Here is a 72089-nt window from a genome sequence, read left to right as displayed (position 1 = left end):
AGCTCAGAAGCATATTCTACAGAGCAGAAGGAATAATAGGAAAATTAAATCCACGCATTGAACTAAAGCATTTCCCTGCTTGAAGTTGCATTAAATCCACATCAAAGGAGCAAGCAATTGATCACGTGTCACAGGACAGGATGGGGCTGCTACGTTAGCACTGAGTTAGGTTGCTCCCTCTCCTGCAAGGAAGAAAACTGCATTTCAAACCAGTCATTTCTAATAAGAGACAAAATCTGTATTCATCTATAGGTCAGGTCTTCAGTGTGATTCACTTTCTCGGTCTCTAAGTCACAATGATGTGACTGGAGCTCTCCAGCAGTTCTGCAATTACTCCCCAGCCACCGTCCTTCCAAACATCAGATGAAAAGTACACAGCAAAGCTCCCTCTTCCTCATCCTCATCATCACTGGGGAGAAGACCAGTGTCATGAGCCACATAACCATGAGAAAGGCACACAACCTGTGACCAGAGAGGGCTACTGAAGAGATGTGATGCTCCTTTTCAAGAGGAATGTGCTCCTTTTGCCTGAAATATTTATCAAGAAATGAAAGGTGCCCAAGGGAAAGCCTTTCCCAACACTAAGGCCTTTGTAAACAAGTGCTTAATGTAAAATCAAATAAAATAAATTTTAAAAAATTAAAAAATTAAAAAAAAAACAAAACAACACACAAGCAAAATCATAACATGAAACAAAAAATCCCCTGAACTAAATGATGTGACTGTGGTTCCATGACATACTACAGGACCATCTGTTAGAAAACTGCCAGTTCCTTCTAGTGCTCCAGACTGATTATTTGAGATAAAACTACAAAATAATTCAATAGGAAACTGTTAACCGAGGTTTTTTTGTCCTTGAGGTATAGGCACTTATTCCTTCAGTTTCATTCTTACATGATGTATTTTACTGCCCCCGCAACTCACAGTCTGACTGAAAACAAACTAAACATGTCCAAAATAAAAGGAAGAAAAAAAAAAAAAAAGGAAAAAAAAAAAAGAGAACAAGCCTAGGATAAAAAGACACTGATAGTGATAAAGATGCATCTTTAAGAGGACACTCTAAAAATGAAAAAAATGCACATCTCATAAGAACTGCAACTGAGACTTTTCACATCAGAGATATCAGACACTTAATATCACAGCATTAACTATTCATGATGAGGATATATGGAACAGTTCAATAAATGATGACATAAATTTTCAAGATACGCAAGAATACTATGGGGAGGAGAGAGAGGGGAAAACAAGAAACAAACAAACAAAACTAAATGCCCTTTCTCTTACACAGATCAACCATTGGCTTTGAGTTTTCTGTTAAAGACCAAAATAGCATAGCATTGAAGATTACACATACATCCCGGTTCTCAAAACCATATTTTCCTAATTCTCTTTTCTGCTTCGTTTCTCCTGGATCTACATTGATCTCTCATCTCCTTTGTCAGCCTCAGAAGAAGGTGAAATCTGTAATAAAAATGGCACTGAGAGCTGGCATTGAGATGATTCAGGTCATTCATTTGTAATTATGTGTGGCATAGTACGTGCATGTTGAGAAGCTGCATTGTATCACACGGGGAGACTGCAGTCGTCACAGGCATGTGCAGCACAGAAGATGACTATTCTAGGAAGAAATATTTATGGTAATGGTGCTGTTAGGTGTTTAAATAACTATTTTACATGTCTGGAAGTCTGTTACTATGTCTGTTATATTTTCTTGACCTCTGTTCATTCCCGCTGCTCTCCTTATGCATGTATCAAGGCACATTCAGAGTTCTTAATGAAATTTAGGATTTTTTGACCTGTCAGAATTACCTGGAATAGCAGTAGGTGTAAGATTTGAGCTTGCTATAATTTTTCTTTCTTTCTTTCTTTTTTAAATTTGTTTGCACTATATCAGAGAAGAAAAGAGATGTCAGTCTTTGGATAGGGCATCTGGATTTGACCATAAAGCATTAGCTGGATTCAGTAGCACCAAACCTGTGGATGTGAACTCTTCTATTTCTGTCTTTGATCAGGAGGGTGCCTGCACCCTCTGTAAGGCTTCCCACATGCAGAATGATGCACAAGAACCTTGCATTACCAATTATAGTTTTCAGCTACTGGACTCTGATGTAGTGGTGAACTGATTACATGTCATTCAAAGTGCATGCTTAACTTCTAAATGGCAGTTTAGAATATCCACAGCATAACGATAAGTAATTGCTATCTAGGACAGCCCAATGCCTCATCCCATGCTGTTTGAACTGTCAGACTGCTGAGAAGCCCAGGATTTTCCACTGGAAAAATGGACTTCAAAATACTGCAGAGATGCAAGTTCATTCCTTTTCTGGATCTGCATTATCAGTGATCTGTCCAAATTTAGTTTAGGTGATGAAGATGTGTTGAAGCTGCCTTAACAGTAGGAGGTAATTTGTTTTGTGTTACAAGAGGTGAGGGGCAGGGAGTTAATTTATTCATTTAGAAAAAGAATCGATTAATGCCCGAAGCATATGTTTACCCTTGTAGGGAGCAGCTTAAAAAGTAAGATCCTTTCTTTAGATTAAAATAGGACTTTGAGGAAATATAGAACTTCTGCTGGATTTTAATTGATTCTCTATCTGCATCTTAGGGATACCTGCATACCTACTTCCTTTGAAGTTATTGTTGAGGGACCTAAAGGCTAAAGCTGCAAGGTAATTATTGATTGTTACGGAACCATATTAAATAAAATTCTCCCTTTATTTCTTCTTTATTGACCCTCTGCACACAACACCCAATTGATTTTAAATAGAGCAACCTACAGATAGAAAATGTTTAAACTTTCCAAAGACTTTTTAAAACCTCCTTCACAAGAAGTTATTGAAGAAACTTGTCAACCATCACGAGGCAAAGTAATGATGTGTTATATAGCCTATGTGGCAGAGAAATAGAGATAAGTAGCTATTTCTCACTGTTGACAGAGGTTAATACTGGGGTGACCTAGGCACCAGTGTTAGGTCCGGACTGAGGATATTCTACCTACACATTAAAGAACCGTAAGGGGTGAAAAGCAGGGTGACTATTTCTCCTTTATTATTCTAGTTTATTGAGGCTAGTGATTTGGAAAGGCCTGGCAAGCCTGGGGAAAGTGCCAGATGCAATGAATCTGCAGATAGAAATGACTTTTGTCGTTGCTGTAAATTAAGGATTTTGCCTCTGCTCCTTAACAAGAGCTGAAATATTGTTTTAGGATTATTATATTTCTGTTACTGCTGTTAGGCAATATTTTCTGCTGCTTCAGCTCTCTTCAGGACCAGGAGAGCATTAATGCTAATGCAAGAAAAGAGGCTGGGGTTTGGTTTGGGGCAGGAGGAGGAACCTGTCTGTTCAGCAGCATTCTCTACTTCAACCCTTCCATCCAGCTGCACTGCAAATTATTTGTCTGACGATCAAACAAAATCTGTCATTTGAGGAAATTGGCTCTCGTGAAGCTCAGGAGAGCCACTAGGCCAATTGCTTCTTGGTGGAAGTAGCAGCTATCCCCCTTGTTCTTCCATTCTCTGGGTATCTGTAATTCTCCCACCACAGCTGCAACGATGGCAACAGACCTGTAAAAGGTTTGACAGCTCATACCACTCTATCTCTTATCACTTGCATAAGGATCTTTCACAGCAGTTCCCGGTACATTAGCCTTTGAATAGCAATTTTCTTCCTCTTCTGTTGTGGTTCACAAAAACCCACCATCCAAGGCCTGCAAGATTATATACTAACAAGGAATTTAACACCACTTACAGAAAACCTGGAGGTGATGGCTGTGAAAAATGAAGTCATTTGCAGCCAGCCTACACAGACACTGCTGCCACTGCTGGCTGTGAGAGGGAGCTGTAGCAAGGACAGGACACTAGCAGGAGAACAAAAGCTCTGTCACTCCACATTGGTTAACCTTCAGCCAAATAGATTCGGACTTTCTAACCTCTACTGGGACTGACTGTTACAAAAGAAAAGAGTTTAGTGCAGGCTTATTGTGTTGAAATATATATCTGCCTTCATTATTTCTCTATCAAGCACCATTGGACTTGGTGACTGGTTCTTAAACTTCTCTATATAAAGAGCCTGTGTCAAAACAAGTTTCTCAACTTCTGACCAGCTACAAATAAGTAAATGGAGGTTGGTCATTCCCAGTGAGAAGAGAGACTGCAAATGTAGAAAGTCAATGGGAAGCATGGCTTGGAAAGAGTTATTCACTTACTGCAAATTTTAAACATACTTTTGTGTTTTAAAGAGTTTGCTGGTTTTGCCTGTTTCAGCAATAAGCATTACAAATGTTTTCCTGTGCTTCTTGCAACAGTGTGTTTCACAATATCAGCCCTGCAGAATACAGTGGTTTTACAGTTCAAGATTAAATAATAACACCATTTAGAAAGTAAACACTGAGCCTAAGGACTTCAAAGCTGCAACTTTCATGTATTCAGCTTTCACATACTTAAAATCACAACTAAGAGGAAAAAAAAGTAGACTAAACAAAATGGCATAATTCATCCATGTGAAAATAAGATTCTAGTTGCTCTCCTCAAGTTTAGACTTCTTTCTTTCTCTCTTCCCCAAATTATAGCATTAAAAATGTTTTCAGCTCTTTTCTCCCCATACCAAGCTAACATCCTCTGGAGGAGAATCCATTGGATTGTGTAAACCTGAAGTCTATTAGTGAATGCATCCTAATAGACAGGATTGCTACTCATTTCTTTCCTCCCTAGGGAGTAAGAGTAAAAACTCTTTCCACTGCCCTGGTCATAAAGACAGTTTCCTATTAGAACCTAGGTATGTAATCACAGGCAGAAATGCTGGCTATATTTTGCCATTTTGTATTTTTTTTTCAACTGCTCTTGTGATACACACTTTGCATTTTTTTTGCTCTTTTTTATGTTATTCGATAATGGTCTGTTTTCACTAAAAACACTAAAAAATTGTGCTTTGCTCTGCTTATATGTTACTATTGGAGATCTGTCATTTTCCATCATAATTTTTCCCCAAAATCATCAATTCAAAGTCAAGACTTGAGATTCATCATTTCAAAACTTTCCACACCACTAGCTCCACTGTTCAACCACACTTTTTTCTTTCCCCCAGCCAAATACCTTTTCTTGGCATGTAAGCAGGAAAAATTCAGACTTCATCGCCTTGGTAGAGATATCTTGTGCAGCTATACTACTGTGCTTTAACTACTTTCAATCATCTCTTTCCAGAGGTTGGCAAGACCAAAACAGTGTTTTAAAGGAGTGTCTTGCTACATAACTATGATCAAGAAGATTTTCTAAGGTCTAAGTTTACTTATATGTTGGAAAACAAATAAACAAACAAACAAACGAAAGTCAACGTCTGCTTTGTGCTTCTTTGCTATTTTACATAGAATGCCTGAAAGAGTGCTTCTATGTCCATGGAAACTACAACAAAGAGCACAATAACACTGATAGATAGAGAAAATTCTCAACTATAAAATGCTGTTTTTCAACACAGTCACCACCATTAGCCATGTGTTGTTGCGCTCATAAAACTCTGCACCAGCAGAGGTGACAAACTTGATGTTCAAGTTCACTTTCAGACTCACCACCCACCACCTCACTGTGCTCACATCCACTGTTGGGGTTCAGCAAGCATTGATGAATGTCACTGGGTGCCATTTTCTTCTGTACGGAGGAATTCAATAACACACCTTTTCTTCATACACACTTCCATGTTGAACACCATTTTGTCAGACTGCCCCTCTGCTGCCACCTGTTACACGATAACATAAGACATAAAGAAATACTGGTGGAATGTTCAACCTCTACAGCCATACCACCAACATTCACCTCTGATGCTGTGGGCAAACATAATAAAATAGGAGGCATTACTTTCGGAGCAGTCTTTTATATCAGCCTATGTTCCTTTATTGAAAAAAAATCAGTTATTATAAGAACAACATTTGAAGCTCAACTTCAGTTTTGCCAAGGCTAAACACCACAGATCAAATTAGATAAAATAATCAGCCCTACCTGTAATGTTTTTTCCCTAATATTTCTGAAGAAAGAGAAGCTCCACATCTCATAGAAGCAGATTAAGAGACCTGGCATCCCTGTAGACACTTGGCCTGACTAATGACTGAAACAGTGCCATGTGAAAATGTTTATCTGAAGACACTGTAGAAATGAAGAGCAGTTTGCTAAAACACAACCACTAAGGCCTGATATATCCTGTACCTCTTCTCAAGTCACATAACATTGAGGAAACCAATTTTAGGATGCTACCGCTGTTGACATTGATACGATGACAAAACCTATAATGTTGGTAGACAGAATATTAAGCTCTCAGCTCTCGCAGACAGGAACACAGAGCTATGTATTCTTTTTGTTCATTTATGCTGCTTTTTAAGTTTCCACCAGCACATCTAGTCAGATATTTGCAAAGGAAGTTGAAGATTCCCGTGGGTTTTTCCATCTCTGCTTATTAGTTGCCATTCAAAACCAAGTGCATTAATTTATTTCTTCATTATAGAGAAAATGGTTGGAACAAATTGCCCCAAATTCTTCAACTCTCAAAAAGAAATTCTTATATACTGGGTACCAGTTGTGACAAGAAACTGATCCATGACACGATCCATTTATATAGAACTCAACCTAAAAAAATTCATCATCTCTTGTTGTTATGCTAATTTTGCCGAAGATATCCTGATAAGGAAGGTATCAGTTTTTGATGAGAAAACTGTACCAAAGCCCAGGAATTGGGGAAATTCCTACTCCTTATTTTCTTGTGATGGATGGTCCATGTGTAAGATAAATTACTCTGTCTCCCTTTCTGAAACAAAAGCAAAGTAACTTAAATAAATCAACTATGCTGGCCATCACTCTACCTGTTTACATATTTAAAAGTTTCCCCTGGCTATAAAGTTTTTTTCTGTTTTTTTTTTTTTAAGTCCCAATAATATACAAAGTATACATCCCAGTTTTAAAACAGAGAACTGAATGACAGAGTAACCAACAACCTACCATTATACACAGGTGAAATGTGAACATAAGGAGAAGTTTGACTTCACATTATGACAAATTAGAGTCTAGAAAAAAGCAAGTTCTGATAACATATTAAAAAGGGATACCAATATTCCCTACCATTAACTTGTTCTGAAAATAATTGTAGTGAAATTTCACATCTTCTGTGGGAAAAGTTTTATATTTTTATTTAATTAAATACCTTAATAGGTCGACTCTCATACTAGCTGTTAGCCTTTATCACTGTTGCTCTAGATTCTGAACAAACATGCTGCTCCAGCATCCTCACACACATCCACTGAGTACTCCCCTTCCCTCCCCTCTCCCAACACGACTACTGATTGATTTGCACAGCCACCAATGGGGAAAAACACGTTTTGAATTCCACAGTCCATTGTAGCTGCTCTCTGCAGCAAAAATGCTTATATATGCAGCAGACAGCTCTGCACTGACATGGGCCTCTGCCTTGCAGCAAAACTGCAGAGTAGCATTTCTCAGTCCGAATGGCTGAGAAACAAAGGACACCTAAGATTTTCTGAAAGAATAAATTCATAGAACATGTTTCATCCATCATCAGAGCAGGAAAACAACAAAAAACGCCTTCAGCATGAACACACAAAAGTGCTATAGAACACTGGAACACTGGAATTCAAAATAGTAATGATAAGAAAAGCCAAGATGTTTCAGCCATTGGGATTATGGACTATATCTCACAAATGCACACACAAATTTTGCTCATTAAAATACTGGATGTTCTGGAAAATAAGATATCTTGTTAAACACAAAAACTGTATGTAATTCTTAACTCTGCCTTATCCCTTCAACATCTAGGTTTTTTCCCCATACAGTCTGAAGCTCAGATGTCTATGAACTTGGCTTCCAATTGTTATTGAAAAGTGCTTTTTTTCTAATGCTAATAGTGAAGAATTGAACTCTAAATAGAAAATGGTCTGAGAAAAGCTACTCAATCTTTGTTCCATTTTTATATCCTTCATTTGCATGTCTAGTCTCCTGGTGCAAAGTGCTAAGATACAGCAAAGTTTGCTCCATCTTTGATCTGGCTTCTAGGTTTATCATTTTAACCTGTTTCATGGATGCTCTTCTAAATATTTTTTCCTATTCTTCTTTACAGTGCTGTTATGCCCAGTTAATTAAAAATGCCTGTTGCTAAGTCATCTTGCTCATTAAAATGCCTGGTCTTTAAGGGGTGCATTTGTCCAGGTATATTTTCAGTTATGCTGTATTAAAACTAACAACACTGGAATTGCAAGGACAAACATACTGTAAAAAGCAACAGCATTCAAGAAGTCTTCTATTTCTACTATTCCTACAATAAATTAACTGCCAACAGCTTAAAATGTAGATTAAGGACTGTACTGATTTAAGAAAATTAAAGGTTAAAAAAATAATAATTACAGTTTTCATTGTCTTCATTCAATGTCAAAAGTTCTGACAACTGTGATTCCCAGTCATGGATAACTTGCACTGGGAAGGTTAGGATAGATGCTAAGAAGATTTCTGCCCACAGCTCTTGATTCAGCTCTCACCCTACGAGTAGCTAAGTTAAGTTCCTAGAAAAGCAGTTTCTGTACAAACATGAGGTAAATTCCAGGATTTTAAAGGTAGAATATGTTTTCTTGGAGAAATGCAAGACTAAACACTGGTGGCCAAAGAACTGCTTCAAAATCAACACAACAAATGAAATGTGGATGTGATTACCATGTAAATTGTAGAAAATGGGGTTTATGAATGTAATTCTCACATTAAAGGGGACAATAGGTAGAAAATTTCTTAATGATCTCAAGTTGCACTAGGAGAGGTTTGGATTGGATATCAGGAAGAATTTATTCACCAAGAGGGTGGTTAGGAATTGGACATGTGGCTCATGGAAGTGGTCAGTTTCCATCCCTGCAGGTATTTAAGAGATGAGCGGATGCGATGCTTAGGGACATGGGACTTCATGATGAGATTTGGTAGCTCAGGCTGATGGATGGACCTGATGATTTTGAAGGTCTTTTCCAAGGTAGATAATTCTATAAAATATGCATCTGTTGTACTTGGTTAACAACTTTTACTCAAAGTTCACTGAGCTAAAATACTCAGAACAATCACAGAATCATAGAATGGTTTGGGTTGGAACGGACCTTTAAGATCATCTAGTTCCAACCACCCTGCTATTGCTCAAAGCTCCATCCCATCTGGCCTTGGATGCTTCCAGGGAGGGGGCATTCATAACCTTGCTGGGCAACCTGCTCCAGTGTCTCACCACTCTCACAGTAAAGAACTTATTCCTAATACCTAGTCTAAGTCTACACTCTGAGCTCTTTCGCACAGATGTTGTGGATGAATAGGACATTGACAGAGTGTTCAAACTATAGTAAATCTCAGGATAAAAAAACCTAGTACTATGGGAAATGTCTTCTAGTTTTATTATAAATGTTAGATTTTAAATAATAATCTACAATAGCAGGAGTCATGTCACTATTAATAGTTCTTATTAAACTTCAGGAGGGCAAGCTGAGAAGAAATGACTTTAATTTGCACCAAGTAATGTTGAAGCCACAAAGACTACCCTTAAGGATACAAATGAAGCAAGATTTGTAAAGAAGGGGCAGTATCTTTTATAAAACCAGCTGATAGCATCAGAAGAGAGTCCCAGGGAATCAAGCTGGTTTGAATGTGTCATAAGCAATCTTGTATGCTTTTGAAAGTTATCCGTTAATGAAGAGCAGATAAAGTTGAGTTGAGTACAAGTGTCAGTTCAGGTCAGCTCTGGCATGTGGGGAATGAACACTGACTGAATGTGGTATTTAGAAATTACTCAGGATGACTGACATTAGTTTTCAGAATATTACACTCTCTATATATCTCACTTCTGGCACTAATAAAAAAATCCAAAACCCTAAAAAACATCCTCAAACTTAACCTCTGAGTTTTGCAAATTGGAATCAAGGGAATTGCTTCCCCTCCAAAGCAACCACTTGCTAAGTAAGTGTCAATTTTATTTCACTTGAAACAGACAAGAGAGAATGGTCAATTTATATCCAGCTGTTAATAATGAGAACACAGCCTTAGAAGCACCTCCTTATTAAGCATACAGGTTGTACAGCCTTATTGCTGTAGGGTGTTTTTCACTTCTTTTCTTTTTTTCCTTTTCCCTCAAGTCATTTAATATTGCTTTGTAAATATTTAATTTAAATTTATCTTCAGAAATTTCATTAATTTATAAGGTTGCGTTTTGTTCTTCCATTTTATACCTCTGACATTAGAGGTTGGTATGCTTCCCATCTGTTTCATTTCTCTTTTTAAGCCAAGCTCTTTTGTGCAGTTGAGAAGGTTATTGACACCGACTGCAAAACACACAAAAAGCCTTTAAGGTGCATCAGGTTCTAGGAGATAATCCTTCAGCCAGCTTGCAGGCTAAGTGCACAAATAAGGAAAGAAGAAAAGAAGAGATGCTCTCAAATTGAGAAGTGAAATACAGAAAGGTTTGGGCACGGTCACAAATCTGTTGTTGTTGTTTTAATCCCAGTTGTAATGATATCTCACCCTGTGCCTCATACGTCTCCTCATGCATTCTATTTACTCCTGCTGTTCAGGAATTGTCTACATGTAGGTAGAAATAGCTTTTGATAATAATTTGCCTTAACTGTAGTTGAGAAGTATTTTTTGCTATATCTGTCATTGTGCTATAAATAAGAAAACTCAAGCATACACCTATGAGACATCTTTCAAAAATAGAGGATATATTTCTTCTGTAAAACAAAGTTACTACTTTGCTTTATGAAAAGGAGCAATGAAAGCTGAAAATAATTATTTTTTTAGGAATATGCAAGACAAAAAGGAAAAAAAAAGGAAATATGCACATACAAGCAACAAGAATTAACTCTGGGAAAGACTTCTATCACCTTATATTAGAAATAATTTGCTCCTTCTAAAAGGCAACCACATAACGATGGTCATAGCTCTTCTGGTTTAATGAGAAATTGCTGCTTAACTTTGGTAGCTTCCTGCATTCACTGCCCTGAGTGAATGTAGATGAATGTAGGTGTAGACTTGGAAGTCTTCTGCATTGCAGAAATTGAATTAGGTAATAGCATAATTCAGATTCTTGTATTTTTTTCCTGAATAAACTTCTACCTTAAAATAGATAAGCACTAGGTACAAACTAGAAAAAGGTTTGTTCTGAAACAAAAGCTTTGGTGAACGAACTGAAGTTTGTTCGGAATGTACTGAGAAATTATTTTCAGTTAGAGTAAGTTTATGAGAAGAATATATGAAGAAATCATTCAAAAGTAATTATATACATGCACCAAACTTGAATTTATCATAGGCCAAGAAATTATTTTGTAGACTAAGTAATGGTTCTGGATCCTTCACATTTATGTTCAGCTTGAGAAAAACAAAATGAGCTCTCTTTTAATGAATAGTAAGTTTGGTAGAAAAATTGATTTATGCTAGTGATTTTGGCTGACTCCCAGCTTCATACTATCAAGAAATACTTTGAAAAAAAAAAACCCAACCCTCTAATACATACACTTCCCATTCTGATTGGTCCAAAGCAGGCCACATTATCAATGTATTTCTTACAAAGGGAATTTGAGCAATTCTAGAGAAGGCTAGAGAAGCACTATGCATCACTGGAAACAATGCAGCTAGTCAAAATCTGCTTGGTATTAAAGAGCTGTCTCATACAAACTGTCTCATCAATTAACCACGTGAAGTCTTTAGGCTCCTTAAATTAGGACTAGATTAGTATCACCACTCATTTCACAATCACAGTTGCAATGACTTAATGTGTTATTGCTAAATCAAGTCAATTCAAACTTCCTATGCTGTTTCCATAATCAACTCTGATTCTCCTTTCCTTCTCCAAAATTTACCTCCAAAATGGAATAATGAACCTCCTTCTTGCAGAGCACCAAAAAGGCTTTGCAAATTCCTTTTTTTTGTGTGTGTGTGTTACTTATAAACAGCAAATCAAGGTGGCAAAATGCTGATGAGTATGCGAAGGTAGAAGCAGAGCTTCTTCATCTTTCACTTTCATCAGAAGAACAGATAACAAATCACAAAGACAGAAGTGGCTTTACTTCATTTTAAATGAACTTCTTATGTCCTCATCTTCAGTGTTTTGGAAGAATTATGGTCATAAAAATTATATGCAGATATGCATCCACTGTCATTACTACTCCGTATCACTCATCAATCAGAACAGCACGCAATACTACAAGTCCTAAGACTGCAGTTTTTAACTTAGGCTAATATGGAATCCCCTGCAACTTGAAATGACAGACTTATCAACTAAGAACAATCATACTCCCTAACTGAATAGCTTTAATGAGAGCTACATATTTAATTATAGTATAAATAACTGAAGATATTTTCTTACCACCTTGGGGCATTTTTAAGTTTACTTCTCAACTGACAGCTAGCATTTTGCTAATAGTAAGGTGTTTTACTTTATACTCTTGTTTATTTGTAAATACTGCATTACTTTATCAAGCTAGGCCTTAGAATTAACTTTATTCTGAGAGAAAACCTCTAAGCGAAAATAACTGCCTCCACCTTCCCCTCAGCCCCATTTTCTTCTTTTTTAATTATTAGCTGATATAAAAACAGATTAAAAAAGACAACTTAAAAAAGGTGCCTCTAAAAGGTTTTGTTGCTGTTGGTTGTGACTCCCAGCCCCCTGAAATTTTTTCACTATACTGAAGGAAGCAAGACTTGCCTTGCAAGCGAATCCAAGATGTTCCTTTATAAACTTGGGAATATCTTGTGTGCAAGAGCAAACAGATGCAAAAAGCTGCCTTGAAAGCTGTATGAAATAATGCAATCACTCAGCAGTCTGGTCATCAGAGACTCTGTGGAAGCTGAAGTCAGCATCATGTCCACTGTCCGAACTGATCTGAAATGTTCCTGCAACTTTCTTTCATCAACGTCATAGAAACCTAATAATTCCCTCTATTCTCCACGGTGCCTAAAAAGATGCTATCGTCTGGTGAAGACAATCAATTTACAGTGAAAATCCTAGTACATTTCTTTACTAAATGGGGATAATTATGAAGGCACATCCCACTTCTGTATCTACATTGACAGAAGTTTGGCCTCTGCCTCTTCACACTCTTGGGAAAATGCAAACCCTTCAGTAACCATCAATTCCTCCCCAGCCACTTCCTGAATTTTCACTAATGTAGTTTAAAATTAGCATTCTATTTCCATATTTTTAATTTGATTTTGCAGTACTAGCAAAACATTAAAAGTAGCTGATAGAGCAGTTTTATTTATTTATTTATTTAATGAAACTGCCTGTTGGGACAGCATTTGGCTTAACATTACTCTACAAAGGATTAAAATTCATGGCACTCTTACAAATGAATTCTAGAAAACTTCTGCAAGAGTTATTTACATCCGTGTTAAAAGCGTTCCTATAAACTGCTGTTAACAGGAATGAAGTAATGCATTTTCATACAATTAGCTCTAGCAAAACATCTCCTCTTACATTGAAGATTTGACATACATCTGTTTTTCAGAAGTGTTGTCCCCTTCTGTGAAGTTTTGTCATGAAGATGCATTTTATTAAGTTAATTCGAAGAATCCATTACATATGTACATTTGTATAGCCACCAGCATTCATGAGCATGGCTGCACCTCTCTTAGACTTCATTGAAGGGCTGACTGCCCTGAGGAGATCCCTCCTTGGTGAAGCTTTCTCCTGTGAACCTAGAATCTTCTGATGTGAAGAGCAATCCTCTAATGGGTGAGCAATCCTTTTCCCTTCCTTTATAGCACCGTTCTATCATGCTAGTCCTTCTGTCACCGCACCCCTGTTGTAACTCCTTTCCCATCATATTGATCTGTCCAATTGCTACATTTGACAATCCAGGCTAACAGTATTTGGTTTTGAAGTCTTTTAAGTGCTTTCCAAATAATGAAGGTCCTTTACGCCTCCCAGTTTATGGTATTACTTAGTGGAAAGCTGTTCCAAGATGCTCAATTGTAACAAAACTATTTTGAGGAGAATATACTTTTCTCAAAACAGAGAAGCAATGAAATGATTCAGTTAGGAAAAAAAAAAAATTGCTTTTTCAGGTCAACTTCAGAAGGAAGGGAGCTGAAAAATCATAGAATTGAAGAAACATAGAATGGGTTGGATAGGAAGGGACTTTAAGGATTAGCTAGTTCCAGCCCTCTTAGATAAACATGAGGTTATGTTAACAAGAACAGACAAAGTTAGTCAGCAAGAACATTAGCTGGTGTTTCATTCCACAGAAAAGCTCTCCATTAAAAACAAACAAAAAAAGATGGACACGGGAACTGATCTCTCTTAGTTTTCCAATACTGACTGAAAAGTTGTGCATATGGCACTAAGATCCTGTTTCCAAAATTTAGCAGATTTCCTTGGAAATACTCTTTTCCAAATTTATACCATTTCCCCACTTTAATACAGTATCTTCCTATATTTTTCTTCAGAAATCTATATTTTAAAATAAATAGTATCAAACTATTCAAACAATGGGTTTTAAATCACTAGTGACAAAGTTCTAACTGGAAGCTCAAAGTGCACAAGAATAATGAATACGCATTTTAAGACAATTTTATTTAGATTTGAGCTGTGCTTTCTGTAAACAACTCATTTAATTTATTTGATAAAAACTGAAGTAGTTTATAGTCTTCCTAACAAGCAATGGGAGTGACATCCTTCCATCCACAGAATGGCTCTTAGATCTGTTAATCATGATAAATTCTTCTATATTATGCATCATCATTTAAAAATGAAAACTGGAAACTATCAGGCTACAGATTTAAAAGCTTTACATATTTAGATCTCGTTTGAATTCTAAGTATCTGAATATTTCAATCACTGTGAATGCAAGTGAAAGGTTAGATGCCCTCCAGGCAACTAGAGTTGTAGCCAAAGAGATTAATAAAACATAGGAGCAAAAAGGGAAATAAAACTCCGGATACTCATACCGCACAATTCAAGTTTATTCCATTCATTCTTGCAACACAAACTTAAAAATACAGTATTATTTTGCATTCTGATGTCTATGAACCATGATAATGAACCCAATTGTGTCAAAACAGGTAACAATGGTGAAAAGAGGAAGTCAAATATCAAAATGCACAAAGCACTACTTTTCTTCCATCACTGCGTAGAAAGATGTTTATCCATTTACAAAATATAATTAAGACAAGTTCATCTTGAAATTTTGCATGCAACACTGCAATTGCTTGACCTAGGACACTCCACTCTTATCAGCCTCTTCTGCTAATATTTCAATATTATATTTGAAGATAAAGTTTTATTCAGCTACCACATCATTTTTCCCCATTTGCTCCCCTTAATAACAAGGAGCAGAGGGCACAAAATCCAAAATACATTTTAGGTTGTAACTTAGCACAAATTTCAAAGGTAAGGGTTTAAGAACAGCAATCTTCCAAACATATGTGAATCCAGTCTGACAATGTATTTAAATGCTGTTTAAAGAAAGTGAAATAATTTAGTTTGGTATTTCCATCTAGTTAGGACCTATACAAAGATACAGACAGCCACCTATCAATTTTTTCCCCCAGAATGTAGCTAACAAAAAGTGAATGAATGAACAAGCTCAGCTTCTAGAGAATTATAAAAGATTTTTTTTATTATTTCTTATTTTTTAAAGTCCTGGGCAAAACTATCAATCACTTTTCATGTAATGCAAAAAGAAAAGAGTATTTCTTCTTTACAGTCAAACAGCAAATGCCATCTTTTAACTATCTGGAAAGGCAGCTTGGGTGTATACTACAGCCAGATTAACATTTGTCTCACTGAAGTTTGTTTGCATTTTTTCTCTCAAACAAATTAAGAAAAAATAAGGTATTCACATAGCTATAGAAAAAGAGAGGCAAAATTACCTCAGTGAATCACCACAGGAGTTATACAAAGATGGTACTTCTTTACTACGATAATACTCACTTAGGTGAGTTGAAGGGAAGGACAGTAAAGAATACAGGGAAAAAAATACCAAAAACACTATAGCCAGAGAATTTGACACTAATTAACACAAAAGAACTTTAATAATCAAGTTTTTCCATGAAAAACAGATTGCAGTTTTCTAGACTAGTACTTTAATAGCTAAGTATTGAATAGCATAACATGGAGGCAAATTTAATTCAAAGGTGGTTTCTTTCATAGCTGAATAAAAAGTTAAACCTATATTTTGTGTTCACACTATCACAATGACATGACAATTAAGCACTGATCAGAGATAAGATTGAAGAGTTCTTTAAATAGTCACTGAAAGCACTGTTCACCAAACATGCTTCATCTTTTATCAGCAGCTCACCAATTTATTTTATCACTGACTTCCAGTCTTTCTGCTCTTCCTGCCATCCTTATCCAAGAAGCAAAGAGTAATTGCACTGTACAGTTTATGGTTAGAGTTGATTGTTTTCTCCATTGCTTTTCTTATGGGATGTGTACATGCAAATCAGTTTCTGCTCTCATTTTACAATCTAAATGCAAGGCTTTTTATATCTGAGACATTCAATAATAATATGCAACATGATTCAAGTAAAACTAAGTCTCCATTAAATATTTACGAGTGGTAGTCACCAGCCTATTTATTTCTACATACCCTCTCAATTTCAACAGTGATATCAAAGTAATATCTGCTACTTTTAAGAATTCAGCATGAGATATTATATACATTGTCTTCTGTATCCTGCATGTTATCATAAAGTTTGAAATCTGTATTCCAAATAAAGGAAGCTGTTTAAGTGTGGCATATGCTTTTGTTTAATAAAATCTGTTATTCAGACTTGGGTGAATAAGCAGAGAAAATTCTCAAAATAAAAGCCACAATCTGACATTCCTGAGAACTGTAGGATGTGACAGGAATCTCTACCACAATTTTTAAGTATCTTCCATCACAGCTGTCCCAGTACTGTCATATTTAGTGGTAAAACAAGTAAAAGACAATAGTTGATGTGATGTGGTTTCAGGGGAAATTTCAGAAAAAGTCCCATACTTTAATAATGAGATTTAACATTTCTTCAGCAAACTATGAAATACTAATTCAAAGATATCCACAATTAATAGTTTTGCCTTCTCCAGTAATAAGAGCAAGTTAAGTCTTTGATTTGTAAGTCTTTCTCTTTCCAACATCTCAACTTAGAGAGTTTACAAGTAACTCAAATGGTTACCAGAGAAGTTCAGCAACAGCATGTACCTGACATGAATGTCTAAGTAATTACTGTTCATTTTGCACAACTTGATTATCTTTGTGTACCAAACAGCTTGATACTTTTATAAACATCTGTAGATTTTATGTAAGGAAATTCCATCATACAGTCCTTTTAAAAGTAAGTACAATGATATTTTTAACTCTCTCAAACAGCTGTTTTAAGTCTCTATCCTGGAGTAGAACACACAAAGAGAAGAAAAACCTCAAATTCATGCTTCCAGAAGTACATTAGCAGATATTCTGGAGTGTAATAACACCATATCTCAAGTCATCTTTCCTGGATTACTCAAGAGTCAGAAAAGCATTAGTGTGACATCCAATTAGTCAATAAAAAAACCTGCTCCAATAACTAGTATCAAAAGTCCTCAAAACCGCAATACAAGCTTTAGTCAGAAGAAGAAAGCTACCCACAGAGAGAAAAGAGAAAAGCAACCCAGTCACCTACATTACTACACTTCAGATTATGGCAGACACTAATAGCATAGGACTATTGTCCTCTTCACAATTAGTTTCAAGTACATAGAACAGTACTTCCATCTAAGGGAATCTTTCAACGGAAACCTCAGTACTAACATAGGCAGTTTACAAGCCAAAAATTCAAGATCATGGTCTTCTTTTGTTTTCACTAGAGACGGGAAGAGATTGTGCACTGAAAAGAAGTCCTAGAGCAACACTGTTCATAATAGTTTTCAACTCTCTCCAAAACAACCACCTTTGATACAGGCCCCTAACTAGTCTGATTCATCAAGAATTTCCCTCCCCCCGAAGTATTTAGCTGAAGAAGCTGGAAGATGCAAAGAGTGACAGACAGGCAGCAGTGTGAGGCCACAGGAGAGACATAGAAGATAACAGTCCATCCGTCACTGAAGAAGAGTTTTGATTGCCTGGTTGTCAGTGGCTTCAAAGGCAGTTAGTCCATCTGGTCCTTTCACAGTCTTATCAGCACCCTGTAAAGACATTGAGAAGTACGGTGAATTCAAAAAAGGTAGGCTGTATTAGTATCAAGTGCATCACACCATTTACCTTGAATTTTACACCACAGTTTTTTAGTCCACTTTTCACATAGAAATTAAATGGGCCACATTTAACTATATAGCACACAGCTAACACTCAAACCTGATAACTAGAAAAAAAAGTCAAGTAATTTTCATCGAAGAGCAAGCTACAAAAATCAAGAAGTTAGCAATTAATCTAGGATAAAACCAGAAGACTTTTGTTTGTTCCCAGCAGCTACATACACAAATGCGGAAGTTTAGTCTTGAACTTCCATGAAATCTATAGCACAACAAGCTTTTTCACATGCCAACTTAAACAGTAAGCTCTAGAAGAGCTTACTTGAATAGTAAAGTTTTCTTTCTACATCATAAAAGATTACATCCCTCTAGCATCACACTTCTGTGGAAGGAAAATAAAAAGTCTTATTGCTACTTGGAGAAAATATCACAAAAGCCAAAAGTGAAGCAGCTTTTTAAATATTGTATGCCTACCTTCAAAACAACAACAAAAAAAGAAGGATGCAACAGTTTACTTACAGATCTCTCAATACTTCATAGAGGATAACAAATATGCAAGTGGGCAGTAGAACAGCAAGCACAGAAGCAGACAGTACCAAAAATATAGAAGGCGAACAAAAAAAAAAAACAAAAGGAAAGAGTCATGTTTGTTTTGAGCACTGTTTAGTCATATACATAAAATGGAAACCCAAACTAAACTGTAAAAGAATAGTTAAATTAATGATTAAAATGACTAGAGAATAAAGAACTACAAGAGACCAAGAAAGAGAGATTTCCTCAAAATAAGTGAAGATTCCAAAATATTTCCACATGAAAGATATGCATTCTTGCATTAGTTCAGTCAATTGACAGGAAGAACACTGCATACAGGTATATTTTGGCAAGAACACGAGTTACAGAGTTCTATCCTCAGTTTCATGTATTACCTATTCATGGAATAAGTACAGATCTAACCTCCTGTACATTACATGGAAGAAAATGGACAAAGTGATCATAAAAGATATCCCACAGTTTTCTGAGAACACACCAGACTTAAAAATTCAGGAGCTTCCTTACTTAAAGAATCACAGAATGGCTTAGGTTGGAAGAGACTTTAAAGATCATCTGGTGCTAACTCTCATTCTGTGGGCAAGGCTGCTATCCACCATATCAGGCCGCCATAGGTCCTATCCAATCTGGCCTTGAACACCTCTACAGATGGGGCATTCACAGCTTCTCTGAGCAGTCTGTGCCAGTGCCTCATCATCCTCTGAGCAAAAAATTTCCACTTAACATCTATGTTTAATCTTCTCTCTTTTAGTTTAAGGCTATTCCCCCTTCTCTTACCACCACTGTACTGGGTTAACAGTTTCCCTCTTGATTTAAAGCTCCCTTCAAGTACTAGAAGTCTGCAATGATATCTTCCCAGAGCCTTATCTTGTTCAAGCTAAACAAGCCCAACTCCCTCAAGCTTCTTTCATAAGAGAGGTACTCCAGTGCTCTGATAATCTTTGTGGCCCTTCTCTGGACCTGCTCAACAGCTCCACGCTCTTCTTGTACTGGAGGCCCCCAGGCCTGGATGCAGTATTCCTCACAAGGGCAGAGTACAGGGAGATAATCACCTCTCACACCCTACTACCCTTTCTTCTTTTGACACAGCCTAAGATAAAGTTGGTCTTTCAGTCTGCAAGCACACACAGCAGGTTCATGTCCAGCTTTTCATCCAACAGCACTGCAAAATACTTCTGCACAGGGCTGCTTTCAGCAAGTTTTTCCCCAGTCCATAGACATATCTGATATTACCCTGACCTACGTTGAACACTTGGTCTTGTTGGACCTCATTAGGTTCACTCTCAAGGCATTCTAGATCCCTCTAGATGGCATCTCTATGCCATCTATGCAGAGAGTGACCCATCCTTCACCTTGCATTATAGGTTAAAATACTTTCACAAATTGCAGAACTCTCCATCAGCATGCAATATTTAGGATTAAAAGACAACTTGAAAGAGCTTTTAGTGAAAAGATAAGACTGTTTTACTGTAATGTAATAATGTAGTTTGCTCCGAAAATAATGCCTCCTGTTTATTTCCATGGAAACTACAATAGCTACAAAGAGCACAATATCACTATTTGATAAACCAAATTCTAAGCTACAAAATACTCTTTTTTAATATAGTCACCACCACTAACTATGCATTAGCCAGTGATGAAGAACCAGTGACAAAGAGCCTGCAAGCTGTGCTTGTACAAATTTGCACTAGTGCAGGTTATCTGCTGTTGCCACTGTTGAAACACACCACTCACTGCTTCACTGTCATCACATCTACTATTTGGTTCAGCAAGCACTAATGAATGCAAATATGACACACCTTTGTTTTGTATACACTTCCATGTCAGACATCACTCTGACAGGCTGCCCTTCTGCTGCCATCTGTCACATTGCAACAAAGTTTAATGGAATATTGGTGGGAAGGTGCAACCTCTACTGCCATACCACCAACATCCACTCTTGACAACATGGGCCAACATAATTAAATAGGAGACATTAGTTTCAGAGTGGTCACCGTGTATTTGTTCAGAGGAGTTAAAGAAACACAAAACTTGAAGTTTTTAAAACATTTTTACTGAATGTAGGATAGGAGGACAGCAACTACTTAAGGAGGACATCGTTTAATAAAGTCAGTGTTCTTAAGTTAGGAGAATGGCCCCCAAAGCTAAGCAGAAAGATTCCTGCCTGCATTCAATAGGAGAAAGAAATAATAAAGTTCAGGTCACGAGAACTTTTATTTTCAAAAGCACAGCACTACCTGAAAGGAAATTTAATTAAAAGTTCATAAAAACAATAGATTCCACAGTATTCTCTACTTCCCTGAAGTAAAAAGGTAATAATCTCTTACATTATGTTCTTTTCCTGTGTGTGTATTTCTTTATATATACACACACACTAAAAACTGTTTGGCAGGATAGTAACAAACAAGAATCTTTGCACTCTTATAATACCAAGTATTAAAACATGTTGCAGGGAGCACAGTAGTTACTAAGGTATATCTGCAGTTCAGAAAAAAAAAAAAAAAAAGGCAGATAGTCAACACAGAGCTGTTACTAAACTCACTGGAACTGGAAATACCCAGATGAAGCAAGCCAATAGAAGGCTGACTTACACAGCAAGGAGTGAACTTCCAGAATCAGGTTCCAGATGAGGTTATGGAGGCAAATGGCAGCTGGTTGAAAAAGGATGTGGATAAATTCCTGGACAATAAATTTCTGAGCACATTCTAATGTGAGTAGACTTGCAAACTTCTATATAGATGTGAGCCTCTAAAATCCCTAATACAGCAGAGGAATAAATGAGCCAAAGTAGTAAAATCTACAGTTTTTCCTCAGAAGACATCCATTCTGCCATTCTCAGAGGAAAAAGAAGGTTCTAAATAAAAAAATCCCATTTAATTAGGTAACATGTTTTTAGCAGTCAGCAGAGATCAAGTTGCTAGATATGCTACAAAAACATTCAAAGTATTCTGTTATAAGAACTTCACAACAAATTGAGACCTTCTTTAGACGCATTCAAACTGATTGTCCATTGTAATCCTGCTAGCTTCTCCTGCAATACACTCAAGAAAAAAATCTTTTCACATGAGAAATATACATCAAGAACACAAAACAATTTGAATTTTATTTGTAATGCTGAAAAACTTAAGTATCTCTGCTATCCCTGCAAAAATTAAAAGGAAACTGAAATGACTGAAGTTACTTCCTTAACTAATAGTACTCATTAATTGTTATTTTGTTTTGTACAAGGTTTTTACCTTTCCCTTGTAACGTGAGCTAAACACACATCTGGTATTTGAGGCAATTCATTTCCATATTTGTCAAAAGCTATTGAGAATTCATTTCCTCCGTAAGAGTACAATATCTTCTAACAGTATGTTACTTAACAGTAATAACAGTAAAAAGACAGAAGTGAAAGAACTGAATATGAGATATGACAGTTCTGCCCTTCTTTAAAAGTACTGTATGCTGCAAACCGCTTTGCAAACTAATTGTTTAAAATGGCAACAGATATTTTAAAATGTCTCAGTCCCAGAAGAAATACTGTAAAATTGATAAAAATAATTACTGTTAAGGTAGTATTAAGACAGGAGGCCCTATCTTTGAACTTTAAATGAAAAGTGCTCTTTAGACTAAAGCTGACTACATTCACACTGTTTTCTTCTAATATACTGTAATACATTTTCAGCAAACTCAACCAGCATTTTGTTTTAAACAATGCAAGTCAAACTGTTTACACAAAATAACCACATCTAGGTTATATATGATTTCATATACAAAAAAATGTCTGAGCTTGAGTATCACCATCAACTATGGCAGCATGTGAAGCCACAGCTCAAAGTAACTTAGTCATAAAACCATAACTTGTTTTTGCAGTGTTTCACGAATAAAAGAAAATACTGCACAAATAAAACATACGGAGTTAAGTACATGCAACCAACATAGTAAGTAAAAACTTAAAGAAAAAACAAACAGCTGTAATAATTATTGCTTTGACTTGTTTTGGAGTACTCATTTGTAATCACTAATTAATATTAAATAATATTTCAAATACTTTCTATACCACCTAGTAGGTGGTACAGAATATAATCATTCCATCGAATGATTCTTCTTCATAGCACTTCACTGCTTTTGGTGAATATTCCTACCTTCCACGGTCAAATGAAGCGTTAGAGGGTTAATCTGCCTTTCACAGAACACTACTATTTAAATGGTTGCAGAGAATCTAATTGAGCTAAATCCTTTGATTTACACAGCTGTTATTATCCTTCCAAAAACAGAAATTTGTATTTTTGTTCTTCAGTAATCCTGCAATTTCTGAAGTCACTGTATCTATAGGGTTTGCACTGCAAGGTCCTGTTAACGAGAGAGAGATGCAGGGGTACAGTGTGCACAGTGCCAAACAACTGACCCATGTCAGATCATAGGCAGCTACAGATGGCTCCAAATGAGACCCACTGCTGCCAGAGTTGAGCCACAAACAATGCTGGGTGTGCCTCTGGGAGAAAGAAAAGCAGTTTCTTGAAGAAAGAAACTGCTGCATGACAGTAGCTGGGAGAGAGGAGTGAGAGAAACAGCCTTCCAGTCAGCAAGGTTAGTACAGATGTAGGGTAGGAGGTGTTCCAGGCGCACAGCAGAAGCTCCCTACAGCCCAGGAGAGACCCATGAAGGAGCAGGCTGTCCTTTGCAGCTCATGGGCACCACATGGAACAGATCTCCACATGCAGCCATGGAGGAGGCCTAAAGTGCAGCAGAGGACATGGCCTGAAGGAACCACAGATCATGGAGAGCCCCCACAAGAGCAAGCCCAGACCAGAGCTGCAGCCCATGGAGAGGAGTCCCACAGTGAAACAAAAGATCCAGAGGATCTTCCACCCATGGGGACCTATGCTGGAACGCTTCCCGAAGGATAGACCCTGCAGCACAGAGCAGCACTAGTGCACTGTTTGGAAAGTACAGTGCTTGGAAAGCTGCAACCTGTGGAAAGCCCATGTAGGATCAGTTTGAGAAGGACAGAATCCTGTGGGAGGGACCTCATGTGGAGCAGGGGCAGAGGGTAATCACGAAAGAGCTGTAGAGATGAAGTGTTACAGACTGACCGTAGCCTTCATTGTCCATTCCCCTGTGCCCTTGTGAGGAAGAGGGTAGAAAAGGGTGGATGGTGGGTAAAGGTGTTCTTAGTTTGCTTTCTGTTCTCACTGCTCTTGTCTGTTACCAATACACAATAAAAAGCATTCATCTTCCTCCTGCCAAGTCTGTTTTGCCCCGACAAGCATTTGTGAGCAATCTCCCACTCCTACTATGAACCAATGACTTTTTTCTCCCCATCTTATCTTCTCCCCCTGTCCTTCTGAGGAAGCAGAGTGAAGTGACACAGTGGAGCTCGGCTACATACTAGTGTGAAACTATCACAAGGAATTAAAACACGCACAAGATTAAGGAAGGAACTCTACATTGGAGTTTTCATGGTGTTCAAATTTTAGTATGTAGCCAAATGCCACAGGACCTGCAGGTAGTTTGGAAAAGTTAACTATGTCATAATTTGAAGTTGTGGTTGACACAAAACATAATTTAATGCGTTCATAAGAAGAAAGAAGGAAGAGGAGGGAAGTAAGGCCTAGGAAATTTAAATTCATATAAAAATAATCAGTTCCATTTCCCTGAAAATGCATTAGAAGAGAGGTAGCATAACATGGTATACACTGTTCTAGCAAGCATAATATTCTAGACTTCATTATCCCTACCAGTGAAATTCCTTCTCACCGAGCGTATAGCAATAGCTGTTTTTTCAAGAACCTATTTCACTTCACTTCTCACCTCCTCAAGTCTCATTCCGCCTATAATTACAGCTAAATATTTTCTACACAAAGGTCAGAACCTTGTTATTAAACAAAATCACTGTGCATTTGGATTGTTACTGCCCCCTATTTCTTCATAAAGATTTTCAGTATTTAGTGAAAATATTTTCCCAATAGATATTCAAGAATAATCATGATGTGTGGCAAGGGAGAAAACGAAACCACTTGTGCCTTTGGAAGTGAAGGTAAAAAGGCAAACGTGGGCATAAAATATACTAAAGAGCCAGTTAGACAGATTACAGCTTATTTGTCACATCTGTTCCTTTTTTTTTTCTTATTCTCAAGTTTCATCTGAAACTCATCCATCCCTACAAAAAAAAACATTGCCACAATAGAGGCAACAAAGTAAGCAAGCAGTACCTAGCAACAAGCATTTGCCCTTTACAAGAGAGCAACGCAGACACTAGGTGAGCTGTAAAACAGAAAAACTGAGTTCTAATTGTACACCTACAAAAATTACAAATAAATCCAAGAGACAGCTCTCTGGAACAGGTATGTCACAGTGCAAGAGCACTGAAAAATGTCCTAAGGTAACAACAGAAGTGAAACTGAAATTAGTTCTGTTCTGTGTTGAGTTGGCATCAGTGTTTCTCCAATTCCAGTAACTAACGCAAGGAACTAAATTTACAATACAACTTAAATTTGGAGACCTCAATTAGCAGGACTCTGGATACAGAAAAATAACTTGCAGCAGGGACAAGTGACAGGTACTGTCATTGTCAGTGATATACATATGGCATACAATGCCAGGGCTGTTGCAAGGAAGCAGCTAAAACATGCATGGAATAGCATTAAATGACTGAACAGAATCCCCTGTTCTCCTGGCATTGGCTGAGCTGTAACATGGGACTGCATCATGGATACTAGTACTCAGAGTAACAAAGCACTTCAAAATAGAAATGGTAAGAAATACAACAAGTGATAAAGGCATTCCTTTATATTATTGACATTGATGCACTAGTAGAGATTTATATCACACTTCTTTAAATTAACCCAAAACTTACCCTCAAGGCCTGTATTTCCAATTTCTGTACAAGATACAATCAAATAGAGCCAAACAAACACTGATGCAAATTCAATTTAGTACGAAACCATACACTAAAATAACGTAGAAATCCTGAAATTAACTCACTGACACTTTAAGCATTACAGCCACAGTAACTATTAATCAACAAGAAAAAGCAGCCATGTGGGAACATTAGCTATTAACTTGATTAACGTTTAAAAAGCAGAGGTCAGTAATACACTCTAACTGCTAACTCCATATAAATAATTTAAATTTTATGAATTTAAAACCTGCACCTCTGGAAGTTCTCTCATAATATGTTCCCTTGAATAGCATTCAGTACATTTCAGTAGCATTCTGAGCTTTAGGCAGAAAAGCAACTTTTAATTCATTAGCAGTTCACTGCTTGGAGTAACTGTACCAAACATTTGTAAAATTACAACAAGCTGTAGGATGGAAATCATGTAAAAGAAATAGGTAGAAATTTAAATATTTGACCACTGGAATCCGAGGCAGAGAATATTTAGTAGGTTTGAATTGCATTCTTTCCAGTTTGAAGAACAAAGTATTTACATAGAATGTCCTTTAAGATATTAAGATTCTTCTGTTTATGCATTATGTGGGGACTTTGTTGCAAAGGACTACTTTTGAAGGGAGCCCTCACTACAAAAGAGAATATGAAGCCACCTAAGCTAGCAATAAGACTAACATCACGGAACAAGGTAACAAAACGATATGAAAATTTACTAGTCTGCTTATTAAACAAACTAAGTTTCCAGAACTGAGGCTTGTATCAAAAATGCTGTTGAATCAGACAAGACAACGAGAGGACAAGAGTCTGTACTTATGTCACAGCTCTGAATAGAGCAGATGCTCAGAAGGGAAAAAAAGTGTTCTCTTAAATGGTTACATGATATACCTCGTTCAGCAAATAAACACAGCTTCATGAATGCCATGAAGATGAATATGAAAAATGTTAGAATTGTAATCTAGTTATGAAAACAAATTTGAATCCTAAATTCAAAGTCAAAGCATTTCTTTAGAGATAAATTAACATTAGACAGGGTTAGAGATGCAAAGAAAAGAAAGATGACCTGCACATAGCATCAGGACAGTTAAGAGGAACCATTTTACCACAGAAGATGACGTTATGCATAGCAAGGAATTTATAATCCTTTGGTTGATTGACTCAGATATGTTCACATACTGAAAACAATTTTAACCTGTTTTCAAAGAAGTGAGGCATAACAAAGAAAATGTATGAACAGAGACAAAATATTTCTACAAGTAACTACTGCTTTGTAAAGTAGGTCACCTTTGTAATAACATGAATCAAAAGGAGACTAGAAACAGATTAAGACTATTCTGTTCTGGATGAAATTTACAAGCTCTATAGCAGAAAGAATTTGCTGCTTTCCTACTTACTTTTACTTTTCCAACCCAGATGGGTTTTCATCCACCTGGCAGAAACAGAGGGAAAACACTCCTCTGCACAACTCCATTGGAGAGTCCATCATGAGACACTTTAGCAGCTGCCAGAGCTAAATCCCACCCCTCTGTCTTCTGAACAAATACACTTGTATTCTTGCCTGATGTGCTCTCAGCTCTCTTCCTTAACTTCTCAGCTAGATCTCACAGTATTTTTAGTGGTTGCTATCCCTCTTGCTCCACTGCAAAAGTCACAGAACCTTCTCTTTCAACTAACTTTTCCACTACAAGAGTACCTTCTCTCTTTCAGTAATGTAAACAGCATTTGTTTGATGCTCTGAGCCTAGCTGAAGCAGTGTAATCTTACTGAAAAGAAATCATAGTAACATACTCGCTAATGGGTAACTTTTTCTAAACATTTGTATCTCACCTTTGACAGAAGCAATTTCACACAGGAAACATGGCCCTCATAGACTGCTGATAGGAGTGGTGTAATATTGTGTTTGTCTGGAGCCTGTAAATCGAGAAACAGTTATTTGAAGAACTATTTCACACAGCATGAAAAGGTTTTGCTTAATTTTTTAGTTCTATCTTGCCAACAGAAAAATGAAGTAAAAGATTTAAAAATATTTTCCAGAAATACATTCCTTGAGAAATTTTTACTCCTTTTTTAAAAATAAAAGTTGTGGCAAAGTCATGGCATAAAAGCAGTTAGGGAACTGTAAGATTTTTCCTCCTTTAAGTCTGCATAGTATCGAAGAGTTCACACTCATATTTACTGTTTTGTTTTTTTTTGTTTTTGTTTTTCAAATGACAGAAATTGCAATGTTTCATTTGAGAAGTTTTGTCAGTTTAAAAACAGTACCCGTAATTCTTCCATTTCTCAGACAATCTAGAAAGCTGCTTTGGCCTGAAATGTTCTCCAGGCTTTCACCTCTCTAAACTATGGTCCTGGAAAGGATAAGAAAAGGAGCAAATGAAACATCCTTATTTTTCCTGCATTTTATGCTGAACTAGGAGTACTCCCAAGAAAATTCTTATCTTTCCAGGCAACCAAAAAAAGTTTGAGAGACATTCTGTAGATGTCTCAAATGTATATTATTTTCATATGATATACATTAGATAGATGTGCATTAATTTTCATATAGGTGTTCTAAAGCATAGGATTTGAAATGTATGGTTAAAGTATTTAGAAATTTCATGTAATGGAGGACTATATCATTTTGAAGAGCCATACAGCTCACACAAATCTTTTAATGACACAAAGCTGTGCAGGTGGAGTCACAGCAAAGCTTCCAAAAGAAAGAATGTCTCAAATAGATCAATAAAATATGAAGAGAGAAGTACACCAATTTAAACAGAGTTGGTCCTGTCCTGGTCAAGGATGTATTATAATGTTGGAAGGGACTCCAGAAGACAAATTCATTAAGTATTTAATATCTTCATTTAGATGCAATTGTTCTATCTTTCTAATAACTGTCAAATTAAAATTAATTTTTATAAATAGTTTTTCCTATGTGTATCCAAAAGTGTTAGAACATTTACTAAATGCAATTTTAAAGCTTGTAAACTTTAGGAGGCCACCTCTGAAACATTCTTAAACGCATCAAGTTGCTTGTTTCATCTAACTCTTCCAGTAATCAATTAAGCTTATCTCTTACACGAGGGAAAAAAAACAACATACATGATTATAAATTTTGATGTACATACATTAATATCAGCTCCTTTCAATAACAGAAATTCCAGTATCTCAAGCTGCCCACAGTCTGCTGCATAGTGAAGAGGCTTCCTCCCACCTTCAAGTGTCCGGTTGACATCTTCTCCCTTCAATGTAAACAACAATTCATAAGTGAAATTAAGAGTTATTATACCAAAAAGAGCTTGAAAAAGAAATCCAACAATACGCTGAAGAGTGTTCCATCCAAAAATTTAAGGCATCGCCTAGCAAAAGTAAAAATTAAGTTGCTTGATTTCCTTTCCTTCTTCATTTGCACATTTAAGACTGTGACAGCTTCAGCTCCTTCTCCCACACTGCATCACAGGTTAATGAATGCCCAAATGCACTACGCAACTTGACAAAAAAAAAAAAAAAAAAAAGAGTATGGGAGAAACACTAATGTTATTTGCTTTGCTTCTCCTACCCCTAACTGGGATCTTAATTATCTAGCTACTTTAAGTTACTTTCCCCGCTTTTCACCCATTGAAGTTCTGCACACAGAGAAGTCGCATGCATAGAACTAAGCATCACATCTACTAGCAAGTGAGTACAGACCATCCATAATCCAAAACCCAAGTGTAATGCTGTAATGGGATGGAAAGTACCACAATAATAGTGGGGTGGCAAAGTCTTTGGCTACAGCAAATAAGAATGAGCCCAAATGCAGCAGCTGTAGACACAGGAACGAAGGAAATGGCCTCAGGTAGGCAGGAATCTCCAGCAAGATACCCTTGCCTCCACTGCCAACCCTTAAATGAGGTCTGTGAAGGGGTAGATCCTGGCTCCACTCCTGGTCTCTGAGCACTGCATGCACCTGAGCTCCCCTGAGCTGGCCCTGCCTTCTCACCAGGTGCTCAATCACTGGTTCAGGCCAGGACTTACCATTTCCACTATACCAATTAAGAAACTTTCCATCCTATTTTATAAGTAGCATTGCATCTTCCAATTCCATAATATTAAACAGAGGTCTGAAGACAGCCAACCAACTCAGGACAAAGGAAGTTACATTCTAACGCCACTCATACTTTGGGTTGAGACATCTCTTAAGGCCTAAGAGAAGTTTAATTTACTGAGTGCCTAATCAGCTTTGTTTCTTCACCTTGGGTTGTGCAACTAAGGATAAACTGATTTGCTGCACTTCAGTGACAAGGAGTTACTAAATACCAAATATTGGCAGGCATATGGTAAGAGACTTCTTGTTCATCTGTGCAAGTGAGCTTAGTATTTTAGGTTGCAGCTAAATTTAGCACCTTACCTCAAGTCTTCTGCCTCCACAAAAAAACAATCAAAGAATTTCAGCTGCAGCACAAACTAGCAGTTCTCTGTAGAATCTCTGAAATACTCTCAAATTTCAGATTTCAAATTTCTTCAAGTTCAAAGAATAGAGTGAACTGCATCTTCCAGACAGCAGCTCTCTTGTGAGAGTAGAAGGGCAGGCTGTCATAAAAAAATCTTATTCTGTATTTGATGCTCTATATTGTCACAGTTCTATACTGGAGGCTAGGCAATTCCCTTCTCCTTTCCAATAGGCTATTTGACTCTTTCCATAATAAGCTCCCCTAAAAGTCAAAGCAAATGTTTAACTTCTAGTGTTTAACTAGAATACTGTATGTTTTCTGGTCTCAGAAATCAGGACTTTGTTCTTACACTACTGAATGTTCCGGCTTCAAAGCAGTAAGATGAGAAAACCTACAGGTTTTTACCAACCAACAGATTCTAAAGAATGTTGGACATCAGAAAAAAAGTTTTACTATTACGCACGTTCTTCACAACAGCAATGTGTTGTACCTCTAAACAGTCCACCAGAGCTTCAGCTATGGATACTCAACACTGTACAGTACTATGTGAAATCCCAGTAAGACCAATTCCAACTCTGTGACAAATTACTTGCTAAATAGTGTTATCAGCTCCACGAGTCTTGTGACACAACTCCTCCCTTGCTTTGCTAAACTGCAGGACAATTTACTGGCAAGGGAGTGTTAACAACTGCATTTCAATAAATAAAAAAGAAATCATTCAGATCATAATACACTAACAGCATACAAAGAGTCACATCAGTCTGAAAGGCACATAAGCTAAGTGTGCTGCTTCTTTAGCTAATAAATTAAACTTCACTCATTATTTGCATCTCACCACTTCCTGTCAATTTTAAAACAACTGGCATTTGAATAGCACAGGATGTTTGCAGATATTCCTAAAACACCTGTAACATCTGTCACACACAAAGACACAGTAAATAAGGGGATAAGAGAGAAGGACAAACAAGCTCTAACTCTGGAGACAATACAAAGTAAGACAACAAAGTTCACGTTCAAGAGAATTATTTGTACTATAGAGTCATGTTTTAAAATTATGACAGTTCAAAGCTCGTCTTTTTTAAGCTGATAAATATTTGGCTTCTTGACTTACTATATTTTTCTTCTGAAATAATATACAACAGATCCTTCTGCTTTCTCCTACACTAGTTACATGAAAAAATCCTTCTGGACAATGAACTTCAATGTCATCCAAGCAGCAAGTTTTCTAAGTTGTCCTTACAGACAAAGCTTGTTTACAGAGGTGAGTACCTAACAGACACTGCAAAGATGTCCCAATAGCACTGAGGAAGTTTATCAGCAGCATTCAAACCCAAACTATAGCACTAAAATATTTTAGCTGGAATCAACAGAACCAAGATACATTCTAATAATACATATACATATATATACTATATATATATATATATATAGATGCAAATTGGTAGTACACTGGTATCAAAGACAGCTGCAAGCAGCTTTTTCCTTGGCTACACAGTGTTGTAAAACACATCAAACACCATAGACAAGGTTGTCAAAGATCATCTAAACAAGATGCCATTCTCCTTTAAATGTAAGGCCATGGGTGTTGATTTTTGTCTTCAATGAATACACACTCAAAGTTGGATTTTCTTGTTCTTCCATTTGAAGTAACTGTTCAGCTATCAGGTGGAGATGCTGAGTTATATGGGCAGATGGGTTCTCAGTTTTGAAAGACTGGTCAGAAATGACAGACCACATTTTGCACAGCAAACATTTTGTATATATAGTCTTATCTAATAAGTAGTAAATATGCACTAGAGAAGTCAACTTTCTAGAGTAGAGTTCCAAATTCACACATAATTGTGCAAATGCTAGTACAAAGCTGGGAAATGAATCTGTCTTTGCAAACAGAAACCATCACATATTTTATTGACTTTCTAGAATGCACTGAGTTCACTTAGTTAGAATTGAGGCTAAGTCTGGCATAAACTAATGTCCTTTGTTGATCACAGACCTAGGTCACAATCTACTTAGTAACATTAAAAACCAGTTTAATGCATGAAACATGAGAACCAGCAGTTAGCAGGTATCTGCTTTAATCCTCTCTATTAACATTTGATTACAGGTAAAGAAAAGCCTCTCTCTGAATCTCCAATTACTAAACAAAAAAGGATATAAAATGTTTACAACACAGGCATCTTGTGTTCTACTTAGAAAACTCACATACATGAAGAATAGTAGATGATTCATTTAGAAGGACTTTAAGTAACAGCTTAAGTTGAAAACTGGCTATCAACACTCAATGAAAAAGGAAAACAAAAACTTGAAGCTTGACTCTAAATACTTCATAAGTTCTCCATGCTTTTTAAATAACTAATAATACGGTTCATAAAGACCTCTGAAAGCAACTACCACATTCATTTCCCACAGTGGAGCAATTAAATCCATAAAGAGACCTGTTCCAACTACTTTCTTAAGTGAGCACTGTCAAAATTACAAACTCTTTATTCTTCCACTAAACTCCATACAAGAGCCTGTAGTGAAATAAGCTTAATTTGATACCTCAGCTTTCTCCAATGTTTTGAATGACATCAAATAGATAGTTAGAAGTAAGAAAACAGAACCATCATAGAAAAAGTAAGGTCAGAAGGAATCACAAGAGATCATCTAGTACAACCTCCTGCCCAAAACAGAGCTATCCTTGAAGTTCAGAGTCTTGCCCATTTCAGTACTGAAAAAACCTCACAGAGCCCTCTGTACAACACCTTTTACTTCACTATGGCAGCAGTTATTTTCACACTTGTGTCCATTCAGTTTCCTTTGTTGAAACTTGTGATGTCTGCAACTTGTCTTGCAGCTGAGCATCTCTAAGTCCAGTTCCATTTTCTCTATACGCCTGTATTTAATACCAGAAAGCTGCTATTAATCTCCTTTCTAATGTTTCTACTTCAAATTGAAGAAACACTGTCCTTATGTATCATATGATCTGATCCTCCTTTCAACATCAACATGGCCCCCTCTGACCTCACTCCAGTTTACATCTCTTGCAGCAGAAAACACCAAGCTGCATATACCTGGTGTGGGCTCAGAGGGGCTAACAAGGAAATAGTCACTTCTCTCAAACTTGCTGGACTCTTTTCTCAAACCACTGGACTTCTCCGGTTATTGAAGGCCAGCTGCACATCCTGCAAAATCAGTGCTATTTGTGTCCACTCTGTTCTCTTTGGGAAGCAGTTTTCTAGAGAATTAGCCCCCAGCTTGTATTAGAAGAGAAAAGTTATTTCACCCCCAAGAAAACACTGCATTTGTCTTTACTATAATTTGAAGTTCTGTCAACATATTTTTGAAGTCCCACTGAACAGCAGTTCTACTTTCCATGTTATAAACCAATTCCCCTCAGCCTAATGACATCTGATAAAGGTATATTTCATTCCACTATTTCAGCAACTGATTAACATATTATATAGTATCAGCCCCAAAATACAGCCCCTCTCCCCTCCGTCTCCCCCCCCCCTCCCCCCCAAAAAAAAAAGAAAAACAAAAGGTAAATAACAATCACTGATTCAGAGTGACATAACTATTTAGGTTGAATGGCCTTCAGTAGGTCTCAATCTGATCTCCTGATTAAAGCAAGGTCCAAACTGAATTAAAACTAGGCTGCTCAGAAATGTATCTAGTCAGGCCTTGAAACTTGTAACAGTGTTGTTCATAATCCCTATCCCAGTACATAATTATACATAATGGAATTTTATTGTATCCAAATGATTTCCTCCCTCCCTTTCCCCCACTGCCATTACAACAAAAAAAAAAAAAAAAACCCAGAACAGAGAAAACAATCACAGAAAGCAATACTATCAGGAATGTTTTGCTCTTGTTAATCTGTGCTGGCTGTTACTAATCACTGTATCTGGAAAAATCACTGGATCTGGAAAAATCTTCTAGGATTGCTGCCCAGTCATTCCAAGGACTGCTGTGAGGCTGAGCAGTCTACTGCTTTGATCTTCTCTTCTTGCCCTGTTGGAAGATGAGCATGACATGTTTGGTTTTTTTTCAGCCACTGGAAACTGTTACTACTAGACATCGTTCAAAGTAGAAAGATGATAAAAGCAGCTTTATAACCAGTACTCCTGGTTGCACACCACCAGTTACACAGATTTGTGAAAACCTAGTTTAAGAGATTTCTAACTCACTAACCACAATGAAGATTACTTCTACCCCAGACTCTAAGCTGGGCACAAGAACCTACAAGACCTGACAGCAGAACTTACAAGAAATGAGGTCAACACTGCATTGACTCTCTAGGCTTTTTTTTTTTTTAAATACCTTTCATCACTAGGTCATCTGCAGGCCAACATATTCCTTGCTCTATCTTTTCTTGTCAATAAAACTACACAAAAGCTCCCACTGCCTCATACCCTTTTCCAGTTTAACTACAGCAAAGCCTTGGCTTTCCCAGTTCATCTGTGTTGGGGAAAGCTTCTACATTCTTTCTATCTAAGCTCAATTAATTTTGTATTGGTTTTTCCTGTGTAATAGTTACAATACCACTACTCCTAGCCACAGTTTGATCCCTCCTATCCTTACACGAATGACAAGGTTGAATGAATTCAGTGAAGCAGCTAACAAGTCAGAGAATTCACTTGATCACCCTTCCAAATGAATCTTCCTCCATCTGATTCACCACTTGGCACTCAAACACACCAGAAATAAGTAGCCGGGATTTACACTACAGTTCCACCACAGGAATAGAAACTGAAACTGGTGACCTCATTAAATCCTATTGCATAGGTTAACTGTATTAGTAGAGCAATATCTGTAATGCTGATGGCATTAAAATGCTCTTTCAGATTTAGTAACAAATCTATATCCCCATCTGTACTTATCCTATCATGCAGAAATAATTGTCTCCCTATTTCACACATTTCTTTCCTTGTGATTTTAATTAAGAAAACCAGTTTCTATGCATTCAGATGTCTTTACAATGCAGGAAAGCAACCTATAGGAGCTTCATTACAGAGTAATTCTAGTCCCCATTGCCTTGGGAAAAGATGAACTCACTGTACAGACTGTTTCATTACTCCAATATCTTAGCATAAAAAGGGTTATAAGATAACAAGACTATCAGATAATTACATTTTAGATAAAGCAATAACTTCATTGGTGTCATTTGAACAATAAAGAGGGAGAGTGAGATATCATCTTTCTGTAAAGAAAAGTTTAAATCTTAAGTATGAAATATTTGGGAAGATCTTATTGCATCTCCAGAATTTCCAAACTGTTTCCAAACAGTTGACAGTTTTCTGTCTTTCCCACAGACCTCTGTCCATACTAGCTAAATTTGTTTTTAATGTTCAACAAAAAGATGAACTGAGATACGGTTTACCAGCAACATTTTAAATCAATCTCAATGAACAAATCTATAGCAAAAGAGAATAATAATTCAACTCATGGAAAACGGCAGCATCTCAGGTTCTGAACATTCACATTCCCTGGGTGTAAGAACAGTAGGCAAATAGTTGAGGATGAAAGAGAAGAAGTAAAATTTGGGTATTCCATATTTTTTTGTTTCTTTGCCACACAATGGCCTTCATACCTGAAGGGTGGCTTGTAACATTCCTTTATGCAATGTTAGCAACATTCTGCACTTTACAAGTGTGTGGTGTTAACAAAAATTTCTCCAGAAATTCCTTGCCAAAAAAAAAAAAAAAAACATTTGAAAACAAACAGGTGAATTTCCAAACAGCATCTGCTTCTTGTGTTTTCCACGTGATGCCTTTTAAACATTCCTTGTAGATAGCTACGTAAACTCTGACACATCCAATAATGATGGAGGTGATCTCCTCCACCTAGAATGTAAAATCTTTCTTATATTTTGATATTTTGATCTGAGAAGTCTTCTAATTAATAGTACCATGGTCAGGTGTGCAAATTTCATTTTAACCTCATAAAATGAAACCAGTGCAACTAAGCTGTAACTTATGCTGTTGAATAAAAACTAAAGATGCATTTTGCCATAAAATAACCTACGCTGGTGTCCAATGAATGAAAATTCTTTCCTTACAACCCAAGCCACATCTAAACCACTGCCTAAAGAGCAAGCTTTGTGTTTTTAAGTGGAATATAGATAACATGAGCTTTGAAAGCATGTAAGAGTGACAATCCCCTGAAGGGAAAGCAAATTTGTACAAAATTGAGATGGAGAAGGGAGGAAAAAAAAAAACAAACAATAATAAAACCAATATATATTAAACAGGGTTTAGCTGACAACCTTGCTTTCTTGCAATGAGAGGTGTGGGAGAGAACTGCTGTGTATTAATCTTCTGTCAATTCTCCCTTTTTTCCCCCCATGAAAGTTTCAGTCATTCCACATCCCTTCATTCATTCCCCAGTATAACTTCTTTGAGATTCATTCACATAAGTAAAAGCTACTTTAAAAAAAGTAATAAAAAAAATCCCCTCCAAGCATACTCCAAAAATTAAAATATCTAAGTTATCATCGTAATTCTATTTATATTCTGAAAATAGCTGTATTTTAAGAATTTGTCAAAATTCAGTTTAGCTCATGTTTCAGTTGCACGCTCATAGCCTTTCCGACTGTTTACTGCTGTCACTTCTCAGCTATGGCTCATTTAACCTAAAAGTTCTCTTTCTAGCACTGCAGATCTCAGCCCCTTGATTGAAAACAACTTTAAGGACAACAATGAAAAAACCTGAAGGAAAAAACCTGTTTCCTACATTTATTCTTCAGTCATCCTACAATTTCTGAAGTCACTGTGAGTTTAATGATAATTATAAGTAAAAACTTCTGCCCTTATTCTACTTGCTCAAACAGTAAAAACATAAGATGCTATACCAATCCACAGGTCAGAAATACTTGAACTAGCGAGAGGAAATACAAACACTACACTTCCTGAGATGTGACTAATAATCTAAAAATATAACAACAGTTCAATACTACTTGTGAGTTTACTGACTCACTGAATCACAGACTCATTGAATCACAGACTATTTAAGGCTGAAAGGCAACTCTAGAGGTTATCTAGTCCAACATCTCAAGATCAGTCCCATTAGATCAGGTTCCTCAGGATACGGAACAGTTGAGACTCATGCTTCTACGAGGACTGAGGATTCCACAAACTCTAAGCAGTCTTTCGCAGTCCTAGATCATCCTCATAGTTCAGTGACCCAAAATATTCCAGTTGGAACGGTTGCCTCTTACATTTTTATTGCGCACCTATAAGCAACTTTCTTTGTATCCTGTTCTTGCTACAGAAAGACAATTAAACCTTCCCACCCAATCTTGCCTGGACACATTCCTGTACATCAATACCTTAGTTGAACTAGAAAGAACCAGACAAAGTACTCATATGCAGACTTAGAAATGCTTGGGAGAAGAGAACAATTTCCCTCGTATGCTGGCTGCTTGCCTTCTAATGAAGTATGCTGCTCACCTTCAACAAAAGAAAATAGTGCGAACTTGTCTGCAGCTTGATATCCACCAGGACCCTGAAGTCCTTTTCTGAAAAGCTCCTAACTAACTAGCCCCCAGCTTGTATGGTTATTTGGGTTTATTGCTTTCTAATTGTTCTAACTGTTAAAGGCATTCATTCCATTGCCTAGGACATAACAAAGACATTAAGCAGTACTACTAAAACTAACTCCTAATGGATGCTTCTGGTAGACAAGTGCCACTTAAAAGCAATGCTGCTGATTACAACCCTTTTGAGTTCAACAGCTCAGCCAATTTTCCACCAACCTTACAGTTCACTTACCTGTTCACATATTATGGAACTTGATGCAGTCTCTCCCTGTATCCTTGTAACAAAGGTCTTGCTAAAAAAAAAAGGAAGACTTGCTCCATAGCCCTTCACAGAGACTAAAGTTAAGCAAACTAGTCCTTAGTTTCCCACATCTTCCTTCTCACCACTCTTCAAGCGTTATGTTTACTTTCTGAGAATCAACAAAAACGTTCCCTCCCAGTGACCACAATCTATCAACAATGACAACAAACAGTCTCACAAAGACAACAGAAGGTGCCTCAGCATCCTCAGATCCATCGCACATTTGATCCCATGGACAGATGTATATCCAGCTTGCTTCTAAGGCATTCCCTAACTCCATCTTCCTATGATGTCAAAAGTACCCCATTGCCATAGACTCCCTACATAGGCTGTGGGTTTTGAGGCCTTGCAAATAAGAAGAGCAGCAAAAAAGGCCTTTACATATGTATCACTAGGCTTTCAGCCCCAGTCGGTCCACATCTTCCTTTGCCTCTTCTAGCCTCTTCTAATACCCTTCAGAATCCTTGCTAATTTCAATGTCAGCTGAACTTTGATTTTCACATCTCCACCTCACCCCTGTACATTTGTGCAATGTTTGTGCATTCCTTCCAGTAGACCATTTTCTTCTCACCTTTTGTTTAACTGTTACAGATTTTTCAAAATACGTGACCAGAGACATTTCGCGTTTCCAAGTACCAGCCATGGAATTCACTCTCAACTCAGTGTTTTTCATACAGTCACGGGGGCATCTTGGAATACAAAGAAAGCCCCCTGAAGTTTCTTAACTTTCTTTACTTCAGAATGGTTGTGGTATTCTCTCATCTATATTCAAAGACACCAAAAAAGGAGCCTGATCTTCTATCATAGAAAGAAAGTTTTACTGCTTGCCTCTCCTTAATTGCTCTTCCGTTAATCAGTTGCTCGAGGACACAACTCAAGCTCCACCTACCCTCGTTTGTAAGTAACTTCCTTTAAAGACTCAAGCAGAATTAAAATGGGAGAATGAATTCAAACAAAAACTCTTGTATTTTTTAATTTTCAGCAGCATAAAAAAAGTAAGCTTAGATTTACTGCTAAAAACTCAAGTGCTACTATCTCAGTTTTCTCACTACTGAGTAGTAGTGGGGTTTACACACAGAAAGATCAGATTCCTCATGTGACCTCTTGGAAAAGCTTTTATCTTCTTTAATCAGCCACTAGAGGTGGTCCATGTTTTCCATTTCCTAACTCTAGGTCTCACCTTATGACTGCCAATGAACTGATTCATATTCTGCTGACATTAAAGTTGGATTTGTAGACAGTACTTTGTTCCAAAATACATATGCTGTAAAATGTGTTCACTGACAATGTTATAAAACACCAGATCTTAACTAGAGCTCACTATATAACACTATTCACCTAGTCTGCACTTTATTGTCTTCAGTACAGCATTCACAAAGTTCCAGTCTTTGGAGATGGTACTGCGGTTCAACAGTTTCTTCCCCTTAGAAAACAGTTCTGGGGTCTAAATAACAGCAGTAACTTGGTAGAAGTAGTTTTCATTCCTTTGGTGATATACAGGGTCATGCATTAATTGAGGTTGAAAGGGACCTCTGATATAAGCCCATTCAACTAAGATTTACAAGAACATTCACAGGTCCTTGGAGACTGCCGATAGACACAGTCTTAAAAATTAATTCACTAATCTAGACCTATTGACACCCCCCCAGAAAAAACTTGCTCCTAGTTTTCAAGTATTAAAATGACTTCCTGCCTCAAAACACCTTCAATTAGTAGTGACAACAAATTAGTCTCTTACCTGGAGCTTGTTATACAACCTTCTCTGGAGATTTTTGTCATGGGAACTGAAATGGAGTACTTGCCTGAAGCAGTTTCTGCTGGTCAGAGAAGTTGCCCATCTGCCTCCACTACGAAACAGACTTTGTTTTAAATTGCAACAGGTGCAAGGTACTCACATCAACTTTCCTAATACAAGCCTGAAGCTAACTGAAACAACAGTTTAGTACAAACAAGCCACTATTTTTACAGATCTGGAAAATTTTATCTATTAGGAACAAGAAAAGAGATCAAATAACCACCACATAACACAAGCCAAAAAGGAGCATTATTTAAACTTTTATATATCTTTCCTGTAAAAGGAAGAAAAAAAAAATCACAACAATTCAGGGATTGCAAAACTAAGAACTAGTTGGATGAGATAAAAAGATCAAGTCCACACATCCTCGACTTGATGCATTCAAAAACTATCCAGCAAACAACAGAGGAGACCTAAAGAAGTATTAGTTTCCTCTGTATATCTTACTCAACAAGAATATTAAGTCTCATGTTCTCTCGCTTTAAAAAAGAAAACCCTCTTGTCCCTGGTCAATATTCACCTTAAGAGAGGAAGTGGAAATGCAAATATGGAGAACATTTAAGCAACCGATAACTCAAAGGTTAGGTCAAGTTCAAAGAGAGAAAGGGAAGGAAAAAAGAATAAGTTTGTAGCTTGCAAATTGTTTATGATTTTGGAGCAGATTTCTTCAGATAAAAAAAAAACAAAACAGAGCAGTAAATTTCTGCCAAGGCTAAGAAATCAACTCATGGTAACTACAAGTAGGTAGTTTCCCATGGCAACTGAGCAATTTTGTGCAAGATCCTGGTTTTCATTAAGATGTTCTGCATTTTCAAAAATTACTTATTTTCAGTCCACTAAATAAATGAATGTAACCCTACCTCATTTAATCTGCAGTAGAAAGACTGCTGCTACTGCTCAGTGGTGAAGCAAATGCTGTTTGTTCTAAAAGTTTTCCAGCTGTGGCCTGAACAGACCACAGTTGTTGGTGGACAACTGAACAGAGGCAAGTGACCCACATTTTTTGGGGGGGATAGTAGCTTCCACTTGGAGAATTTAAGATCTAGAAGTTTTTATCTGTTCAAGTTAACAGATGCTGACAATGGAACTTCTTGAATACACAAAACTAAGTCTCTGTGGAAGATGCTGCAGACATCAGTAGCCAGCTAAGTTTCCACCTTTGCTCTGAATTCACATCTAGTCTTTCCAATTAGCTTTGCCTGCAACATCCATCTGAGATACACTATTTAAAAAGCCTCTAGAAGACTCACTGGTTTATCATGAGAGATACCTGTTCCGATCATACCACAAGACTTCTCCAGTAGACATTTTCCTGCACGTATAACCAGAGCAGACAGATGAAGAACCAAATATGTTTAAAAATGGTATCTATTTTCTCACTGATGTATATAATCCTCTGCTTTACAGAAGCCTCAACCGATGGTGACACAAGTTAAGAAAATGAATTATGAACATCATGTTGATCTTGCTTATTTTGATATGGTATTTTAAGTATACTGAAAAGCTTTTAAAGGCATCCTTAAACTTATTTTTGATAAAGCCAACGAAAAGGTATTTAAATAGCCTTCTTTTCAGGATTTGTTAGTGGTAAACAAGTTTCTAGCTTATCCACTGTACTCAAATGCAGTCTGAAGTTCTTCGTCTCAGTCAAAAGAATATGATTCCAGAAACAAACTGACTTACTGAGCCATCTGTGTTTCAGTTGCTTTCTCAGCGCTTTTAAGAGACAAAAAACTCATAAATTAATAGTTTCATAGACCAAAAATAAACCTAATGTTTTCTAGCAAGACTTTCTAGAAACTTGTGCTACAATCCTAGCTTTGAATATGTATGAATTATTTGCATTACCGAAAGTAGTTACACTCCCCCAAACTCTTAACTACTTAAGATTTCAGTGAGAAACAGTGGAAACCACTCACTTTGCATTAGTAAGTAATGATACAGCAATGTAGTGGCCATTTTTGCATCTTTTCTTAGTTCTCATGAATCACTTTTAAAAAGCTCCACCCAGAAAAGTTCTCACCTTTTACTTAGGCAACAGCTCTAATGGTAGCAACTAGTTTTGACAGAATAAGCTGTTTCAGCCAGAGGTATTATTCTCCTAACAAAAGAGCTCCAGCCCTCTGATCATCTCACTGGTCCTGCTCTGGACAAGCTCCAAGAGCTCTCTATCTTTCTTGTGCTGGGGGCCCCAGGCCTGGACGCAGTATTCCAGATGGAGCCTCACAAGAGCCAAGTAGAGGGGGACAACCACCTCCCTCTCCCTGCTGGCCATAAAAACTACTTAAAGTCGATGTATGTTGGTGTGCTAAACGTTCAAGATCATGAACTTGAACTGTCAGCAATCAAATACTCCTTCTAAGTCTTTTTGACCTGAAAAAAAGTTTAGAATTTGGAAATAAAATTAAAATGCTTTAGTTACAGCATCAGGGTTTGACTGTCAGGCTTGATTTTGAACACAGGAGCACAACCAAAAATTAAACCGTTTAATTAATTCTTAAGGAATCATAACCAGAATGTAAGACTATATGTCTTAATCTGACAAAAAAACAAATATTCACTCTAAAAAGATATTTCAATTACCATATCCACTGAGCACAGCGCAGCATCCACTTTCGCAAACAACACAGAGATGGCCTTAAAAGGATTTGTTTTCTTCCAGAAGTGATTGGCCAGAGTCTATGCTTTAACATTGCTACATTTTGATCTGATTTAGAGGATTTACCACTTCAAGGGTGTATCAAGCAGAAAAATACTCCAGGCCTCAGGGGGTGCCAGATGACTGCTGAACAGCAGACAAGAACAACACAGGAAGCAGAAAGTTATTCACTACTATACTATCAGCAGATCGACAAAGAATAACACCAAATCAGACCAGTCTCCTACAAAATACCCATCTATGTACTTTGAAACAAACTCACACTTAATACGTGAGATCATCTCGTCATGGAATTCTGAAAGCAGATTTGGAGAGAATAAAATACACTGTTACGTGCTGCATCTCCTTCCTTCCACATTTGTACTATGGAAAAATAATAAGTCAGGGATAAAAGCATCTAAGGGTTTAATTGGAGGATTTGGGCAGTTTCTATTGTTAGAACATTGCTTCGGAAGTAAAGCAGATGAACAAAGACTAAGTACCCAATCTCCATTTACTTGCTAGCTCTGAATGAAAATATTTTCAGTTATTGTAAGAGCACCAATGTCAACATCTGTATTAAAATTCTCAGTGAATACTGTCCAAAGAATGCACAGGAAATGACTATTTTCCTTCTAGGAGAACAGTAGAGGCCAGCTACTGAGTTTCAGTTTCCACCAATGTCACCTTGATATTTGTATTATGTGGTCTAAAAAACTGCTACTACAACCAAAAAAATCACAATGATTTATGTGAGTTCTGAACATTGAAGTCGCACTTCACCATAAAGATGGCAGGATAAATGGGAAAGTGAGCAAACCTTCCAGAATTTACTGCTATAATCTAAAAAGATACTAAATTCAGGCTTTATAACTGGGACCGGGCATCAAAAGCATGACTTCCTTTTCCAGCATCTAAACAAGGAACGCATTCAAGGCAAAATGCAATGTTCTATCAATCCTTAAAGCAATCAAATTTAACTTCTAAATAAGTTTTCAGATTAGAAGGCTTTTTTCAGATTTTTCTCTGTACTTTGAGTTTACATTTTGATCACACAGAAAGGTATAAAAACAAAATATCAGCTGTATTAATTACTTCTAGAAGCTCCAGGCCTTATGTAGACTTTTGTTGACGTTCTGAAGCATCTGACAAAATAAAAATCATAAAAAAACAGATACCTTGGAAATAAAACACTATCACAAAAATCCAAGAAATGCATTAAGATTCATAGAATGGCCTCCCAAACCACTTATGTGCAGCATTTAGTTTTATAGCAACATTCCCATTAAAACATATCAATATTTATATTGAACTCTTCTAATTTAGATGAACCAACTACAAAACTTAAGCTACATGTTAGCCAAGCAAAATAAATATTATTACTGAGGGTTTAAAGAAGTTAGGAACCTAAGAAATAAAGATACTCCCAAACATCTTACATGACTCAGAAGGATCCTGTAAAGTTCTTCAACAAGGTATGCTCAAAGAAATGTAGATCTCACTTCACAGGAAATAACTTTCTTTGCCTGTTCCCCCTCCCTTTTTTTTTTTTTTTGTTAATAGAAGGAGTTGAAACTCCCTCCTTCCAATTGCACTATCTGAATTAAGAACTGTAAGTACAGAATACCTTTTTTTAAAAAACAAAACAAAACAGATACTGCCTACAGGATTTATATTCATAGAATCATTAGCGAATCCATTTAGAATAGATATGCTGGTAAGTGTTCTTTGGACAGCTCTATCTTCTGTTTTAAATGGCCTTTGAGCTCCTCTTTCCTCTTTTACACTGATCAGTAATTTATAGACTATAAGCACGTTGAAGAGAAAGGTCATAAATGACTGATTTTTGAGCAAAGTCGTTCAAGTATCAAGACTATTTTAGTTCATAAGAAACTTTAAGCACACGATTCTATTTCATAAACTGCCTCCATAATTAGATACATACTCTAATATTCTTTGAGCTTTGGCTGGGAGCATGACAGGCAAGTCTCCAGAATACCTTTCTACTGATGTTCTGTTCTGTTCAGCTTATTATCCACTGCAATTACTGTATTTGATTTTCAAAGTGTAGCTGAAGGCTAAATAAAATGGATTTCACCATTTCCCTTTTGGCCTGTAACCACTGAAGAAGGCAGCAAATATATATAGGCAAAGAGAAAAGCCTAGACAATACCATAATTCTTGTTGCAGAAAGTAAGCTACAAAAATCTTTTCTTCAGAGAAATGCAATGACTCTTGGTGTGCTATGTACCTTCACTGAACTTCAGAACTAAGCTGCACACAAAACACTAATAGAAAAACATTAAGAGCATAAAAGCAGCTCAAGTGACAAAAAGCTCTAAAATTCAAGTCCCCGATATGCTTTAAAGCCATGTTCATGTGTACATATATTATGATATTTAATTTACAAGATCACATTTCTCTTCTTCTCCCTGCTCTACCTTATCAGGATTTCAACTGTTTTCAGGACAACACCAAGTTATTATATCATTTATTTCTTTTTAAGAACAACAAAAAAAAAATCCAACAAGAAATCACACAATTTGCTTCCAGTCAAAATTATGCCAAGTACTGTATCTTAGTCAACAGGACTCGTTTATATTGATTACTTCTTTAGGTAGAGCTACAGACCTTCACTGAACGAGAGAAAACTGCACATACCGGTCCCTTAAACACTGTAAGGAAACCAATACTTCCCCTCTCTCTCTGGCATATGACTGAGGAATTCACCATTGGTGGTCACAATCAACATAGGCTTCAGCATTAATTCACAATAAAAAGAAAAGAGCATTCCAGCATCCAGTAAAATATCAGCCATGATAACCTGTACCTGCCCCTCTTCACAACAAGCTAAAGCAGAAAAACATCCACCAGTTTAAAACTGCCGAAACTGCAACTTCTAAGAAAAACAACTGTTACGCAACAGACTGCTCAATTATCCTAGTGGTTGGCGACCCTGCACACAGCAGGGGCGTTGAAACTAGACGATCATTGTGGTCCTTTCCAATCCAGGCCATTCTCTGATTATTGGCACTTAATTCCAGTTAATGCTTTGTCTTCGTAACAGAGTTGTTTGAGTAGATCATCTTCCTGCTCAAACAACAACTAATCCTTTTCATAGAGAAGTATGAGTATGTAAAAAAGCAATATCCCAGCAATATCCCATCATAGGGAAGAAAAATTAAGAACAGCTTACACAAACCTTGAGTTTTGAAACTGTGCAAAGTAGGTAAAAGCAGTGGCTTTGTTCACATTCATCTGGATGCTTCACCAGAAGCTCATATTAGCATAAACATAAAACCAGAAAAAATATTAAGAACACAGGGACATACAAGAAAATGAATATGCGACTGAAGTAATAAAATATGATACATCCCCAGGCTTTCTTTATCTTTTCTCTATCTCCTCTTCTGACCTTTCTGATGCATCTTTACAATGCCTTTTATTCCTCATAAAAATTACAGGACTTGTGAAGCCGGTATTTCTGAGTCCACTACGTTCTCCTCAAGCATGAGTAAGTCATTTGACCTTCATGTTGTAATTCCGTACTTGTGCATTTTGATAGTGCTACAAGACCTACTCGTTCAGTATTTTTACTTACATAGCCTGCCTGATTCACCAATTCCACAATATCCAGACAATATTCACAACTAACATAACTTGCCACCAATGACTCCAGATGCAGACCACTGCGGAACTTTGCATTTCAAAGAACCTTAGCTCATCTTCCATTTGCACTCCTGTTGAAATCAATAGTAACTATCTGAATCAAAACATAAGAGCTCAGATAAAAAAAACACACAGACTTAACAAAGAAAAAAAGGATACAAGAAAGAAAACTGGGTATAGAATGAGGAAGGCTGGAAAGAAACGGAGCTAAAGGTACTAAAACTATTTTCCCCACACCTACAGTTTTCTGATGATTATTCGTAACATGTTCCTAATTTATAGCTTTATAGCTAGTGACATATAAACTAAAGACTCAGACAAAACAGTATTTATCCACAGCAGAAATAGGTTTTCTTCTTCTCATTTATGGAATTGAATATAGTAGCAAAGCTTTCAGCAACAAAAATTCAAATTAATTCACTTTTATTCAAAACTGGTTTTGATCACACTTTTTTTTTTTTTTGCAAACAGCAATTACATGCATTCAAACAGCAATTAGGTACATCAATATAACAATAGCCTAAAGAGAACTAAATAAGGGAGGATTTGATTTTTTAATTAGGGCAGGAAATTGACACATCTAAGGATTCTGGGATGCCTATCCAGTCAACAAGCCATGAATTCCATCGCAATGTCAGGTTTAGAGTTTAACAGATTCTAATTTTTCCCAGGCTGATCCACTCTACGTTAAGTCAGGGTGACTTTCCTGACATTTATCCTATTTTTTCCCCTTTTACTATTCTCTTAATTGATAAGATTCAGTGGAGGCAGCACATATAGCTTTGGAAAAAAATAAATCAATCACTATTATGCTTCACATACCTCGCTGCAAGTTCTTCGGAACTCCATTCACTACGTACAAACTGTAAAAGTCAACACGTAGCCCTAAACAATTAAGAACTAGACAATTCAGAATTGACTAGTTCGATCACAGTCAGTTGGCAACCTAAGACCACTACACAGTTACAAACAGGCCCTCTTTGCACCACATGAGTTAGTTATCCCACAAACCAATAATATGCAGGCAAAGAGCTCACGTGTCTTCGGACTCTTTCAAATCACACTGTGGAAACTAATCAGCCATGCTGAAGGGGTGTTTTTCATTGACCCTGTACATCTTATTGTACCAGACGTGCTGTGTACTTTAGAAAGATATTCTTGTACATTCTCAGTGTTTTAGTTAAGAACAGCTCTCATGAATATAGAACTTGTTAACAGACTCTATTTCAGCCTTTCACAGGCATTCACTAGCAAGCAACTGCACGGTTTCCACAGAAGAAATATTTAGATTAACACACTCGAATTGACAGAACAAACTGAATATCAATTTTCAGGTTAGTTTTACTGCTTAATTACACTATCTTAAGCAACCACATTCCAACACACTTGAGTAACTACAAGGAAAATAACAGGAGGCCTAGAATAGTCTACATACAGAAAAACCCCATGTAGTGCAAGTAATAGCAGAACACTGGGGAACCACAACACAGAGCAGCTCCACTAGAGATACCCTCAGAGCAGCAGCTCCAGTGCTAGTCCAAATGAGTCCCTGCAAAGCTGCCTGGTCCCTTTACATCACGTTGTAATCCAGCAGGCTTTCAAGACCCCATCACTTAAAAACAAGGTAACCACTTCCATACAGGAGGCAAACCAGGTATCAATACAGGCATAATAATAAAGTGAACTTCAGTGTTCACCAAGCTGAGCTAAGGTAGATTTCAGTGCATTCAGAATGTGATTAACTTCCAACTCATATATTCCACCTGCATCCAATAGCCTTTCATTTAGCCTGTTGCTCTAGAAGTAAGAAATTATTTCAATGGATATTCAAAAGAAAAGAAGCTACTCTCCAAAAAGTTAAAGCTCTTTATTTCTCCTTGCTTCCCAGGCATATTTAAGTCTCTTTTTTTTTGCCCTTCCACAACAGATTTGAACACTCACTAATCTCACCACTGTCCTTTCCACAAAAACCTATTTCTAAATCACGCTTATTGCTTTAGTCTCTCCAATTACTTTTGCAGTAGCAAACTTCATTTCTTAAGTCACATCCATTCAAATATCATTATATCCCAATGTGCAAGACTTTATATAGTATCACAGTTTTGTGAAGGACGCTGCTCCATTTTCCACCTGAATTACTGAAGGTCCTTCTAGCTTTTTGGTTTTCTTTTCTTTCTTCTTTTCTTCAGAAAGCTAAAATGAAGATCCCCCCACCTCCAACAGGAGTGCCCAGTAAGCAAGCACAGCATGTATGTTTTTCTAAACACATAACACTTCTGGCCTACCATCACTTCAACTTTCCAGTCCACTGAGCAGTAAGAATAAGATACTTTCAATTTGGTAGACTGCTCTATCTTCTTATAGTATTAGGTTAGCCGATATGCCAGATACATCTGTAAGCAGTGCTACTATTAAGAAGCAACAATGTAGGGGATTAGAACAGCTCATGAAGTGAGGAATTCTCGGTTAAGCCACTGAAGACTAAATTACTCCAGGAAAACACTTATTGTAGCCTCTTTCTTACAAAATCAGGTTTATCTTGCCAAAATCTTTGTTCCCTAGCGACTGAACACAAAAAATTGTGCTTAGCTGCTAAGTGGAAAACTTGCACGTTGATAGAGAAGTCGTGTTAAACAGTTATATAACTTGTCATTCCACAGAGGAAAGGAGGATAAAGAAAGGGAAAAGCACAAATGCCACTCATGTTAAGAAGTTCTGTGGGCTTAATATAGCCTGCCCTTCTTCTAACTAGTGCTTTTTAAGCACCCCACTTCCCCCCTTGAGGGAAGCAAATTTCTCTAATCTGCGTGGGTACTCCTCACCCATTTAAGTGCATGTTTGATTCATCTGTTCCTATGAAAGCTTCTGCTTTCTTGTGGAATTTTAAACATTTGAGTGGATGTATGTGGGAAGAGTGCAGAATTCCTTCAATCCCAACCCTGCAAAGATACCTCTGAAGGCAACATATGCTGGCTATATTAAAAAAGAAGATATCAAAGAAAGCAAACAGTAAAAGCTACTTTTTAAACTAGCCATAGTAAAAAATAGATGACACCATACTTAACAGCTAGCATAACACACTAATTGCAGTATATCTGTAGAAATTAACATTTACCACATAGAATTTACAAGGCTATGAGTTTAGAAATGTAGAGACTAATGAGATGTTTCTTACTGAAAAGAAGCAAGCTTTTCAGGATTATTCAAACGATACAAACAGTTTTTCACATTTGTATCAAGTAGAAGCCAGCTGTGTCTTCCAAAAGCACAGATTGGCAGCACTGAAAACTCCCTTGCAAAGCAACAAAGCAATATTACGTGGCAACTGCCTGCTTCATTGCCATCCTTCAGAACTTCTGTTTTTAAGGAAGACGCCATTTCTGATGACAGAATCTTTAGAAGAATACAAGATTTCCTTCCACAGAATAAAACACAAATTGAGATTCTTCCTTCTGCCTTTATACCCTTCACTCATCTGCTAAACTGGCAGAAACTATTTAAAGAGGAGAAAACACGGCCATTGAAAAGAAAGGCTTTCACATTATAAATCACGTTTCACCTAATGTTTGAATCACAGTCTGACAGTCATTAGGCTATCTTCTTTAGGTGAAATAGAAGATGCTAATGATTCCAAAGACAATATTATCCATAGCATAGAGCACAGAAATGAAAGGCCTTAATTCATTACCAAGGGTTGAACTCTTCCAGTCTCACTGATGACATCCATTCATGCTTTTATTTTTAAAACACTCAGGTAATTTGGTTAACATTTCTGGATCTAACACTCATATTACACAAAATCAAAGATGAAGAACTTTATGATGTAACTGGCAACAAAGCCACAAGATCGCAAGCTCTTCTGTCAATTCAAGTAATGAGAAAATAAAACTAGAACAAGAACTATAGGAAAGAAAGAAGATGGAAATTAAAAATTCCCCAAAAATGGATAAGAAAGCTAGAATTTCAGGAAGCTGCAAACTAAAATATGTAAGATTGCTTTTCACATTACATGGAGAGGAAAGTCCTAACAGTAAAAACTTTGTAACTCAATAAAATTCCAGAATATTAAATCATACTTAAGACAGTCATGCATAAGGCAGTCAAAAGAGAACGTGGAAAATGAAGAAAGTATTTTTCTGAGGTATCAAGTCATATTTGTCCTCACATAAGTCATCAATTCAGAAACTGAGAAGGTGAAATGCTAACTGAGGCTTTCCCTACTGTCAGAGGACTCTGGAGTTTTCTTGCCCTTCCTCAACGTGTGTTTCCTTTTGTCTAGTAAAATGTAAGCTCACCCTTGCACACTTTGCTTCCTCCTCTTTCAGTTAGTTTCATAAAAGCCACTAATACCTTTGGAAACCCTTGTTCCTGTAAAACTTATCAGAAACTGACCAAAAGATTAACAAACCGTTAGTAAGGAAGAGGTCAGCCAAAACTTGCTCTTATAAGCTTTGTTTCCTCAGGAAACCAGACTAAAAGTTTACTAGCCCATCTGTCAGACAAACATAACAGACTGAAAAAAAAAAAAACATTTTACTTCTTGCTTTACTGGCAAATAAGATGCAGCTAAAGATAAAAAAAAACCCTATTTGCAAATGGGGTTGAACAAGATTAGATCACAAACTTCCAAGGTTTATTCATGTTCCACATTAGAAACCATTCTAAAACATAAAATCATTCAAGAATTGTAGGCTTCTTTTATTATATTAAAGTAACCTTAAACAGTATCTCTCTTTTTAAGGTTTCTATCCCATTTGAGAATGTCGAAGATGACCTTCAGCCTCTTCATTACAGCATTCACCAGGACGGCTCAAGCAGTAGCAGAATGAACTAAGTATTTGACTTCGCACTGAAGCAGATGAAAAGTTATGAAAGAAATCCATTTGCTATACCAGCTATACCCTATCTTTCAGGAAAGGTGAGAATATTAAAAATAATAATCTTTTTAACTAGTATTGCAGTGATCTTGTAGATATAACATGACTCAAGATGGCTCTGGCAAACTTTCTGTCTCAATAACAGACACACAAGAATCCATTAAACACTACTGTGCAGCGATTTCTGTAGATCTATATATGTAATTCTTGTAAAGGCTGTAGCAGGAACAGAAGGCTCCAACTGAAACACTGTAGAGGCCGTCAAAGAAGAGAGGAAAACAAGGAAGTATCAATGTTTGCATAGATGTAGTTACATACAAGACTATTAACAAATAGCTGAAGTGAAATCATATTATTCCTTGTTATTACTCCTAGGACCTTGTAGACAGAGCAGAGCATGTGAGCATACAGCTACTTTGATGCAAAGTCCAATAGCTTAGCTGAAATTATCAGAGAGGACTATTCAAGCTAAGCTGCTGGACTTTGTACTAAAGCAGCTGGAAGTACTTGTACACATTTCTTTCTGCCAAGAGTGCTACAAGTTTGGGTAACAGGACGAAACTTGACAAGTGGAGCAGGAAGAACTTAAGTCATCAGAAGGTATGTCAGCACGCATCAAGTTGCCAAAGACAGTCATTAAGTTCTTCAGAGATCTAAATAATTACAGTTAAATTACGTAATTTATGTAAATTACGTAAATGAAATTATGCCAAAGAGCTTTGTGAACGTCTGCTATGATGTAACAGCTTCTAGACAGTATTTCCTGTGCACTAAAGGCTCCTCAAAGCACTGCCTTGCCTTTTTATATAGAGACTTTTCCCACAAAACTCACTGACAACTGAAGGCAAAAGAGGATAGAATCCAGCTTCTAAATAACGTGTCAGTAGATCTTTTTTTCAGCCATTACATATGTGTCAACTGTTCCTGTAGCACTTGCTCTAACTGGATCTCAAGCCACTTGACAGAAGGTTAATAAACTAAGCCTTAGCACACCTGGTAGCTTAGCATCGCCCTATTAGGGATGAGCCCTGAGGCACAGAGAGGGTAACCAAATCGAGGCCGCACATATGCATATGCACGAAACCAGCAAGGCAGGACCGGGACACGGGCTGCAGAGCCAGGCAGCCACACGCAGCGGGCTGGCGGGGCCGGAGGGCAACAGGGCGGCGGAGCGACAAGGAGGAAGGCCAGGAAGCAGCGGGCCGCCGGGGGGGGAGGGGAAGCACGTCCCGCTGCCTGGGCTTCAGCACAGAGCACATCTCCCGCATCAGCCGTGCCCAGACAGGCGGCGGCTCCCGGTCGCCCTTCGCCCAGCGAGCCGCCCTCCACCGGCCCCGGGCCTCCCAGCACATCCCTCCCTCCTCAGCGCCGCCTCGCCCGGCCCCGGCCTCCTAACCTTGGCCACGTAGTCCTTCACCTCATCCAAGTCCCCGTTTTTGAGGGCCCACATGAATTCCTTGTCGGACATCGTGGCCGCAGAGCGGAGAGGCGGGCAGGCGGGCGAGGTGACGAGGGGCCGGCAGCGCCTCCAGGGAGCGAGGGCGGCGGGACGGGAGCCCCTCCCGTGGCGGGCGGGGCGGGGCAGGGCAGCGGGCCGGCAGCGGTCGGGACGGTTGGGGCCCGGCACAGCGGGAGCGGGGCAGCCCGGGAGAAGCCGCCTAACTGGAGAGAAAAGCGGTTTACTGGCGCGAGAAACTTCCGCTTCCGGTTTCCATTCAGCCCCCCGCGGTCCCCTACCCGCTCCGCCGGCACACCCACGCGGCGAGGAGGGGGGGGACGCAGGGCGCATGCGCCGCCGGCTGGCTGCCTCCGAGTGCGCTTTGCGCATGCGCCCAACTTGAGCATCTCTCTGTTCCCGGAGAGACTGGGATGGAAGGGGGAGGGGGAAGAAGAGATGCCGCGCATGCCCCCTAAGCTCCGGCGGCATCTGCCCGCCGCAGGCCCCGCCTCTGGCGACCCGGTGGTTGCTATGGCGACGGATCCCGCTGGCTGTCTCGCCGGGCAGCCCTTGGGTAGTAGGTCGGCCGCGGGATGAGCCTCGTGATAGCCCGACACGGGCGACTCTATGCTTCCATCCCGCTGTGCCAGAGCTGCCCGAGGCGCTGCACGTTTGGGTGTTCTCTCTGAGGAAAGGCCTATCTGTCGTACAACACCTGGGGTGCTGAGCATGTTGTGAATAACGATCATAATACTGAAAAACATGAGTGGCTAGACATAAAAGGAAGTATGTGATCATTAATTAATAGGCTGGCACTTGGTGGTTGCATCTGCTTATTCAAACCACATGTTTTGCGTATGGAGAACACAGCCTTTTATGTGAATCATACCTGACTGCCAACAGGCAGCTGGTCTTCCTAACCACCAAACATCGTCCCGAACACCCCTGGAGCTGCTGTGACTGTGCCCAGTCTGGCAACATACTGAGAAAGTACAACGCTGCTTAAACATTCATAGAGTCATAGAATGGCTTAGGCTGAGCCCATCCAGTTTCAACCCCCAGCCATAGGCAGGGCTGCCACCCAGCAGCTCAGGCTGCCCAGGGCCCCCCATACAACCTGACCTTGTTTCCAGAAATGAGGAACCCACAGCTTCACTGGGCAGCCTGTGCCAGTGCCTCATGGCCCTCTGAGTAAAGAATTTCCTCCTAATATCTAACTTAAATCTCCTGTTTTTTACTTTTCCCCTTGTCCTATCATTATTAGATGATGTAAAAAGTAATTATGGTATTGTTAATAACAAACAAGGCGTGCTTCCTGGCCAAAGAAAATTTGTGTTTCTGTCAAGGAGTGAGGATTGCCATTCAGCTGTGATGTTTCTGTGTTTTCATTGCATTTCTGAATGTAGAAATGTTGAATATGTAGAGATTTCCAGGCTTTTGATAGGAATTAAACAGTATTTATATGAAATAGCCAGAATATTACTCACAAGGAGATAAAAATCGATACCTTTTTAGGTCAGAGCACTTAGTGATTTCACTTATAACTTGAAAAGTTTTGGAGTATGTATGATTTTGTCTGCATTCCTTCTACTAATGTCATGAAAGTGAGATGGAGTTTGGCCTCCTTCCCAGCTAACAGCAGAGAGATAATGGCTTTAAGTTGCATCAGGGGAGATTCAGTTTGGATGTTAGGAAAAATTTCTTTCTCAGAAGGGGTGGTGAGGTATTGGAATAGTCTGCCAATAAGGTGATGGAGTCACCATTCCTAGAGATTTTCAAGAAAAGCTTAAGTGTTGCACTGAGGGACACAGTTTAGTGGGCTCGATGGTGATGGGTTGATGGTTGGACTGGGTAGATATTCTTAGTTGTCTTTTCCAACCTTAATGATTCTATGATTTTAAATTTCTGAAAAACAAACTGTTAAATGCGATTGTATTGTTTTGTAAATACTCTTAGTTTTTGTATAAAAATGTTCAGTGCTTAATTTTCAATCTGCAGAAATGGTAAGTAGCTTTGAATATTTAAATAAGATGTGAAATTCAGTTTCTTCCTTAATTAGGAAGTCCGGGTAGTCCTGAGTTAATAAGTCTGATGAAAACATATTTAACATTCTGCATACTTATTTAGGCATTTTAGTATGCATCAAGGAGCCATGTTCTGACCACATTGTTCGTAAATGTTGCTGGACTTTTGGATTACTGTGTTTGTACACACTATACTCTGAATCCAATCTCTCAATTTTACCAACAGTTTATCTTTGTTTTCCCTATTCATACTTTATCACTGAAACAGAAAAGGTTTCACACTTCTCTCTTTCTCTAATGGTCTTCTTACCGAAAGTACATGATTTGCTCAGACATTACTCCTCTTCTACTTGATACATATCTTTTCTAGAGGCATACTCATAGGTGAGCTTTAGGCCCAAATTCTGAATGGCTTTCTAGTTGTGGGGTTTGTACTTTAAAAGCTGTATGTGTTGCATTAGCTCTCATTAATTTCCTTGTATCTTTTTCAAGTTTACTTCTAACTATAGAAGCCTGTGTCCATGGAAGAATTTTGTTTCTCATGCATCTTAATCAGCAAAAAAGTGAGAGAAATGCACATTTAGCACAGGAATTTCTTAAACACAAGCATTTTTCTTCTGAAATACATTCTGAAATTCTTCTGTAAATTTACAGATATTTGGAAACAAATGCCGTTAAATATAGAAAGTTTGTGAGATTTGGCTTGATTAGAAGTCTGAAACTAGCAGTTGTTTAAACTAGGAATTTTACACTTCTAACAGCTTATTTTGTCTTTCTTGTAAGCAGTAGAATCAGTTCATTTGTGGAATGTATCTCCTCTTTGTACTGTATTTAACTGTACTAGCCAAAGCTCTGGGAGGACTAAGTTCACTGTGAAGAACTAGTTCTTTGCTGAGACAGTCATAATTATTAGCCATAGAATTTATGTTGGCTTCTTGGATATAAGTTATAAGGACATGAAGTTCCATATACTTCAAAATAGTATTTTTAGTCTTAGCAGCAGAAGTTTCAATGCAACATGCAAGTCGTACTCCAGAGTTATACTATATAGGTAAATACATATTAGATATAAACTTAATTTGTAATTTCATAGAGATATAGTGCAAATGTATTACAAGCAAGAACAAATATTTTCCCAGTCAGCATAACTTTGTATGTTCACTGTGAATGCCTGCTTTGACAGACTTTAAACTTGTTATTTATTCTATATTTTACATCCTAAACTCAGGAATCACAAGATGCAATGCCTCATCATTTGAATGGCTGGAGGAGACAAGAAGTGATAATGAATTAAGATGTAGGAGGACTGCTAGGTCAATGAACCAGAAACTATGCTTCCTCTGGCCCAATTATTCCTAGTGAGATGAAATTAATCTCTGCCTTCACTTAAATGTTAGGACCTGTTTTGAAGGCCTACATAACTAATGGAGTGTCTCATAAGTTAATCCTTCTCCGCTGAACAGAGTGAATCTCACTTACTGAATATGATATCATTTATTTTGATGTATCTTCATATATTTTCACATATGCTTTTGTATATAAATGTAGTTTCACATGTAACTGTTTCAACATGCACATTGTAATTAATTGTTATAAACTGTATTCAGTTATAAAATGGTGTTATTATGTATTGCATATGATTGCATAAATCATAAATGCAGTAAAACAAGACAGTGAATTTAACAGTTCGAATGAAAAACAGAACAACACAGAAACCCAAGCAGGAGACGTACATTCATGCTGCTCCTCTTGGAGGCTTTTTGTAAAATCCATATTTGATAACACAGTTGCCATATTCCTTTTTGGTAATACCATACAGTTCTAACAGCAACAGCTGTTGGTTTAGTAACTATACTCGAACAGTAACATAAAATGTCATCGCGAAGGGTTCATTCTGTTGAGGAAAAAATAATACAGCTAACAAAAAATAGTAGACTGAATAAAGTTATGAAACTGACACAAGAGATCTTAGAATGACAGATGAATATTGAATTGATCTGTTTTCTGCTTATTGGTTTTCCATACTTATATTATTTGATGAACACTGTTAGAAATTGAGAAGAATAGATAATATCTTCCCCTTAATTTTTGAATCTAGAAATAGTTTTACTTACATCTTAGCCAATAAAGCTTTGGGTTTTGGACTACGCATCTTAAATCATACACAGAATGTAAAAGACAAGAAGCTCCTCTCTCTCTGACTTCTCTCTTTAGCTACATGAATCTCTAGTGAAATAGTTTAGTGTTTGCTGGTGCTACTGCCCATAAATTTATTCCTAACCTTTTCAAATTCTGTGTAAATGTTTGAAACATAAATATAAGGCCAGATTTTGCTTAGCTAATAAGTGAGATGAGGGACCTGAAGGAAAAGGGGATAGAAAGGAAAGGGAATTGTTTTCTTTTTCTTTTTTTTTTTTTCCTTCCAGATATCAAACAAGATTTCAGCTAGGGAAAAGCAACAACTGTTGACTGTATTTGTTGTGGTACTTGAAATAGCACTAAAAGCAGATGAAGACATATAGCTCTAGTTCTTTGGCATTTGTTCATGGCAGGACCTTTGAAACAAATCTAGTAACTTGAGAGTCAGTCTTTGATAGTGAGGAAGGCAGCTTTCTGTGGGAATTAATCTTCCCATAGAGTGGACTGCCTTTGCCTTGAACACTATTTAGTAAACATGATCTAGCACTCAGTTTTGCTAAGCAAGGGGCTGACTGAAAACTGAAACAAGGAGTTGACAAGTACTCTCAGCAGAATTAGCAGGTGAATAATGTTTGAAGGTTTGACCTATAAACAGACAGTCTGGGCTAATTTATTAACACAGTATAAAAATATCCTTTTGGCTGTAGGCCTCTTCTTTTTCAGTGTCATTTGTAGATGCCAGTGAATTTTTATAATTTTCTGTGTTTATTTCACATTTAAGTACTTTAACTTCTCATCTTGTATTTAAAAGACTATAAGTCATTATTTCTGTCCCCTTGACTGGAAAGAACTAACATCTTTGTGAAGATCTTTCACTCAAAATAAGACATCTTTCTTCTGTAACTTGATTTCTCATTTCAAGGGCAGCTCATAAGAAATGGAGTACAAGAAATTATCTCTTGCTAATCTCAGTTATTTCTTTAAATTAGAATCAGATAATTACAGAAAAAAAATAGTATTGTGAAAAGGAACCTCTGAAGGTATCCAACACCACCTTTGCTCAAAGAAGAGCTGACCTAAATGAGGTAGTTCCAGGCTTCGTCCAGTCAAGTTCTGAACATCTCAAAGCATGGAGAAACCACAGCTTTCCTTGTTCCTTGGCAGCTTGTTCCAGTGTTTAGTTGCTTTCACACACACACACACACACACACAAAAAAAAAAAAAAGCTTTCCTTCTACCTAATCAGAATTTCCCTGTAACAACTTTATCTTTGTTTTTACTTCTTCTATACCTCTTTACGAAGAGTCTGGCTCTGGTTTCTCTTTACATGCTTATGAGGTGGTTGAAGACAACATTAGGATCTCCTGTTCCAGATTCTTCTTTCCTTCACATCTTGCCATATTGGGTTGTTCAGCAAGCCAATTTCTTACAGCTTTCTGTCATTGTCATGTGCTTTAGTTGGCTTGTTGTCTTGTTCATCTTCCAATGGACTCATTCCAGTATGTCAACGCTTTCTTTATATTGGGGAGCCCAGCACTGTACTGGAAGCAGTACAGTGACGACTAAAAGGAAACAATCAGTCATTATTGATTCCTTTGTAAGCTGAAATTGCCTTCAGGTAAACAGCTGTAATGAAGGGTTAAACAATAGCTAGCACGGGTGAAAGCAGTCCCTGTTCCAAAGTAAGGGACTGTGCCGGATAGCTGAGAATCACTAGCAGGAGAACTCAGCCCAATGCTTTGCTGATTCTGCAAGAGTCTGAATAGATTGCAGTTTGCTTTTTCACAATAGTATGGGCTGTGCAGTGCTGACAAAGGTGAAATCTTTTGCTAGTAAGCAAATGAGAGTTGGGCGCATTAGAGACTGATGCTAACAAAGAAGAAACATTAGCAACATTGTTTTTTTCACAGTACAGCTAAAGCAATAAACAACTGCCTACTAAAAATGATACCAATGTGATTTTCCAGTTAAATGAAAACAAGTGATTATTGAACTTGCTCAGCTGCATTAAGACAATTCTGTATTGTAATAATGTACGTAAAATTCTGGAATTTTGGAAAAAAAAAAATAGAAAACAGAAATTGCCCAAGTAGACATAGAAAAATTCCAGATAGGAAAATTCTGCATTTTGGAGAAAAGACATTAATTTGGGGGGGGGCAAGATGGAGGGGGAGAGGGAGGGAGAAGGCATCTACCCATGCATTTTTTTACCCTAATTCAGAGATATCTATATGTGAGTTACAGTTTGAAAGTGTAAGTTGGTATAACTTACATATTGGTGAATGAATGACTACTGTAGCTGTTGGGTAATATCAGGAATAGAACAAACAAAGTGTTAAACAGTTTTAAGATAACACCATTTGTTCCATAAGCATCAGAGGATAATACAAAGATCTTCAACATAATATAATAAAAGTGTATAGATATTGCATTTTTCACTAATGATATTTAACAGAAAACACTGTTATCTGTACTATCATTTCCCATGACTTCATTTTTTGTGTCATTAGTCTAATGGTTTTTTATGATTGTAAAGAGCTCTGAGAATCTTAGATGAAGGATGATGTATCAGTGAAAAATATTATTAACGTATCACAGTTGTTTATTTCTCTGACAGCTGTACTTCATGATAGGCAGGTATGAAGAGTCAATTGTGATTGCTACTACTTGGTATTGGAGAAGAACTTAAAAAAAAAAAAAAAAAAAAAAGAATACTTTCTTGAAGGGTGAATTTCTTCCCCAAATCATATATTTATGTCCTGATTTTTCAGACAGCTGTATGCTTTGGACAGGAGTTCAGTTTTATCCAACAACTTTTCCCTTAGTCCTATAGAACTGTTTTAAAAAATAAAATTGCTCTCATTCTTGATTTATATAATTTCTTTCTCTATTCTTCACTTTTGCTTGTCTGTTTTGCTATTTAATACATGAAAATTATACCTTCATGTAAACAGAGGCAAAAGTATTATCACACTCTTAATTGTGATCTCTTTTTGTAACAATTTGGGCTCAGATTTCCATGTTTTGTAAAAGGCTATAATAGCTTCCTTGAGTGGGTGTACGTCTCTTCTTGATACATGGATTGCAATGATTATGAAACACTCTGCTCTCAGTTTGTTGAGGATCTCTAGTACACTACAGTCTGATTCAGTGTTTTAATGCCCCGTCCTTCTCAGGTACAGTTTTGTTATACTTTTCATGGTCCTAGCAGAGTGATGGAAAAATAAACAACCTCCTAATTTTAATCAGCTAGAAAGTATAACTTTTGCTTTAATGGTGCAGAACGTCCTTTCAAATCTCTAATCTGCATTATTCCAACATGGCATGTGGGAATGGTGCAGGAGCCTTGCAATAGTCTGGAAAGGACAGCTAAGCATTGCTCAGTGCACTCTGTCAGATTGCTCATGTCCTGTATAAGTCAAAGACCAGAAACATACCTGCTAATATTTATGATGGTAGGCACAGAGTACAGCCATCACTAGTGCTGACAGACTGTAACTCTTCCATTGTCCATACAGTCTTTATTCAGATTTGTAACAGCACAAAAATGTCTGCATTGCTCTTTCTCATCTCAGAGATCCCACTATTGGTTCTGTACTGGTACAATGAACTGAAGTAAACATACCTTTCTTCTGCATGTCCAGGAGAAGATGCTATCTCAAGCCTGTGAACAAAATAGACTCGCTGTTTCCATGTAACTAAGCTCTGTTGCACCCAGTCGAGTTTAAAAGCAAGGTTACCTCTTTTGAGTGGCACTATGCTTTGTTTTGATGAAACAAGGTAACCAGCTCAGATACCCTGGCACTGTGCGAACCAGTGCCTTCTAAAGTGTCTGTGCTACTTACAATTTATTTGTTCTTTTAATTCACTCCAATTTTAATTAACATCTACATTTAATACTTAGAAGATTCGTGAGATCCTAAAGTTTCAGATAACACAGTGAGAGAGAGAGAGAGTCCTATGCCCAGAATATTTCTGCAGCTGTGATTATTTTTAAAGATTTGTGCTCACCCACCATGAGTTTGCAAAGTCACTTGTCATCCATGCTTTACTCTGTTCAGTCGATATGCCAGGGTGCTATGTCACTATTCTTGTGAAGATGCATAGTCTGTTTCTGCTCAAAGAAATGAAATAAAGGAGAAGCGTGTCAATACAGCCTAACTGGAGAAATTGACAGATGCTGACCACACTGAATATGCCACATATTGTTTTTTATCTTTTTTTAAGATAGAGTTTGTTGACTTACAGAATCACAAATAGTAGCTAATTAAGTAGTAACAATGTTTTCTCACCAATCACATTTTAAATGCAATTGTGGCTTACATTGTGTGCATGCTAATAATAAAGCTTACACTGTCCTACGTGCAAAGCTGTGACATTTAGGTAGTCTGTAACCACCAGTTGTTACTGTCCAATTTTTAACTACTGTGCAACATGAGATTCAGAGCTTTGCAATGGAGTTGGCAATAAAAAAACTAGTGCATTTTCCTGTATCTTTGTATTTCCTTATGCATATCCATGGAAACTGATGAGCTCTTGGCCTTCTGTTTTTCACGTAATTATAGAATTGCTTGGGTTGAAAAGGATGTTAAAGACTATTCAGTTCCAATCCTCTGCTGTGGGCAGGGATCCCACTCAGCAGATCAAGCTGCCCAGAGCCCCATCCAGTCTGGCCTTGAATGCCCCCAGGGATGGGGCATCCACAACTTTTCTGGGCAGACTGTGCCAGTGCCTCACCACCCTCTCAGTAAAGAATTTCCACCTAACATCTTATCTAAATCTCTCTTCTTTTGGTTTAAAGCCATTCCTCCTGGTCCTAACATTATCAGATTGTGTTAAATGTTGATCTCTCTCCTTTTTATAAACTCTCATTAAATACTCAAAGGCTGCAGTGAGGTCTCCCTGAAACCTTCTCCAGGCCAAACAAGCCCAACTCCCTCCCCTCAGCCTGTCTTTGTAGAAGAGGTGCTCCAGCCTTCTGATCATTTTTGTGGCCCTCTTCTGGACCCACTCCAACAGCTCTACATACTTCTTCTTCTGGGGGCCTAAGGCCTGGATGCAGTATTCCAGATGGAACCTCACAAGGTCAGAACAGAGGGGGACTCCCTTGCCCTGCTGACCACCCCTCTTCTGATGCAGTCCAGGATACAGTTGGTCTTCTGGCCTGCATGTACACATTGCTGTCTCATGTTGAGCATTTCATCCACCAGAAATCCCAAGTCCTTCTCTGCAGGGCTGATCTCTGTGAGTTCCTCTCCCAGTCATGTAAATGTATCTGGGATTGCTACAACCCAGGTATAACACCTGGCACTTGGCCTCATTGGGTTCACGTGGGTCCAGTTGTCAAGTTTTTTCAAATTCTTTTTTATGCGTCCTCTCCTTCTTTCAGGTCATCTGCAAACTTGCTGAGGGTGCACTCAATTCCACTGTATAGGTTGTTGATAAATATCTTAAAGAGCACGAGTCCCAAGATGGACCCCTGGGGGTGCCATTCATGACCAGCCTCTGCCTGGATATAGAGCTATTGACCACAACCCTCTGGCTACAACTAGCCAACCTAATTGTTATCCTCTGAATAGTCCACTCTTCAAATTCACATCTCTCCAACTTAGATATAAGAACGTAGTATGGGTTCACACCAGAGGCCTTCCACAAGTTCAGGTAGATGACATCATTTGCTCCTCCTTTATCCACTGATGCAATCAGTCCATTGTAGGAGGCTACCAGGTTGCTCAGGCATGATCTGCTTTTGGTGAAGCCATGTTGGCTGTCTCCAGTCACCTCCTTGTCATGCTGGTGCTCTAACATGTCTTCCAGGAGGATCTGTTCCATGTTCTTCTCAGGGAGAGATGTGAGGCTTGCTGGCATGTTTCCTGTATCTTCCCTTCTAGTTAAAAATGAGAGCGATGTTTCTCTTTACCAGTCAACAGGGACTTCATCGGATAGACATAACTTTCTGAATATGATAGAGCGTGACTCAAGCAAGAAAGCCTCACTAAAAGGATTCCCTTAAGCCAGGTGACCTGTAGTAGGCCCCAACCTCAGACGTCCTTTATTGGTCCAGTCCCTAATTTTAACCCATATGTACTCAGTTGTTCATGGCTATTTCTCAGAGGCAGCTCTTCAAAATCTATCAATTTCTTATCATAGAGATCAACACTTCCACCTCTCCTTCCCCACCCATCTCTTCTACAAGCATTATAGCTGTCAAATACATTTCTGTGGTAGCAATTGTGTCATAGTTTTCTAATTGCACCACAGTTTCCAATTCCTCCCACTTGGTTCCTGTGCTGCATATGTTGGTGTAGAGGCACTCCAGCTGGGCTATCAGCCATATTACCTTCTTGGAAGAGATCTCCTTAGTTATTTTTTAAAAGTTCTCTCTGTTTCTTTAGGGGAACTAAAGAAACTGAAGGCTACAAGGGTATTTACCTATGTGTATATTAAACTGAAACAGTAATACCACATATATAAAATGCATAGAGACGCAAGAACTGGAACAGACTCGTGCTGCCTTTCAACCTGCAGTCCAATTGTGAATACTATATTCACTGTGCAACTCCAACTGTCAACACTGTATTCTCAGTGCTTGCAGGTAGATCATTCCTACTATAAATATGCAAGCCAATATGATCCTCAGCTGAGAAACACGCTTGTACCATTACAGGTAGTTTTTGGACATTAATATGTTTTTATCGGTTCAGATGCAAATCCAGCAAAGAAGGGTTCCCAGTTTTCCCTGCTTTGTGTGTGACCAATTCTGATATTGAAGCAACTGCACAGAAGATGAAAGTCTTATTCCTTTAAAGTGATTGCAGATGAGCCAGCTGTTGTAGAAAGAAAACATTTGTCAGAAATCTACAAGTATTAAGGATTAGCAGGCTCTAATAAGTAAAAATATGTATTATGTATGTCTTCCATTTTTGTTGTTTTTTTTATCATAGTGTTATAAGTAGGTCTAAGTTTGCTATCTATCTTTTTGCCTAATACCACTAAAGATTTATGTACATAATACAGCTGTGTGACAGTGTGACAATCCAGTAGACAAGTAGATAGCAAGTATCCATAAAGACTTTGGCTCTTTTTTTTTTCTTTCTTTCTGTTCCTTTTTTTTTTTTTTTTTTTTTTTTTTTTGCTATCTGACCCCACGTTATCCCTTGCTGTTGGCAGAATTATATTAAATGTATCCAAGGAAATAACTTCCAAGATATTGACAAGGTCTATCAGAGGTGGCTTTGCATAATGCTGCACATCAGGCAGCATTCAGGCAGGTTGGCGAGTTGCTTGTTTGGTAGCAAAAAGTCCTCTGTGCACCCACTGAGATTACCTCACCCGTTCCTCATTGAGGAGCAAGGGATCTTGAAAGTCCTCACCAAAATAGAGACAACTTAAGTGGATAATTCAGGGAAGTAGCTACTGAAATGTTTTGAATATTTCAGTATCATTCTACATATCCAAAGACTCAGTCTGATTCAGACAAGAGGATTATAGTGTTTTTCTATTTCATATGCCTCCTCCTCCCTTGTATAGTGCAAGCAGTGGGAGTAAGCTTCTTCGTATGACAACAAAAGATCCAGTAAATAAGTGGGTTTGGGGTAGATTTTAACACCTGATGAATGCACTGTTTGCTGTGAAGAACTTCTATTTATATAATTGTCCATATTTAACTGCACACCTGTTTCATATCTAATAAAATTGCATTCCTTCACCATTATCTTCCTACCACTGCATGTCATCTGTCTGGAATATACTAGTTTTCAAGATCATAGTTCTCTAGCTTTCTGACGTAAAGTCATATTTTAGTCTTCTTATGTGAATGTCACTCCGGTATCTTTTATCTTGCTAACAAGATGAAATTTCTGTGTAGCGATGAATTATATCTTGTCTGACCTCTAGTGGCTACGATCATGAATTGAGTGTCCTGCCTGCAGAAAGACTAAAATCAGGTTTGGCAGTCACGAAAATAAGTACGGCTGATTTGAGACTACCTCAAATCTTTACCTTCAACGAAATGAAGGTAAAGAGGATGCAGTACAAAGAGCAGCCAGGTGGGTTTTCAGGATCATATCCAAGTTAGGGTTGCAGCGTGGAGGATGGCAGTGTTGTTGCATTAAGGAAGCATGTATATTTTAACAAGTATTTAAGTTCACTGCATGAGTTTAGGCATTTCTTCTACAACTGTGTGAGCTGAAGTAATATCTAACCACTTTGACAAAGTCCTTTGAGATCTATGGATCATTTTTTTTCATGAAATTAAATAGACTTAGTCTACCAGTAATAAAGAGGCAGGGCACAAAAGAGAAGCTATATCAATCTGATGTTTTAAAACAGTAATGACATCTTCTGGATGTGTGCATGTACTCTCAGTGCTCTGCTCTGCACACCTACATCACATGCCACATCAAATGAAGACATCATTTTCATAATATATCTTACTGCTTTGCAGATAGTTATGAAGCATTTCTGTATGTGTTCATGTACATAAATACATACATGCATGCACAAAAATCTGTGTGAAGATTTCTGTATGCTGTAATCCTATTGCTGTGCATGTGACATCAGTATGGTGTTCCAAAACCTGATTTTCCTTTCAGTATTTGTCATATTCCTGCTCTGTGCATTTAAACATTTCTTAACTGTCTGCTTGCTTGTATCTACTTTGCTATAACAAACTATGGATGAAACATAAAGTAATTCATAATCACCAGAACAGACATATGGAATAAACAGTTACGTGATTTAAGTGAGGAGCAGGTATTCACATTGCTCTTCCAGTGACCTGTGTCTCAGCAGATTAGCACCACCAAATTCCCAGACACTGCTGCAGCTTTCCATCTACAATCCTTTTGGCTACATTTACTATACTAAAAGAAAAGAAAAATCATGCTGATAAGTCACTTCTGAAAAGTGAAAAACTTTTCTTAGCTTTTCATTTATAAGAATTATAGTGCCTCTATAAGTGCTGCTTTAATAGATTAAATGTTAAATGAAATTTGTTGCTGTCGCATCTTGTATAGCTATGGTATCTGAAACATTAACTTAATATACTGCAGATTTGGACCAGAACTGAAATTTCTGTGCAGTATTTCTCAGCACCATCAGCAAGTAACTGTTCCATTTGCTTATTGTTAGGGGAATTTTACTAAGATGTGGAAAAATTAGCATGATTTTATTTATGGTTTTGCTCATAGTGAGTAAACTCAAAAATTCTTGTTTATTTCAGTTTTTCTCCTTGCATTCCAGCAAGCAAATTTTTGTTTATTTTGCACAAAAATGCAGTTTCTCCCACTTTTATAATTTCTTTGTTTCGTTGTATTAATTGCGTACACTGCATCTAAAGCATGTTTTCTTGAAAATTTCCCAAACTCTTCAGAAGCTGGAAACAGTACCAGGAGCTATAGAAATAATGCACCTGCATTAGGTTCTTTAGATCTGACAAGTTATAGGATTTTCATGCAGTGTTCTCTGTCTAGATTTAGTATTTGTTATTCCCAGATCACAAATTAGATTCAATCTACACATTACAAATAATCTCTAGCAAAACATCAAGCATGAAATTTTCAATAGGTAGAACATATAAAATTTTCTCTGTAATAGATGGATGTTGAAATAATTATTTATCCTGAAAAAGTAAAAATGCAACACGTGGTATTTTAAAAGTCTGTTAACGTGTTGCTGAGTTATCAAATAAGCTGCTTGCAAATTTGGCAGTCAGGCATCCCCAAACCTTTAGATAATGCAACATCACTCCTTTGGTTTCCAATATTAAGGGAACAGTTCAATTTTTTTCTACAGGAATGGCAAGAAATCAGAGAGCTATCAGTGACAAGTATATAAGGAAACCTACAATAATGGGAAAGTTGTTGTTAAAAGGGATACTTCTTCTCTCTAGAAAATTATGTATTTGCTGATGGGTTCAAAAGAGGATTGTTTCATGTGAAGGAACCAAATTCACTGAAACTGGCTAGAGAAGGTGAAAATAACACCTCCTGTTGTCACTGTCACGTCTTGTGTATTCGAAACGATTCACATTTAAGGATGGCATGAAGGATAGTTGACACCTCCATTAATATTGCCCTGAGAGCAGGAATGGTGAGTACACTCCCACTTCTGTTAAGTCTGGGCTCCTTAGCAAGAGCTCCGTTCACCCAGCTCCTGCTTCAGTGCTCCCCACAGCAAGGGCTTAATGCCTCCCCTATTTGTGATGCTTGTGTGTATCAACCCTATACCCCTATCAAAGGCTGTGGGTGGCCATTTCTCCTCTTTATGGATCTCCATAAAGTCTCCCTTTATTTTTCCTACAGAATCTCCCTAGAGGTTATAGCTATGTAACAAAACAGCTGGTAAAGTTCGACATAGAAAACAAAGCTTAGTCACTAAATAAGAAGAGCTGAGAAGAAGCTGTAAAATATATAACTCTCTTTTGTGAATAACCTTTTCATCTAATTCAGCATTTTATATACTGACTAGCTTTCTTTGATCTATATTTATTATGTCGCTTGCCTTAAAATGAGAAATGTAACTCCTTTGATAAATGGATTTGAAAGGTTATCTAGTTTCATGGTGGCTTCTCTAAGTTACAATTACACGCTTTACTGAAATGTTGTTTTTTAACTTTCTGAAGGAATACTTCTTGGTGAGCTGTATTCAGTGCTCTGGGGTAATAATAACTCTCTCCTTCTCACTGTATGTATCGATGGAAGAGGATCTGTGAGAGGCCATTGTACTTTCCTCTGTACAGATGATAATTAAAATGGTCCTGTTTTCTTTAGTGGTATGTGGAGGTCAACCATTTAAAGGCCCTGCTTCAGACTTCAGAACCACTCTGATTCATTTTTATCTCAAATTCAAAGTAATCCATTGCATTTTGTTTTGTGTTGAGCTGAATTTCCTAGACAAAAGATAAACTTAAATGCTTGTAGACCTGCTTACTAAGTGGTATCTGCCAGAATTTGAAAATGTAGGAATGCTTTTTACTTTGATAACCAAACTTCTTCTGTACTGGATCTTATTTCAGAAGTAGAATTTGTTGCATCTGATATTACAATGTGATTTAGTGAAGGTTTTTCAATCTCTGTGTTACTATTTGTTAGAGGACCAGCTACCACAGAAAGCTCGCACTACAGATGCCAAGGTCTTGCGGGGCCTGTCCTAAAATGCAAAAGGGCAATCCAGCTGAAGAGTGACCTTTCCATGGGACTCCTCCTCACTGTGTCTGGTGAGGATTTACCATTGACTCCATCAGTGTGCTGTGTGACCAGGCCCACACAGCCCCATGTATTGGTGGTAGTAGTTCCTGCGATGTAGGATTACACAACACGAGAAGGCTCCACATGCAGGGTATGACCCTAGTTATATTCAGACACTTGCTCTTGTCAACTTACTTGTAACTGAGCACTCTAAGTGCTGTTACTCCCTTCTTCATCTTACTCCCTGTCAAGAGATTAAGAGCTGGGAAAAGTGAGTTACTTATCTGGGGAAACAATCCAAAAAATGCTTTCAGGCACTTTTTGTACTTCTGTTTCAGTCAAAAATGCACACTGTTCCTGCTTCCTCTTAACAAAGAACTGTCCTGTTCTTTTACTATAGCAAATTACATTATCTAACTTTGACCCACCATTTGTCTCATGCAGATAATTAACATCTGTATATATTGCAGCTTTGATTAATACAGCTTACTCTTCACTGTTTTCTCCATCTCCTTTTCTTTCTCTCTATTCACAAACAGCCCTTGCACAATCACAGTCTAAAATATCTATATTAATAACAGTTAGATGTGTAGATTTATAGTGTATAAGCTGTACAGTGTTTGATGGCACCTGCCTTATGTTTGAAACATCTGTTTCGAGGCAAAGATTAAATCAGAACAAAATAAAAATATGAGTACAATTCTAAGCACTCTGTTACTTACACCATCTTCTTTTAAAAATGCTGAAGGAGACTGGCAAAGATGTGACAGTGAAATATAGATTATTCATCAAAACAGAATGAACTAAAAGGGGAAAAAAACAGCTTGTGCGGATGTAGGCAGGAAAAGAACTTCTTAAACTGAAAACAACACATTTATTTCTGGATTGGTCAAGCAGAGAAGGAGGTTCAGATTTTGGACCCAAGTTTTTTAAATGAATGTATTATTGATACTTCATATCATTCTTTTACTTCTTCTCTTCTCTGCCATTCCTTTCCACTAGTGAGTGTATTTTCTCTAGCCTTTTGTTTTGCTTACCTGCAATGCTTTTTGAAGGCTACTTAGTAGACCATTTCTTTATGGTGCCAAGTAATTTCATTCAAGCAGAAAGGAATGCACAGGATGGACTGGGGAGTTACTGCAGCCTAAAGGGCCAGAAAACATGTCAATGTGCCACTTCATCAAGGGAAATAAGCACATTCTTAACACTGTTTTCTTTCTTCAGCATTGCTTGACTACAAGCAAGTAAGCTGAAATTCGCTGAGCCAGAGTCTATATGTGAAAGGTAGAGCTGCAAAATGAATATGGAAGAAGATAATCTTAAAAAAACAAAAAACAAACAAACAAACAAACAAAATACAGGAGGGAAAGATTTCACAATTCTTTTGTTACTATTATATTGCTAACTGTCAAACAAAGCCACTTTTGCTAAGAACAGTGAATATGATGCAGCTGCCAAAGTACAAATCTGATGACAAGGAGTCATAGGTTTCCATTGTATTTGCCTGAAAGAGTAGCAATTTAGACCCAAGTGAATAATTCATGGAAAACAATTCATCTGACGAGTCTAGCATCTTTTTTATATCATGAAATAACCAGAAGCAAATTGTAGCTTGCTCACTTTTTTTTTTTCCTTTTTGATGAATTCAGTTTTTAATTTTTCTCTCCCATTCATTTGATTGACAGAAATGTTTAAATACACACAGTATTGTAACTGGTAATACAAGATAGACATTTTCTGTGTTTTCTGACACTTTGAGATGCTCTTTTGCCTCCGTTTTCTCATTATAAATGTGATGAGGATGAAAAGTGGTTCTGGGGTTTTGGAGTTTCTCCTTCTCCACAACCTGAATGGTGTGGTGAGCAGGAAGTAATCCTGCCCCTTAACTTGGCACTGGTGAGTCCTCACCTCAAGTACTGTGCTCCGTTTTGGGCACCTCAATACAGAAAGGACATGGAGGTGCTGGAGCAGGTCCAAAGAAGGCCAACAAGGCTGGTGAAGGGCTTGGAGAATATGCCCTACAGGGAGCAACTGAAGGAACAGGGGCTGTTTAGTCTGGGGAAGGGGAGGCTGAGGAGAGACCTTATTGCTCTCTTCAAATACCTGAAAGGTGATTGCAGCGAGAGTGGGGTTGGTCTCTTCTCACTGATAACAGGTGACAAGATGAGGACAAATGGCCTCAAGTTGCACTAGGGTAAGTTTAGGTTGGATATCAGGAAACACTTCTTTACATAAAAGGTTTTTAAGCACTGAAATAGACTCCCCAGGGAGGTGGTTGAGTCACCATCCCTGGATGTGTTTAAAAACTGTTTGAATGTGGTGCTCAGGGACATGATTTAGTGGAGGGTTGTTAGGGTAGTATGGTTGGGTTGTGGTTGGAATTGGTCTTTAAGGTCTTTTCCAACCTGAGCAATTCTATCATTCTATGATTCTGAGATTCTATAATCCCTCCTCTATCCCCTGCCTTTCAAGACTAAGTAGAGTAAATGTGAAAACTAGTGCGCACATTAAAAAACTGGAAACAGTAAGGGATGTTATGGGTGTAGAAAAATTACTGAAGGGATAAGAGAAGAAATTGTTCAGAGAAGGCTGGTCTGAGTTTCCAAGTATTCTATTCACCTGCCTGATAGGTTTTATTTAATTATCCTGTTTTGAAGATATCTGTTCTGTCTGTAAGACTCTTTAGTCACTGATGCCCGTAAACTGGCTGACTAAAATCCTTCTGTAACACATAAACAAGAAGAGGCACAAACATTAGCACAGTAAATTTTGTTGAAAATACAAATATAAGCAGATATTTTTCTTTTGTTCATTTCTTCCATTCTTGAGGCAACATTAAAGGGCTGCATACCTGCGACAGCTGAAGAAGACATGGAAAGATGCTAGCTTATTAAAAGCATTTTGTGCCAAAAAGATATTCCATCGCAGTGATAGCAAGATTCTGTTATAATTTTCTGTGTCAGCTAATCCTTGGAGATGGAATGATGAAGCTTTTCTACAAAAGGAAGAAATCACCAGCCAGGGAAACAAGAAAAGGAGCAGAAGGAAAGAAAATCAAGAAGATTATTATGCCAGATGTTCATTTCATGCAGCTGATTGATTATGTAGAGTCATTCTAATGCAATGTATTAACTTGTCCAGCTGTGCCTGCCTAGTATGACAGTACTACTATTAACAGGAAAGAGGTGCTCAGCTTGAGAGTTCAGAAAAGGACTCAGAAATCTAGGACTCAGTCTCTGGTTGCAGCTGAGACTCTTGGGCAATTTTAGACAGGCCTTCTATCATACCATGTTTGTCTTCTCCGCATGTAAAATGAATGTCTATCCCTTTTTCCTACCCCTAGTTTTCACAGCTATAATGTCTACAGCCTGAATAAGTAAACACTATTTATAGCAACAGAGTTGTGGGTAAAGTTAATTACTTAGTAGCAAGCATCATGCCTTATATTCTAAACTTGGCTGTCAGCAGTGTCATCTGAAAACACCCTTATCCACCATCAATTCAGGGAGGACACAGCCTTCCCCGCTCTACTGCCTCTGGCTTCTCACTGTCATCTGGTTCTACATGGGATTGTTTTTATCTCCTAATCTAATCAAATCTAGCCTTTACCCCACTCTATACACTGTGACTTTCTCATCAAGCAGTGATCCTGGCTTGCACCATCGCTCTGGGGCAATAGCAATAACTCATATGATGATCTAACTTTCTTCTAAAAGCCATATTATATTTATTTAGAATAAACTGTTTCAGAGAAGTGTGTCTCCAACAAGACCAAATGTTTTTAGGCTACAGATTGTTTGTCAGCCTGGAGGCAATTCTAGCAATTGACCTTCCTTCACTTCTTCAGAAGTGCTTTAAAACATGATGTTCAGCTTACTGGTTTTGTTGGAACTAACTGCTATCAGTCAGTATTAGGATTGTTGAAATTAACATCCTGCCTGCCACACTGGAGAGCGTTCTTTGTGTCCCGTTCCCTGGTTTCAGCTGAGATACAGTTAATTTAGTTCCTAGTAGCTGGTACCATTGTGTGTTTTGGTTTTTAGGATGACAGTGCTGTTGACAACACGTCAATCTTTTAGTTGATGCTGATCAGTGCTTACACAGATTAAAGGACTTTTCAGCTTTAGGTTAGATGTTAGGAGAAAATTCGTTACACAGAGTGTGGTGAGGCACTGGCACAGCTGCCCATAGAAGCTGTGGTGCCCCATCCCTGGAGGCACTCAAGGCCAGCTTGGATGGGGCCCTGGGCAGCGTGAGCTGCTGGGTGGCAACCCTGCCCATGGCAGCGGGTTGGAACTGGGTGGGTTTTGAGATCCCTTCCAACCCAAACCATTCTGTGATTCTATGATTTATCCACTGCTTTGATGATCTTGTGTATCTTTATCTTACCTCCATCATCCTTTCTTTTTTTTTTTCTCCGGAGTTGAAAAGTTTCAGGTTTTTTTCATG

General features: G+C 37.7%; 1 protein-coding gene and 1 long non-coding RNA gene across 2 annotated transcripts in view; one reads left to right on the top strand and one right to left on the bottom strand.

Annotated features, from left to right (window-relative positions):
• LOC104911984 (uncharacterized) overlaps positions 1-1005 on the top strand; it is a 4507-nt gene extending 3502 nt beyond the window's left edge. The window contains exon 2 of the long non-coding RNA XR_014884619.1: positions 1-1005. This exon is cut by the window's left edge and continues 1287 nt beyond it. This is a non-coding gene — a long non-coding RNA (uncharacterized LOC104911984).
• A 13940-nt stretch (positions 1006-14945) lies between these two features.
• Positions 14946-52621, bottom strand: MTPN (myotrophin). The gene is made up of 4 exons (XM_085229128.1): positions 52247-52621; positions 28747-28860; positions 27467-27550; positions 14946-18150 (listed from the first exon to the last, which is right to left on the bottom strand). Exons 1-4 carry the CDS (start codon positions 52316-52318, stop codon positions 18064-18066), a joined length of 357 nt encoding a protein of 118 aa, XP_085085254.1. The 5' UTR covers positions 52319-52621; the 3' UTR covers positions 14946-18063.
• Between the last annotated feature and the right edge of the window lie 19468 nt (positions 52622-72089).

The sequence above is a fragment of the Meleagris gallopavo genome, chromosome 1, assembly GCF_905368555.1.
Source record: "Meleagris gallopavo chromosome 1, MGAL_WU_HG_1.1, whole genome shotgun sequence".
Classification (NCBI taxonomy): domain Eukaryota; kingdom Metazoa; phylum Chordata; class Aves; order Galliformes; family Phasianidae; genus Meleagris; species Meleagris gallopavo.
This window is presented reverse-complemented; position numbering and strand designations above follow the sequence as displayed.

What these genes read in the sequence shown, in the direction of transcription:
- MTPN (XM_085229128.1), bottom strand. Translation starts at nt 52,318, where the DNA reads ATGTCCGACAAGGAATTCATGTGGGCCCTCAAAAACGGGGACTTGGAT. An exon ending in TGAAGGACTACGTGGCCAAG is followed by an intron (nt 28,861 to 52,246) that starts GTTAGGAGGCCG and finishes TTTACATTGAAG; the next exon opens with GGAGAAGATGTCAACCGGAC. An exon ending in TGAAATTGCTTCTGTCAAAG is followed by an intron (nt 18,151 to 27,466) that starts GTGAGATACAAA and finishes ATGTCTTTACAG; the next exon opens with GGTGCTGATAAGACTGTGAA.